General features: G+C 37.6%; 1 long non-coding RNA gene and 1 pseudogene across 2 annotated transcripts; both read left to right on the top strand.

The window, feature by feature from the left end:
* Nucleotides 1–18900: 18900 nt before the first annotated feature.
* On the top strand, nt 18901–49023 carry LOC119868165. 2 transcript variants are annotated; one of them, XR_005385914.1, is made up of 3 exons: nt 18901–19010; nt 48552–48635; nt 48823–49023. It is a non-coding gene; the product is annotated as an uncharacterized LOC119868165 (long non-coding RNA). The 2 variants fall into 2 exon arrangements; XR_005385915.1 differs by lacking the exon at nt 18901–19010 and adding an exon at nt 41014–41067.
* A 1689-nt stretch (nt 49024–50712) lies between these two features.
* LOC119868164 lies at nt 50713–51151 on the top strand (annotated as a pseudogene).
* Nucleotides 51152–72089: the final 20938 nt, after the last annotated feature.

Genomic DNA, 72089 nt, shown 5'->3' with positions numbered 1-72089 from the left:
TAGAGTGGGAATAAACAAACAAAAATGGTTTTAAACTAGAGCTTGAGGGATTCAGATCAAATCCACTATTTGCTGACAACGAGAGAGGTTACAAAATCTCATTCTCTAGACTTTTTAAAAAATAACATTGATTCTTATTTGTTTATGGTGGTATGACTGTGGGCCTGCATAAATTTATTGGAATATAATTTATTATTTGATTTCCCTTCCATCCTAATGATTGCCTAAGACTTTTAATGGTTAGTTAATTCACTCAAGGTTACATACAGCGAGAGGCAAATCAAAAACAGTTTGCCAAGTCTGATGTGGGTTTTATTTCCAACGGTTGTGCTGTATCTCTTCCCTTCAAAGAAATAATGAACAGAAAGAGTGTAGTCTCTTGGACATCTTGTGATTCCCACCTAGAAAGAACTGTCCATAGCTCCTTACTATTCTCACTGACTTGGAGCAACAGAAAGGGTAGGCAGTTAAGGTTGAGGAGAAAGATGCCAACTAGCTTATTTTTCTCAAAATGACTAAAACTTTATACTTTCTGCCATCTTCAAAGAAATGCAAACTCTCAAAAACAAAAATAATAAGAATAACTATTTCTGAACTTTACTACTCCATTGACATTTCCATGATAAGAATTTTTCAGACATCATTTCATTTAATCTTCACAATAACCCAATGATACAGATACTATTTTTTACAGATTGTGTTGTGCCTCCCCCTCAAATATTTACATGTGGAAAGCCTAACTTCTAGTACTTAAGAATGTGACCTTATTTGAAAATAGAGATGTTGCAGCTATGATTAGTTTGGATGGGTCATGCTGGAATGTGGTGGGCCCCTAATACAATATGATTCACACCCTTATTAAAAGAACACCATATGAAGAGACAGATACACAGGCACAGAGAAAACACCATATAGATTAGGCTATACTGCCACAAGCCAAAGAACTACCAGAAGCTAAGAGAGAAGCCTAAAATAGATCTTCCTCTAGCAGCATCTGAGGGAGTGTGATCCTGCCAACACCTTCATCTTGGACATTTAGATTTCAAAACTGTGAGACAATGCATTTCTACTATTTAAGCCATTCTGTTTATGGTACTTGGTTACAGCAGCCCTAGCAAACTAATATATTATGATTATCCCTATTTTATGGATGAGAAAAATAAGTGATAGCTAGTAACATGGATCAAAACCTGAGTCTTACACCAGGACACCTGCACCCTGATGTTTATAGCAGCAATGTCCACAATAGCCAAACTGTGGAAGGAGCCTCGATGTCCATCGAAAAATGAATGGATAAAAAAGATGTGGTCTATGTATACAATGGAATATTACTCAGCCATTAGAAAGGATGAATACCCACCATTTGCTTCGACATGGATGGAACTGGAGGGCATCATGCTGAATGAAGTAAGTCAATCAGAGAAGGACAATCATCATATGGTTTCACTCATATGGGAAATATAAGAAATAGTGAAGGGAATTATAAGGGAAAGTAGGGAAGATGAGTGGGAAAAATTAGAGAGGGTGACAAAACATGAGAGACTCCTAACTCTGGGAAACGAACAAAGGGTGGTAGAAGGGGAGGTGGGCGGGAGGATGGGATAGGCACTGAGGAGGGTACTTGATGGGATGAGCACTGGGTGTTATACTATATGTTGGCAAATCGAACTTCGATAAAATAAAAATAAATAAATAAATTTTTTAAAAACCCTGAGTTTTAAGAGATTGTGTGACCACTCTTGCCACTTACCATTCAATATGACAGTGGTGATAAAGGAAGATTATATTGAAGAAATGGTGATAGTAATAGCTGAGTAATTCCCTGACCGTATCTTGAATTAACAGCGATAAAATATTTTTGTAGATACATCACATAACACACACATACACATACACAGGAAGTCTAGACCTTAATTGTTGAATCCCTGATCACTGTAAAAGAACTGTGATGTTTTGAACACCAGATGTAGACTGAGGAGTTGTGAATTTCAAGTGTCAGCACCAACATTAACTTTTTGCACACTGATTTTTTGTGCACCCAGCCTCTGTTTCCTCATATGTGACAGGTGGTGAAAACTTTCTACAGTTGTGAGAATTATGTAAAATATGTAAGAATGCACTTTGAAAATCATGCAGTGGTGGTCAAACATAACTAGAATTTGACTAAGTTGCATCTACCCTTAAAGAACATAACAAAGTGAAAATGATAGCAATATACTGATAGGAAAAAGTACGAATTATTTTCAATGATGTGAAAATTATCCATATATTATTCTTACTTCACATAGCATGTGAGTCTTGCCATTTCTAGTGGGGTATAGTTACTACAATTACAAAGTCATGGTAGCTCCACCACCATCTTCTACATATGCACTTGGCCTTGAGTGTCCTAGCTTGTAGTTCTATTGGGAAACGGATACTACTCTCTTAGCTTTGCAGTTAAGAAATCAAAGGCTGTGTTTGAGATTCTTTGGAAAGCTAGGTTTTCATACTCCTTTTTACTACTTTCCAATGACCAGCCAGCCTAGAACTGAATTGGACCTCCCACTGACTCATACACATCTGGTGTTTTCTAATGAAGAGAGAAAGGCAAGGAAAATAGGCCTTTTGTTAAAGGCAGAGGAAGTTTTCTGTTTTCATTCAAGAGCCAATGAGCAGCAGCCAAACAGGAGAGAGAACAATGAACTACTACTGGGCTTATCTTCCAAATGCACCTGTTTGTGACAATCCAGTGTATGCCAAGGTTGTGGTTGACTAGAAACAGAGTCCCCTTTGAGAAGCACCTTGAAATCTTACAGAGGTAGAGAAAAGGGAGAATCCAGTCTGGCTTACAATGCACAACTTAGAAAAGTGCATTGGTACTATTTTATTGGACACATTAAAGGATTAAGATTAGGAATACTTGCAACCTTATTCAAAGGAGTATATCTTGAACAAAAAAATACCTTTTCTCATATTGCTATGATTTGAATCCCTTAGTTCCATCCTCCCCCTAAACCCCAGGGCAACAGGATCATTAGGAAAGATGTCAATTTACTGACCACCCCCTAATTCAGAGATGCTTGTTCCCTAAATTCTCTTCTAGTCTGCTCATGAGCTCTTGATGTCTGCTATGGACCAAATGTTTGTATCTGCTCAAAACTCAGATGTTGAAACCCTAATCCCCAATGTGATGATACTTGGATGTGGGACCTTTGGGAGGTATTTAGGTTATGAGGTTAGAGCCCTCACGAATAGGATTAGTATTCTTATGAGGCTCTGCACTTAGTGGGGAGTCTGCCTCCCTCTGCCCCTTCCTCCATTTGTGTGTACATTCTCTCCCTCTCTCAAATAAATGATTTTTTAAAAAATGCAGGATGATAGACATGTGTCTAATCCAGGGAAGCAAAAGGAAGGAAAATAGACCACTGCACACTGACTTAAAATCCCCACTCCTAAAGCAGAGTTTAAAATAGTCCTCCTATATAGCTAGCTAATGCTGCAAAATATACCACCCTGAAATTGACTGTCTTGAAATAATATTCACTTACTATTACAGCTCACATGGTAATGGGTAGGTCAGGGTTTATCTGACCTGGGTTGGACTTGTTCATGCCTTCACATCTGCAAGTTGGCTGGCTTATTCAATTGTCTGCAGGTCATTTGGGAGCTCTGGACTAGAGTGCACTAGGCTAAGCATCTTAGGTGGCAGGTCTGCTCCACATGTCTCTCCTCTGCCTCCTGAGTCTATGAGATGGCCTAAGTGTGTCTTTCTCACAGTGAAGACAGAGGTGCAAGAGAGCTACTAGAAACAAACAAAGCTTCGAAGCCTGGGTTCAAAACTAGGGCATCATCAATTCTACTTCATTCTACGAGCCAAAGCAAGTCACATAAGTGAACTCAAATTCAAAGGGTGGGGAAATAAATTCTGACTCTAATGATAGGAATAGCAAAGGTGCATGGCAAAGGACATGAATACAGAAAAGGGTGAAGAATAGGGCTATTAATGTAATCTAGCATATCCCCAACTCCAATTGAAGCTACTCTAACAAAGATTAAACTCAAAGGAAACACTGATGGTTATATTTCTTTTTGCCTCAATTTTATTGAGACATAATTGACATATTGCACTGTTTAAGATTAAGATGTATGGCATAATGGTTAGCATATACTTTGAATGATTACCACAATAAGTTGAGTTAGTATCCATCATCTCCTATAGATACAAAAAAATGTTTTCCTTGTGATGAGAACTCTTAGGATCTACTCTCTTAACAATTTTCAAATACATATACCATACAGCAGTGTTAACGCTTATAGCCATTATGTTGTATGCCTTAGAACCTATTTATCTTATAACTAAAGGTTTGTACCTTTTGATCATCTTCCACCAATTCCCCCTTCTCCCTCCTCCAACCTCTGCTAACCATATATCTGATCACTTTTTCTATGAGTTTGGTGGAAGGTTTTTTGTTTTGTTTTTAGATTATACACATAAGTGAGATTATATAGTATTTGTCTGTCTCTGACTTATTTCACTTACAATAATGCCCTCAGGGTATATCCATGTTGTCATAAATGGGAGAATATTTTTCTTTTTACGGCTGAATATTATGTCATTTTCATATCCCATCCCACAACTTCTTTATACATTCATATGTCAATGGATACCTAGGTTTTTCCATGTTGGCTATTGCAAATAACACTGCTATGAAATTGGGGTGCAGATTATCTCTTTGACATGGTGTTGTGGTTTCCTTAAGACATATTCCCAGAAGTGGAATTGCTAAATCATATATTAATTCTAAGTTTTTGAGGAACATCCATTCATTTTTCCATAGTGGCTGTACCAATTCACAATCCTATCAACAGTGCACAAAAAATCTCTTTTCTCCACAAACTTGCTAGTATTTGTTATCTCTTATCTTTTTTATGATTGCTGTCCTAATAGGCATGGGATGATATCTCATTGTGGCTTTTTTTTAAAAATATTTTTTATTAAAGTTCTATTTGCCAACATATAGTATAACACCCAGTGCTCATCCTGTCAAGTACTCCCCTCAGTGCCCCAGTCACCCCATCCCTCCACCCGCCTCACCTTCCACTACCCCTTGTTCATTTCCCAGAGTTAGAAGACTCTCATGTTCTGTCACCCTCTCTGATTTTATCCACTCATTTTCCCTCCTTTCCCCTATAATCCCTTTCACTATTTCTTATATTCCCCGTATGAGTGAAACCATATAATGATTGTCCTGCTCCAATTGACTTACTTCACTCAGCATAATACCCTCCAGTTCCATCCACATCAAAGCAAATGGTGGATATTCATCCTTTCTAATGGCTGAGTAATATTGCATTATATACATTAGACCACATCTTCTTTATCCATTCATCTGTCAATGGACACTGAGGCCCCATCCACAGTTTGGCTATTCTGGATATTGCTGCTATGAACATTGGGGTGCAAGTGTCCCAGATATTCACTGCATCTGTATCTTTGGGGTAAATCCCCAGCAGTGCAATTGCTGGGTCGTAGGGCAGGTCTATTTTTAACTCTTTGAGGAACCTCCACGCAGTTTTCCAGAGTGGCTGCACCAGTTCACATTCTCACCAACAGTGCAAGAGGGTTCCCCTTTCTCCACATCCTCTCCAACATTTGTTGTGTCCCGTCTTGTTAATTTTCCCCATTCTCACTGGTGTGAGGTGGTATCTCATTGAGGTTTTGATTTGTATTTCCCTGATGGCCAGTGAGGCGGAGCATTTTCTCATGTGCTTGTTGGCCATGTCTGTCTTCTTTGGTGAAATTTCTGTTCCTGTCTTTTGCCCATTTCATGATTGGATTGTTTGTTTCTTTGCTGTTGAGTTGAATAAGTTCTTTATAGATCTTGGATACCAGCCCTTTATCTGATGTGTCATTTGCAAATATCTTCTCCCATTCTGTAGGTTGTCTTTTAGTTTTGTGGACTATTTCTTTTGCTGTGCAGAAGCTTTTTATCTTGATTAAGTCCCAGTAATTCATTTTTGCTTTTGTTTCCCTTGCCTTCATAGATGTGTCTAGCAAGAAGTTACTGCGGCCAAGTTCAAAAAGGGTGTTGCCTGTGTTCTCCTCTAGGATTTTAATGGATTCTTGTCTCACATTTAGATGTTTCATCCATTTTGAGTTTATCTTTGTGTATGCTGTAAGAGAATGATCTAGTTTCATTCTTCTGCACATGGCTGTCCAATTTCCCCAGCACCATTTTTCCAGTGGATAGTCTTTCCTGCTTTGTCGAATATTAGTTGACCATAGAGTTGAAGGGCCATTTCTGGATTCTCTACTCTGTTCCATTGATCTTATGTCTGTTTTTGGGCCAGTACCATACTGTCTTGATGATCACAGTTTTGTAGTACAACTTGAAATTCAGCATTGTGATGCCCCCAGCTCTGGTTTTCTTTTTCATTATTCCCCTGGCTATTTGGGGTCTTTTCTGATTCCACACAAATCTTATTTGTTCCAACTCTCTGAAGAAAGTCCATGGTATTTTGATAGGGATTGCATTAAATGTGTAAATTTCCCTGGGTAATATTGACATTTTCACAAAATTAATTCTTCCAATCCATGAGCAGGGAATATTTTTCCATTTCTTTGTGTCTTCCTCAATTTCTTTCAGAAGTGTTCTGTAGTTTTTAGGGTATAGATCCTTTACCTCTTTGGTTAGGTTTATTCCTAGATATCATGTGCTTTTGGGTACAATTGTTTTTGTTTTTTTTAATTTTTTATAAGATTTTATTGATTTATTCATGAGAGACACAGAGAGAGGAAGAGAGATGCAGAGACACTGGCAGAAGGAGAAGCAGGCTCCATGCAGGGAGCCTGATGTGGGACTCAATCCCAGGTCTCCAGGACCAGGCTCTGGGCTGAAGGCAGCGCTAAACCGCTGAGCCACTCGGGCTGCCAAGCTTTTGGGTACAATTGTAAATGAGATTGATTCCTTAATTTCTCTTTCTTCAGTCTCATTGTTAGTGTATAGAAATGCCACTGATTTCTGGGCATTGATTTTATATCCTGCCACACTGCCGAATTGCTGTATGAGCTATAGCAATCTTGGGGTGGAGTCTTTTGGGCTTTCTATGTAGAGTATCATGTCATCTGCAAAGAGGGAGAGTTTGACTTCTTCTTTGCCAATTTGAATGCCTTTTATTTCTTTTTGTTGTCTTATTGCTGAGGCTAGGACTTCCAGTACTGTATTGAATAGCAGTGGTGAGACTAGACATCCCTGTCGTGATCCGGATCTTAGGGGAAAGGCTCTTAGTTTTTCCCCATTGAGAATGATATTTGCTGTGGGCTTTTCATAGATGGCTTTGATTTGTATTTCCCTTACACTTGGTCATGCTGAACATTTTCTTTATGCACATGTTGGCCATTTGTATACCTTCTTTGGGAAAAATGTCTGTTCAGGTCCTTTAACTTTTTTATTTTTTTCCTTTTATCTTTTTTTTTTGTATATTTTTTTATTGAAGTTGGATTTGCCGAACATATAGTATAACACCCAGTGCTCATCCCATCCAGTGCCCCCCCCTCAGTGCTTGTCACCCAGTCACCTCATCCCTCCACCCACCTCTCCTTCCACTACCCCTTGTTCATTTCCCAGAGTTAGGAGTCTCTCCTGTTCTGTCACCCTCTCTGATTTTTCCCACTCGTTTTCTCTCCTTTCCTCCTTTCCCCTATAATCCCTTTCACTATTTTTTATATTCTCCATATGACTATTTTTTAATTGGATTATTTGTTTGGCCTTTTTTTTTGCTAGAGAGTTGTATGAATTCTTTATATAGCTTAAATATTAACCGCTTATCAGATACATGGTTTAAGGATATCCTTCCCATTCTATAGGTTTTCTTTTCATTTTGTTGATTATTTTTTTTTTGATGTGCAGAGGCTTTTCAGTTTGATGTAGCCCTACTTGTTTATTTTTTTATTCTGTTGCTTATGCTTTAGGTGTCATATCAAAAAAATCATTGCTAAGACCCACATCAAAGAGCTTTTTGTGTGTATGTTTTCTTCTAGGAGTTTTATGGCTACTGGTCTTACATTAAAGTCTTTAATTCATTTCAAGTTAATTTTGTCAGTGGTGTAAGATAAAGTTCTAGTTTCATTCTTTTACATGTGAATATCAAATTTTTCCAGCACCATTTATTGAAGAGATTGTCTTTTTGCCATTAAGTATTCTTGGCTCCCTTCCCAAATATTATTGACCAAAAATGCATGAGTTATTTTGGGGCTCTTGATTCTGTTCCATTAATCTATGTTTCTGTTTTTATGCCAGTACCACACTGTTTTGATTACTATAGCTTTATAATATAGCTTGAAATCAGGAAGTGTGATACCACTTGCTCTATTCTTCTTTCTCAGAATTGCTTTGGCTATTAGGGATCTTTTGTGGTTCCATATAAATTTTAGGATTGTTTTACCACTTCTGTAAGAAATGCCATTAGAATCTTGACAGTGAGTGCATTGAATCTATAGATGGCTTTGGATAGTCTGGGCATTTTAACAATATTAGTTCTTCCAATCCATGAACATGGGGTACTTTTCCATGTATTTTTGTCTTTTTCTATTTTTTTCATCAATGTCTCATAGTTTTCAGTGTAGAGATCTTTCACCTCCTTGGTTAAATTTATTCCTAAATATTTTACTTAAATTTTTTCATGCTGTTGTACATGGGATCATTTTCTTTATTTCTCTTTCAGATAATTTGTTGTTAGTGTATAGGAACACTGATAATTTTTGTATGTTAATTCTGTATCCTGCAACTTCATTGAATTCACTGATAAGATCTAACAGATTTTTGGTAGGATCTCTAGGATTTTCTGTATATAAAATCATGTCATCTGCAAATGAAGACAATTTTACTTCTTTCTTTCCAATTCTCATATCTTTTATTTCTTTTCTTGTCTGATTTTTCTGGCTAGAACTTTAGTACTTCGTTGGATAGAAGTGGTCACAGTAGGAACCCTTGTCTTGTTCCTAATTGTAAGGGGAAAGCTTTCAACCATATACCATCGAGTACAATAAGCTTTTTGTATATGGAACTATTTTATGTTGAGGTACATTCCTTCTATATCTAATTTGTTAAGAGTTTTTATCATGAATTGTTGTTGAATTTTGTCAAATGCTTTTTCTTCATCTATTGAGATGATCATGTAATCTTTTTCTTTCATTTCATTAATGTGATGTATCACATTTATTGTTTTGCAGATGTTGAAACAATCTTGTATCTCAGTGATAAATTCCACTCCATCATGGTAAATGATCCTTTTAATATGCTGCTGAATTTGGTTTACTAGTATTTTATTGAAAAATTATGTATCTTTATCCATTAGGGATATTCACCTGTAGTTTTCTTTTCTTCTAGTGTCATTTTATGACTGCTATTAGGGTGATGCTGGCCTCAAAATGAGTTTGAGAGTGTTCCCTCTTCTTTGATTTTTTGGAAGACTTCAGACAGGATTAGTGTCAATTCTTTAAATATTTGATAGAATTCATCAGTAAAGCCATCTGGTCCTGGGCTTTTCTTTGTTGGGAAATTTTTGATTACTGATTCAATATCTATAATAATAATTTATCTGTTCAGATTTTCTATTTCTTTATGACTCAGTCTTGGTAGGTTGTATGTTTTTAGGAATTTTCCCATTTCTTCTACATTGTCCAGTTTGATGGCATATAGTTTTTCAGAGTAGCTTTTTATGATTCTTTGTATTACAGGGGTTTCAGCTGTAATGTCTTCTCTTCTATTTATAATTTTGTTGACTTGGGTCCTGTCTCTTTTTGCCTTGGTAGCCTCACGTAAAAGTTTGTCAATTTTGTTTATCTTTTCAAAGAACCAACTCTTAGTTTTTAAAATCATTTCTATTATCTTCTGTCCTGTATTTTCTTTATCTTTGCTCATAAGTTTATAATTTTCTTCCTTCTGCTAACTTTAGGCTCATTTTGTTCTTCTTTTTCTAGTTCCTTCAGGCATAGAGCTAGGTTGTCTATTTGAGATCTCTCAGTATTTTTTGTTTTTGTTTTGGGAGAGGTTTTTTGTTTTGGGGAGTTTTTTTGTTTGTTTTTATTTTTTTTAGTAATCTCTACACCCAGCATGGGGCTTGAACTCACAACCTGGAGATCAAGAGTTGCACGCTCTTCCAATTGAGCTAGCCAGGTACCCCTCTCTTGTTTTTTAATGTTAGGTGTTTATTGCCATGAACTTCCCTCTCAGAATTACTTTTGTTGCATCCCATAAGTTTGGGTATGTCATGTTTTTATTTTCATTTGTTTCAAGAGACTTTTATTTTCCCTTTAATTTCTTCTTTAATCCACTGGTTGTTCAAGAGAGTGTTGTTTTATTTTCATGAATTAATGAATTTTCCAATATTCCTCCTGTTACTGGTTTCTACTTTCATTCCATTGTGGTCAGAAGAGACACTTGGTAGGATTTCAACCTTCTTGAATCGCTAAAATTTGTTTTGTGGCCTAACATGTGGTTTATCCTAGGAAATGTTTCATGTGCACTTGAAAAGAATGTGTATTATGCTGCTGTTGGATAGGATGCTCTCTATATGTCTGTTAGGTCCATTTGGCTTACAGTGTTCAAATCCACTGTTTCCTTATTGATTCTCTGTCTGGATGATTTATCCATTGTTGAGAGAAGGATATTAAATTCCCCAAATATTATTGTATTGCTGTTTATTTCTCTTTTTAGCTGTTACTCTTTGGCTTTATATATTTAGGTGCTCTGATTTAGGGTGCATATTTACAATTGTTATTATCTTCTTGATGGATTGACCCCTTTATCATCATATAATGACCTTCTTGGTGTTTTTTAAACATATTTAGTTTAAAACTTGTTTTGTCTGATAAAAGTATAGCTACCCCTGGGCTTTTTTGGTTACCATTGGCTTTAAATATATTTTTGATGCTTATGTTTATGATGAGAATGAGTAAATTGAATTCTAATCACTCCTAATAAGCAGTCTCCATAGTAGACATGTAAACAGGAAAACAACACTGGCTGGTGGAGTCCAAGCTGCCTATATACTGGCAAGTATTAGTCATCTCTTCTAACATAAGTTATTGTACAAATGATGTTGGTGGTTCCTTTCAAATTAGAAAAGAACATTTGAAATATAAGCTTAATTTTAAGCCACTCATGACTTAAGGGAAAGACTGTTCTCCATGGTACCAGTTTCCATAAGCAATTGTCATTACTGGGGAGTGGGAGAGGGACAGCATGATAATTAATTTTATGTGTCAACTAGGTTGTACCACAGATTGCCCAGACATTTCATCAAACATTATTCTATATGTCTATGAGGGTGTTTCTAGATGAGATTAATATTTAAATCTGTAGACTGAGTAAAGCTGATTGCTTTCCCTAATGCATGCAGATCTCATCCAATTGAATGGATTACTGAATAGAACAAGAAAGACAGAATAAGAAAGAACTCCGCATGCCAGCCCACTGAGCTGGGACATCAATCTTTTCTTGCCTTTGATCTCGAACAACAAAAATGGTTTTTCTTGGGTCTTGAGCCTACCAACTTTCAGACTGGAACTTATACCCTCAGCTCTCCTGGGTCTCCAGCTTGCCAACTGCAGATCTTAGAATTTCTCAGCCTCTATAATTACATGAGCCAATTCCTTATTTTATGTATATCCTATTGGTTCTAAAAAATCCTAACTAATATAGGCAGCAAGGGGTAAGGTTCATTTGGAGCTGTAGCAGCCTTTGAAAGTCACTTGGGAAATCTAAACCATGCCCTTGAAAAGTAAAGCTCCAGTTTGTTTTCCCCACTTGTCTAGCTTCAAAACACCAGCGGCTATTAACATTGATCTGTCCAGACTGCGTTTATAAAGATCTGTAAACTGATCAGAGGGGAAATTAAATTAGACTGTAATTCTGCAGCACTCTGAAGAACATTAGCTTGCAAGAACACCCAGGAGGGCCAATTATAACCATCATGGCCTATCTGCCCATAGAATACAAACATATTCTCTCTCCTTCCATGAAACCTGAAGTGCTACTTGGGTAGTGCTTGTCTCATTTGGAGGGTTAGTGCTGCTTGTGTCCAGAGGTACTGATCACACATCCAGATTAGGAAATGCCTAAAGTAATCCTATTAGCAGAACTGGACCAGGAAATAAGAGCCAGCTCAGTGATGCAGCTAAGGTTAATGTCAAAAAAACTAGAAATATGAACTCCAGTGGGGAAAAAGAACTGATCTCTGCCAATAGCCATTGGGAGACAAAATCAGCTGGGCCAATAACTCAAAAAAGAAAACCCCCTCCTCACCTAGCTGAAGTTCACAATTAATTTCTAAAACCCCAGATAAAAAAGGAAAGGGCAATAACCTATCCTGTGTCTACCTTATGCCAAATGCTTGCACACATGGCTTTATTTCATCTTGGCAACATCTTTCCCAATTTGGCAAGTAAGTAAACTTACACTCAGAGAGATTAGAATAATTGCCCAAGGTCACATCAATAGAAAGTGAGAGTTCTTGGATTCTGGTTCAGGTCTGCCAGAATCTAAAGCCTCTGTTCTTTCCACTGCATCACACAATGTATATGTCTAAGGAAATAAATGAGGAAAAGAGAAAGCAGAAAAGGCATAGACCAAGCAAGGAGGTTAGACCACTTGCATTGCATCAAGGTAAAACATTAATTAAAAGTAAGAGTGGTTGCTATCAAAAGCTGCAGCAAAGTGTATAAGAGAAAAAAGAGGCCTGCAGGTGATGAAAAAAAGAAGCCCAGCAAGCAATGCGAAGTGCCACATAAGAGCCACATCCCAGAATGGTGTCCATTGGGAAGTATGACATCAGAGATAAGCAGATGATCAGGCCGATGAAGAAACACATTGATTTTGGAGGAATTAACCAAGAGTACTGGTTCTGTGCCTACTTCATAACCCTGGCAGAGAGAGCTGGGAAATATAAAGAGCTTGGAGTTGACAAAGATGGCCCTGATGATTTTTTGTGCTTGCCTCCAGTAAGCCTTAATTATTACACCAGTGTCTCAAGAGCAGGTTGGCCACTGATATGCTCATTGTGTACATCTAGAACTCTGAGTTCCCAAGAGTCATCTCATCTTTCCAGAACGTGGTCAAATCTCTCATGCTTTAGTAAGATGGACTCTGTTGTTTATCAAAATGTCAACCATTCTCTGTCATTCAGGCCTTTAGGCATGTTGCTCCCTTTACCACAAATTCTATTCTCTTTTCCTCACACTTAACTACAGCTCCATACCAAGCATTCACCACCAGTGAATTAACAATTAATTGAAAAGCCATTAAATATCCTTCTAATCCACTAAAATTCAGTAAATTCAAGAACTCCTGTGCCAGTCTTTGTTAGGAAAACAGAGTCACCATATTTATTACAAAATTATGGAATTGGACATGGAAATCAAGATTTATACAAATGTGAGATTTGTTGAGGGAGTGAAAATCTGGAAGAGGTTGTAGACAGGGGACAGAAGGTTTAAGGACTTTGCTTAAAGCATTGAAGTAGGTGAAGGGGGATGAGAAACAAGAAGGGAGGACATCCAAGAAGTCATCATTCTGGTCACCAAAGTGGGAGCTCATGGAAAGATCTGTGAAGCTACCAAGTCCATAAAATCCACTGCATATCACAAAACTGCTGTATCTGTGATCCACAACAGCCAAATAATTATAGCTTCTTTCATTTCCACCTTCCAAATGTCACAGGAGTACCTCTCCTTTAACAAATTCTAACTTAGAATCATACAAGAATCATTCTTGTATGATTGTATGTATCAGTTTCTATGAACTGGAAAATATAGTTCCCCACCTTAGATAGGAATGGTGGTGGAGCCAATGACACAGACAATACAGGATAACTCCTTAACCAAATAATTAAATTCATCTTCCCATAGCCATGAATCATGCTTTGTCCTCTTTATCTCTCCCCACAGGAGGTGGCTTCTGTTCTCATTTTTGCCTCTGGGCAAAAATATGAATGCCTGTCCTCTCCATGTACAATGAATGTGGCTCAAGCCACTGTGATTACTGTTTATGGAAAAGAGACAAAATCCAGTGAGTGGGCTTAGAATTGGGGAAATCTGAAGAAACTTGAAATATGTGGCATATTGTCAGTTTTCTTTCCTTTAGTCTTAATTATCCAGATTAATGAACATCTGTTAACCCAGGCACAGACTCCAAAGTTATAGCCACGATGGAGAGTTTATTCTGGTATTACAGTTGGAAAGTGAAATAACTTTTAGAAAATAGGAGCTTTCATCCACATAAACCTTGACCTACTTTTTTAAAAAGATTTTATTTATTTATTTGAGAGAGACAGTGAGAGCACAAGTGAAGTGAGGAGCCAAGGGAGAGGCAGACTCCATGCTGAGCAGGGAGCCCAATGAGGGGCTTGACCCCAGGACACCAGGATTATGACCTAAGCCAAAGGCAGACACTTAATTTACTGAGCCACCCAGGCACCCCAGGCTTCACCTACTTTAAAGGCAAGTTCCAGAGTACAGGTCTTTCATCTCTTTGTTTAAGTGTGTTCCTAGATATTTTGTTGTTTTGGGTGCGATTATAAATGGGATTGCTTTCTTCATTTCTCTTTTTGCTGTGTCACATTAGGGTATAGTAATGCAATGGATTGTTGTATATTGTTCTTGGATCCTATGATGTTACTGAATTCATTTATCAGTTCTAGTGATTTTTTTGGGGGGGAGTCTTTAGGATTTTCTATAAATAATATCATGTTATCTGCATTTAGTGAAAGTTTTGCTTCTTCCTTACCAATTTGGATGCCTTTTATTCCTTTTTGTTGTCCAATTGCTGTGTCCAACTAGGACTTTCAGTACTATGTTGAATAAAAGTGGTGAGAGTGGACATCGTTGTCTTGTTCCTTACCTTCAGGGAAAAGCTCTCACTTTTTCAACAATGAATATGATATAAGGTGTGGGTTTTCCATAAAGCCTTTATTATATTGAGATATCTTCCCTCTAGACCTACTTTGATGAAGGTTTTTATAATGAATCGATGTTGTACTTTGTCAAATGCTTTTCCTATATCTATTGAAATGATCATATGGTTTTTATCATTTCTCTTATTGATGTAATGTATCACATTGCTTGATTTGCAAATATCGAACAACCCTTGTATCCCAGGAATAAATCCCACTTGGTCTTGGTGAATGATTTTTTAAAATATATTGTTAGATTCTATTTTCTAGTGCTTTGTTGAGGATTTTTGCACCTGTGTTAATCAGAGATATTGGACTGTAGTTCTCTGTTTCTGTGGTATTTTATCTGGTTTTGGTCTCAGGGTAATGCCTCATAAAATGAATTTGGAAATTTTCCTTTATCTTTTATTTTTTGGAATAGTTTTCTAGGGATAGCTATCAACTCTTCTTTAAATGTTTGGTAGAATTTGCCTGTGAAACCATCTTGTCCTGGACTCTTGTTTGTTAGGAGATGATGATGATGATGATGATGATGATGATGATGATGATGGTGATGATGATTGATTCCATTTCATTGCTTGTAACCAGTCTTTTCAAATTTTTTATTTCTTTTTGCTTCGGTTTTGGGAGTTTATATGTTTCTAGGAATTATCCATTTCTTCTAAGTTGTCCAGTTTGTTGGCAGTTTTTCATATTATTCTTTTATAATTGTATTTCTGTGATGTTGGTTTTTTTTCTCCTCTTTCATTTGTGAATTTGTTTATCTGGGTCCTCTTTATTTATTTTTTCTTTTTGATGAACCTAGCTAAAGGTTTATTAATTTTCTTTATCTTTTCAAAGAAAAAGATCCTGGGTTCATTGATCTGTTCTATTGTTTCTTTGGTTCTATATCATTCATTCCTGTTCTATCTTTATTATCTCCTTCCTTTTGCTGCTTTGGGATTTTGTTTTTGCTCGTTTTTCTAGCTCCTTTAGGTGAATAGTTAAATTTTTTTTTGATATTTTCTTGCTTCTTGAGATAGGTCTGTATTCCTATAAACTTCCCTCTAAGAAGAGCTTTTGCTGCATCCCAAGCTTTCTAGACCTTGCATTTTCATTTTCATCTGTTGCCATGTAGTTTTTGATTTCTTCTTTGATTTCTTGATTGGTCCATTCACTGTTAGTAGCATGTTGTTTAACCTCCATGTTTTTGTACTCTTTCCAGATTTTTTCTTGTGGTTTATTTCTAGTTTCATAATATTGTGGTCAGAAAAGATGCATGACATGACTTCAGTCTTTCTGAATTTGTTGAGACTTGTTTTTTGGCCTAATATGTGATTTCTTCTGGAGAATGTTCCGTATGCCCTTAAAGAGGATGTGTATTCTGCTCATTTAGAATGGAATGTTCTGAATATATCTGTTAGTGCCATCTGGTCCAGTATTTCATTCATTCAGTGTTTCTTTGTTGATTTTCTGTTGGATGATCTATCCATCAATGTAAGTGAAGGGTTAAAGCCCCCCACTATTATTGTATTACAATTGATTATTTCCTTGAAGTTTGTTATTAACTGGGGTTTTTTTTGAGATTTTATTTATTGATTCATGAGAGACACACAGAGAGAGAGGCCGAGACATAGGCAGAGCAAGAAACAGGCTCCCCACAAGGAGCCCGATGTGGAACTCTATCCCAGATGCCAGGATCATGCCCTGAGCCAAAGACAGATGCTCAACTACTGAGCCACCCAGGAATCCCTATTATTAACTGTTTTATGTATTTGGGTGCTTCTGTGTTGGGTGCATAAATATTGACAATTGTTATATCTTCTTGTTGGATTGTTCCCTTTATGATTATTTAGTGTCCTTCTTTGTCTCTTGTTACAGGCTTTGTTTTAAAGGCTATTTTGCCTGATATAAGTATTGCTACCCTGGCTTTCTTTTCACTTCCATTTGCATGATAAATGCTACTCCATCCCTTCACTTTCAATTTGTATGTGTCCTTAGGTCTGAAATGAGTCTCTTATAGTCAGCATATACATGGGTTTTGCTTTTTTACCCATTCATCACCCTATGTCTTATGATTGGAACATCTAGTCCATTTTTATTCAAAGTAATTATTGATAGGTATGTACTTATTTCCATTTTGTTACTTCTTTTGTGGTTGTTTTTCTGGTTCTTCTCTGTTAAGTTGTTCTCTTGCTCTCTTCTCTCAGTTATTGACTTCCTTTAGTGATATACTTGGATTCATTTCTATTTATTTATTTATTTTTTTGCTCTCTATTACCAATTTTTGATTTGTGGCTACGACTCAGTTTGTATATAACATCATCTGCAGAATGCTTTCTGCAGATCAAGTTGATTGTCACTTAAGTTTTAACCTATTCTTTACTCCTTTCTCCCTACATTTTAGGTATATGGTGTCATACTTTACATCTTTTTATTTTGTGAGTACCCTGACTGACTTTTACAAATATACTTATTTTTATTGCTTTTGTGTGTTCTATTTTTGTTACTTCTTCTTATGGTCTTTCCTTTCCATTCAAGGGTCTCCTTTAACATTTTTTTGTAAGGCTAACTTAATGGTTTTGAATTCCTTTCACTTTTGTTTTTCTGGGAAACTCTTCATCTCTTCTACTCTGAATGATAAACAAGCTGGATAAAGTATTCTTGGCTGCAGGTTTTTTCTTTTCAGTAGTTTGAGTATATCATGCCACTTTCTTCTAGCCTGCAAAGTTTCTTTGTTTTTTTTTAATTTATTTTTTATTGGTGTTCAATTTACTAACATACAGAATAACCCCCAGTGCCCGTCACCCATTCACTCCCACCCCCCGCCCTCCTCCCCTTCTACCACCCCTAGTTCATTTCCCAGAGTTAGCAGTCTTTACGTTCTGTCTCCTTTTCTGATATTTCCCACACATTTCTTCTCCCTTCCCTTATATTCCCTTTCACTATTATTTATATTCCCCAAATGAATGAGAACATATAATGTTTGTCCTTCTCTGATTGACTTACTTCACTCAGCATAATACCCTCCAGTTCCATCCACGTTGAAGCAAATGGTGGGTATTTGTCATTTCTAATAGCTGATGAAAATTCAGTTAATAGTCTTTTGGGATTTCCTTCATACATAACTGTTTTCTTTTGTTGCTCTTAAAATTGTATCTTCATTACTACTTCTGCCATTTTAATTACTATATGTCTTGGTGTGAACTTCCTTGAGTTGATTTTGTTGGGGGAAACTTTATGCCTTCTGTATCTGGATTTCTGTTTCCTTCTCAGGTTCAGGAGATTTTCAACTATTATTTCTTCAAATAAATTTTCTGTCCTCTATGTCTCTCTTCTCCTTATGGATCCCTATAGTGTGAATGTTATTACACTTGATGGTATAGCTGAGTTATCTAAGTATATTACCTTTTTTGCTCACCTGTTCAGCTTGATTGCTTTCCTTTACTCTGTCTTTCAGGTCATTGATGTATTCTGCTGCTTCCTCTAGTATACTATTCATTCTCTCTTGTATTTTATATTTCATTTATTGAGTTCTTCATCTCTGAATGTTTATCTTGTAGGTTTTCTATCTCTTTGTTGAGGGCAAAGTGAGTTCTGCCACTCTTTTCTCAAGTCCAGTGAGTACTTTTATCCCCATTACTTTAAATTTTCTATCAGGTATATTATTTATCTCAATCTTGTTTAGCTCCCTTTCCATGATTTTGTCTGATTCTTTCATCTGGGACATATTCCTCTGTGTCTTCACTTTGATAACTCTCCGTGACTGTTTTATGTTAGGAAAGTCAGCTACATCTCCTGCTGTAGAAAGTAGTGTCTTTATGAAGAAGAGGTCCCGTAGTTCCCTTTAGTACAATGTTCCCTGGTCAACAGAGCCTTGCTCTTCAGAGGTGTCTCCTTTGTGTATTGCATGCACTCTACTATTGTGACTTAGCCACATTTGCCTGCAGTCCTGTTATCTGCAATATCTCTCTTTGCCTGTTGCCAAGGGGATGCCTTGGGGCTTGAGTTGAATCAAACCAGGCATTTGCCAGAGATGCAGTAGCACCAAACTTCAGGGTGCTTTCTCTGTTTTGTACACTGAGAAGCTTTTGTTGGTAAGTAGGACTATAGTCAGACCAGCTATCTTCCCCCAGCCCACTGCTTGGGCTGCAGTCTGACTGGTGTGTGTGATTATCTTTTCCTCTGTCTGGCCAGCAGTCATTTTGGAATGGTGCTGGCTCCTCTGGGGGCTGTTTGCACAATTCTACATTTGTGGCACTGCTTTGGATGGGCTCTGGCCAAGAGCCTATTGGAGAGGAAGATCTGCAAAGGGATATGGTGGTAGGATACAGAGTTATCAAGGTTCACACAGTCTGCTATGGGAGGAGACCTGGAGTGGAGGCCTAGCTGCAGGGGGCATATCCTCAGGAGAATGTGTGGGTGGGGACACCTTTAGCAAGTTAGGCAGTGAGTGTTATTGCCACAGTAGTTCCTCCAGGTGGCCATGTGTTTAGGCTGGGGAGTGGAAGAGAGAAATGGCTCCAACTAGCTCCTTTGTTTATCCAGAAGTTTCCCAATAGTCTCTGCCCCTCCAGCACACACTCTTAAGTTAGTAAGCAAATATCCCTCTTGTATATCCCAGGCTTTTTTCAAACTTCTGCTTCTATGCTGTATCACTATGGCTCAGAGCCTAGGAATTCTAAGTCTAGAGTTACCATAAGCCAAAGCCAAATTTCAGAGTATAAGGGCTAAATTTTAAGGAGCATGCAAAAGCGTGTGCAAAGTGCTATGTGAAACATTTTATTCCCGCAACATACCCAGAAGGTAGATATTACTAATTCATTTTGAAAATACTATTTAGAGATAATAAGTTTCTTCTTCATAGGGTTTTGTGAGGATTAAGTTAGCTAATATATGAAAGTACTTAGAAGGCTTAGAAGGGTAAACAGCATATTATGTGTTAGTTATAATTATTATGGACCATTATCCTGAAGATCAGAGGAAAAGGAATGTTTTTCAAAGAGGATGGCAAAGCTATGGTATAAATGAGAAAAGAAACCAAGAATAAACCAGAAACTTTGAGGAAATATTAGAAAATTGAAATGAGTTAGAACCAGGTCATTGAGAAAGACTGAGCAGGGGGAGCTATAACTCAAAACATCAGCAGGAGGAGCAACCCTTTGCAAGAGTGATTCAAAGGAACTCAAATCTAGAGGGGGCCTGGAAAGATCAAGAATGGGCCTGGAAAGATGACCATAGCTGGTTAGTGATACTGCCACCAGGAAGAGACATTAGAGATTTCTAGCACCCAGCCAACACTCAGAACTGAACTCTAAATGAAGAGTTGTCTATACTGGCCCCTGGTTTTAAGTATGAGGACCTAAGAAAAAAAAGCAAAATTAGGTGTGAGGAAAATCTAGATTCCCCAAAACAGGCATGGAGACAATAAAGGCAATCAAGGCATTGGTTCCCAGAAGGGAAGTAATTAAATCCCTTCACTGCCCAAGTAAATCCTCCCACAGACCAGGCCACCTGAACAATGCCCATAAGTGCATGTGAAAACTGTATGTAATGATGGTTTTCTAAGATAATATAATTTTCCCCAAGCTAATAACAGAAGTTATAGAAAAATCTAAGTAGAAAATAATTTTAATTTGTCAACTGAGCACTAGATTTAATTGATGTTACAGAAGAATAAAGATCTAAATAACAATTCTAGTACTATTTAAATAACCTATTGCATAGAAAAACAAGGAAATTTCCTGTATTCTTTTTATAAACAAAGCCAAATATAGATATCAAAACCCAACAAAGATTAACAAAAAATAAAACTATAACCCAATCTCACATACGATTTATAATGAAAAATTCTAAATGAAATCTTAGTTTATGGAATCCAGCAGGACAATTCTCCATTACTAATTGGGATTTTATACCTGGGATATGGAAAATATATTAAAATAATCCACCATATTAACTCACATAATACTTTCTATGTGCTAGGTATTGTTCTAAGTGCTTTACATACATCAATTTATTCCATCCTCAGTAAAACCATTAGGAAGTAGGCACTATTATTATCATGAGTTAGAAAGAACAAAACAGAGACACAGAGGCTTAAGTGATTTTCCCAAGGTTACACAGCTAGAGAGCAGCAGGGCTAGAATTTGAACATAAGCAAGGTGGCTCAGAACCTGTGTTCTTTCCTGCAATGCTATATTGCATCTTGTTAAAGGAATATGGAAAAATGTCATTTTATCATCCGCTTAGATGCATTTGGTAAAATTCAACCTCCATCAAGAATTATTCTTTCTTGGCTAATATTATATTGTTGCAAAAATATACATAACATAAACTATACCATTTTAACTATTTTTAAGTGTACAAGCCAATGTCATAAGTACATTCACATTTTTGGCAGCCACCACCACCATCTATCTCTAGAAATTTTGCTAAGAATTTTTAAAGACTCTTAATCATAGGAATAAATGGGAAATTTTTTAACCGGATTAAACATATGTATCTCATACATGCAGAATAGAAGGATTGCCATTCGAATCACAAACAAAACAAGAGTGCCTATTCTTATTTACTATTGCTCTGGAAGAACTGATAACACAAAAATAGACAAGAGAGTTAAATTAAAGGTATTAAATTTACAAAACAGTTAATATTATCCTATTTACAGCTAATATCAGGATGTACTTGTGAAATATAAGAGAACAACTGAAAAACATCTATAAATAATAACAATGCAATAATGTGGCTGAATATAAAAAATGTACACAAATAATCACATTCACAAGCCACAAGCAATTAAAAGAAAGAGGAAAATATCTCAATTTCCAGTAGTTATACACACATGCAAAATACCTAGGAATGAACATAACAGGAGATGTAAGGGAAAACTAAAATGCCAGTGGAAAGTGCAGAAGGAAGTGTGAGAAATCTAAAGACAAACTATACTTCATGATTAGTAAGTAGTTTTGTTGTAATAAAAATGTCAACTCTCCCTAAGTAATGCAGTCTCATTAAGAATAATAATGAAAGAAATTGTATTTGCTACTCATAAAAAGATTTTAAATTTCATTTGGAAAAAATAAAGCAAGATTACATATAAAAACCCAGAAAACAGATACAAATAAGAAGGAGCTAGCACTACCAGACATTAAAATATATTTTAGAGATAAGACAATTAAAAAATAAATAGATAACAATAAAAGTAAACTACATATGAAATTTTATTTCTGATAAAACTAATGTTTTATATCCATGGGAGAGAGATGGATTATTCTGAATTTTAATTAGACAACTGAGTAGCCCTCTAAAACTAAAAATTTGATTCATTCCTAACATCTCATGCCAAGGTAAATTCCAACTTGAAAAGGTTTTGTTATTTTAAAATAAAATAAAACTGAAAATAACTGGAAGAATACTTTTATAACCTTAGGGGGAGTGGCCTTAAATATTAAAAATCCTGAAGCCATAAAGGAAAATACTAGGAAAAATCTATGACCTAAAGCCAAAAGACAAACATCAACTTAGAAAAATATTTACAATTCATACCATAAAGTGTTACTTTCCCCAATATGTAAAAAGTTCCTACAAATTAAGATCAGATCAAGAACCCAATAGAAAAGTAGGAAAGACTATGAACATACAGTTCACAGAAAAGGAAATGAAAATGATTCTTTAAACTTATTTTAAAGGCTCATCTTCACTCATAAAAAGAAAAATAAAGAAAAATTATGCTGACATACAATACTTCTATGAGACTGGTGACCATGAAATGTTTAATAACATGCTCTGTTGGACAAATGAGAGGAAAGAATCTCTCTTGTATGTTGTTGCTGAGTATGAACTGATAAACCTTCATGGAGGTAAACTGGCAATATATATCAAAATTACAAATTTACATGTCTGCTGAACCAACAGCATGACTTGGAAATTTATCCTACAGACATTTGTACATGCTTATTCATCGTGGAATTGTTTGTGATTGCAAAGATTGGAAAACATTAAAAATGTTCAAAGAGGCACTGGTTAAATAAGGCATATCCATACAAAAAATTTTTTGACAATTGTCAAAAAATGTGGAAATCTTTCGGGTAATGATCTGAAAAGATTATCATGATTATCATGTTAAATAAGAAAATAGTACACTAGCATTTGTAAAAAATAAAAAAGAGGGAAAGAGTATAGAAAATATTACTTACTAGCACATATGTAAGTAATAGTTATTGGTTCCCAACCTCGGGAGCTTCTCAGGTATAATCTGAAACTGACGTTGATATACAGAGGGAAGGCAGGAAGAGACCAAAGAAAGAGGCAGGCCACTGCACATTGGTAGGTGGCAGGTTTAATAAGCAGGAGAACTTATTTACAAGGCTTGTCTTGGGTGCTTACATTTCCACATGCACCTGCCAGAATTTTAAATTTATATAGAGGCCTTCATTGGGTTCAGTCACTTAGCAATCCAAATACCCTCAACACCACCTTTCTATCTCAAGGTTGTATCCTTAGAGCAGCATCTGGGAGTGGGGAATGCAAGAGGAACATGCATCCTAAGGACAGGGGAGGGGCAGGGAGCCTCCAATTGCCCGTATCCAGCTCTGGGGTCAACTGGTGGTCACATCTTATTGATGCTCTCCTCCAACAGTAGTGTATTCACAAAATAACTCTGGAACAATGTAAACGAGAGAGGTAACAGTTATCAGTAGGAGAGAAATTGGGCAACAGGAACCATGGTGAGAGAGGTGAATTAGCATAATTTCAGAATTCCATGGAGAAAAGAAATTAAAATAACTGAGAAACAGTGGAATGATGCTTTTAAAACTTGGAGGGGAGATGATTAGGAACTTATAATTTATGCTTAGCCACTCTACAAGTTTAAGAATAAAATACATTTTCAGATATGCAAAAATGCAGATAATTTGCCACCTACACATCTGCATGAAAAATGCCTTACAAAAGTTATTATAGAAAAAAAGCAATGTTATACATGAAAGCTTAAGATACAAGGAACAATAGCAGTTGACTATGATCTGAAAAAAGCACTAGAATTTGATGGTTTTAAAATCCTCTCTCAGGTTTGGTGACATAGATATTTCTATAGGAAGACTCTCCTGTAGTGAATAATATTTACATAAATTTACATAAACCTAATAGTTTAATTTTATTTGCTTTAATATTATATAATTAATTGAAAGACAAAGTCAAAGTTGCAAAATGAAATCACATAAACCTGGATTATGTGAAAATAATAATATAACAAAATCAGATGATATCAGGTGGGTGCAAGCCAAATTCCTCATTCTTCAGAGTGGGACATTAACAGAGTATATGTAAGGCATACAATTATATGTTTATTTTCTAAAATAATACTATTAAATACCAGAGAAGCATATTTAAAAAGCAATTGGTTTAAAGTGTTTATCTCTGGGCAGAGGAGCTGGGGGAAGGGAAAGTTATTTTTCATTCTGAAAACTTTTATGTGGTTTAATTTTTACCATGCACAGTTAATTTTTTTGGATGACCCAATTACTTCTATATTTTTATTTGTATATATTACATATGTATATATTGTTTTTTATTTTAATTCCAGTATAGTTAACATGCAGTATTACATTAGTTTCAGGTGTAACAATATAGTGATTCAATAATTCTATACATTACTCAGTGCTCATCATGGTAAGTGTACTTTTTAATCCCCAGCACCTATTTCACTCATTCACCCACCCCACCTCCCCTCTCATAGCTATCAGTTTGTTCTCTATAGTTAAGTCTTCTCTTGGTTTGTATCTCTTTTTTTCCTTTGTTCATTTGTTTTGTTTCTTAAATTTCGCATAGGAGTGAAATGATATGGTGTTTCTTCTTTCTCTGACTTACTGCTTAGTATTATTCTCCCTAGCTCCATCCATGTTGTTGCAAATGGCAAGATTTCATTCTTTTTTATAGCTGAATAATATTTCATATATATGTAAGTGGAATATATATATACCACTTCTTTATCCATTTATCAAGTGATGGACACTTAAAATTCTTCCACAATTTGGCTATTGTAAACAATAGTGCAAAAAGCATAGGTATGCACATATTCTTTTGAATTAGTGTTTTTATATTCTTTGAGTAAATACCCAGTAATGTGATTACTGAATCATAGGAAAGTTCTATTTTTTATTTCTTGGGAACCTCTATACCATTTTCCACAGTAGCTACACCAGTTTGCATTCCCACCAACAGTGCACAAGGGTTCTTTTCTCACCACATCCTCATCAACACTTGTCGTTTCTTGAGTTTTTTGTTTCAGCCATTCTGACAAGTGTGAAGTGATATCTCATAGTGGTTTTCATTTGCATTTCCATGATGATAAGCGATGTGGAGCATCTTTTCATGTCTGTTGACCATCTGTCTGTCTTCCTTGGAAAAACGTCTGTTCATGTCTTCTGCCCACTTTTAACTGGATTATTTGGGGGGTTTTGTGTGTTAACTTGTATCAGTTCTTTTTATGTTTTGGATACTAACCCTTTATCAGACATGTCATTTACAAATATCTTCTCCCATTCAGTAGGTTGTCTTTTTGTTTTGTTGATTGTTTCCTTTACTGTGCAAAAGCTTTTTATTTTGATGTAGTCATAATAGCTTAGTTTTGCTTTTGTTTCCCTTGCCTCAGGAAACATATCCAGAAAAATGTTACAACTGATGTCAGAGAGAGTACTGCTTGTGCTCTCTCTGGGAATTTTATGGCTTCAGGTCTCATATTTAAGTCTTCAATCCATTTTGAATTGATTTTTGTGTATGGTGTAAGAAAGTGGTCAAGTTTCATTCTTTGGCATGTAGCTGTCCAGCTATCCCAACACCATTTGTTGAAGAGACTGCTTTTTTTCTTATATATTCTTCCCTCTTTTGTTGAAGATTAATTAACTGTATAATCATGGGTTTGTTTCCAAGATTTCTATTCTGTTCTATTGATCTATGTGTCTATTTTTGTGCCAATACCATACTGTTTTGATAACTAGCTTCATAGTATAACTTGGAATCTGGATTTGTGATACCTCTAGCTCTTCAATTTCTTTTATTAGTGATTTATAGTTTCCAGAGTACAAGTCTTTCACCTACTTGGTTAAGTTTATTCCTAAGTACTTTATCATTTTTGGTGCAATTGTAAATGGGATTGCTTTCTTCATTTCCCTTCCTACTGCTTCATTATTAGTGTGTAGAAGTGCAACAGGTTTCTGTACATTTATTTTGCATCCTGTGACCTGCTGAATTCATTTAATAGTTCTAGTAATTTTTGGGAAGAGTCTTTAGGGTTTTCTATATGCAATGTCTTGTCATCTGCAAATAATGAAAGTTTTACTTCTTTCTTACCAATTTGGTTGCCTTTTATTCCTTTTTGTTGTCTAGTTGCTGTGGCTAGGATTTCCAGTATTATGTTGAATAAAAGTGAGAGTGAGACTCTTGTCTTTTTCCTGGTCTTAGGAGGAAAGTTCTCAGGTTTTCACCAGTGAGTAGGATGTTAGCAGTGGGTTTTTCATACATGGCCTTTATTATGTTGAGATATGTTTCCTCTCAACCAACTTTATTGAAGGTTTTTTATCAGGAATGGATGCTGTACTTTGTCAAATGGTTTTTCTGCATCTGTTGAAATGATCCTATGATTTTTACCCTTTCTCTCAATGATGTGATGTACCACACTGGTTGTTTTGTGAATATTGAAACCTTGTGTCCTGGAAACAAATCTCACTTAGTCGTGGTGAATTATTTTTTAATGTATTGTTAGATTTGGCTTGTTAATATTTTGTTGAGGACTTTTGCAACTATATTCACGAGATATATTGGTCTGTAATTCTCTTTTTTTTTTGTAGTGTTTTTATCTGGTTTTGGTATCAGTGTAATGCTTACCTCATAGAATAAATTTGGAAGTTTTCCTTCCTCTTCTATCTTTTGGAATAGTTTGAGAAGAATAGATATTAACTTGTCTTTAAATGTTGGTGAAGGGATGCCTGGGTGGCTCAGTTGGTTAAGCATCTGACTCCTGATTTTGGCTCAGGTCATGATCTTAGGGTCCTGAGATTGAGCCCCACATTGGGCTCCTCACTAGTGGGAAATCTGCTTGATATTCTCACCCTCTCTCCCTCTGCCTCTCCCCCTCCTCTCTATAAAATAAATAAATAAAATATTTTTAAAAATAAATAAATGTTTGGTAGAATTCAACTGTGAAGCCGTGTGGTCCTGGACTTTTGTTTTTTGGGAGTTACTTGATTACTGATTAAATTTCATTGCTACTAATCAGTCTGTTAAAATTTTTCATTTCTTCTTGAGTTTTTGGGAGGTTATGTGTTTCTAGGAATCTATCTTCTAGGTTGTCCAGTTCATTGGCATTTAATTTATCATAATAAACTCTTACAATCCTTTGTATTTCTGTGGTGTTGGTTGTTACTTATCCCTTTTATTTGTGATTTTGAGTCTTCTCTCTTTTTTTGATGAATCTCACTAAAGGTTTATCAATTTTGTTGATCTTTTCAAAGAATCAGCTCCTGGTTTCATTGGCCTATTTTATTGTTTCTTTAGTTTCTATGTCATTTATTTCTGCACTAACCTTGATTATTTCCTTCCTTCTGATGGTTGGGAACTTTGTTTGTTCTTTTTCTAGCTCCCATAGGTGCAGGGTAAAGTTATTTATTTGAGATTTTTCTTGCTTCTTCGGATAAGCCTGTATTCCTATAAACTTCCCTCTTAGAAGAGCTTTTGCTGCCTCTCAAACCTTCTAGACCTTATGTTTTCATTTCATTTGTTGCCATATACTTTTTGATTCCTTCTTTGATTTCTTGGTTGGCCCATTCACTGTTTAGTAGCATGTTATTTAACCTCCATATTTTTGTGCTCTTTCCAGATTTTTTCCTTATGGTTGATTTCTGTTTTCATAGAATTATGGTCAGAAAAAAATGTGTGATATGACTTTGATCTTTTTGAATTTGTTGAGACTTGTTTTCTGGCCTAATACATGATCTATTCTGAAGAGTGCTCCATAGGCACTTAAAAAGAATGTGTATTCTGCGTTTTTAGAGTGGAATGTTCTGAATATATCTGTTAAATCCATTTATGGATTTAATGACACAGTCCAGTGTGTCATTCAAAAACACTGTTTCCTTGTTGATGTTCTGCTTGGATGACCTATCTATTAATGTAAGTGGGGTATTATATAAACCAATAAAGAAGAGAGCAAGAGAAAAAAGGAACAGAGAACTATGAAAACAACCATAAAACAAGTAACAAAATGGGAATAATTACATAACTATCTATTGGTTTGCTGGCTTCCTTTAGTAATATGCTTAGATTCCTTTCTCTTTACTTTTTGCATATTTATTACTGGTTTTTGATTTGTGTTTACAACTTAGTTTGTATATAACATTTTCTGCATATAGCACTCTATATTAAGTTGGTGGTCACTTAAGTTTGAACCCATTTTTTTTATTCTTCACCCATATTTTATGTATATGGCATCATACTTTACATCCTTTTATTTCGTGAGTCCCTTGACTGACTTTTACAGATATACGTATTTTTACTGCTTTTGCGCTTCTTTACTTTCCTTACTCTTGTTTATGGTATCTCCTTTCCATTCAAAGAGTTCTCTTTAATATTTCTTGTAAGTCTAGTTTAGTGGTTGTGAATATCTTTAACTTTCGTTTGTCTGAGAAACTCTATCTCTCCTTCTATCTTGAATGATAGCCTGGCTGGATAAAGTATTCTTGGCTACGGGTTTTTTCCTTTCAACATTTGGAATATAGGATGTCATTCTCTTCTAGCCTGCAAAGTTTATGCTGAAACATCAGCTGATAATCTTATGGGGTTTTCTTTGTATGTAACTACTTTCTTTTCTCTTGCTGCTTTTAAAATTCTCTATCACAACTTTTTGCCATTTTAATTACTATGTGTCTTGGTGTGGCCCTCCTTGGGTTGATTTTGTTGGGAGCTTTCTATGCTTCCTAGATCTGGATTTCTATTTACTTTCTCTAGACTTGGAAGTTTTCAGCTATTATTCTTTCAAATAAATTTTCTAACCCGTTTGTCTCTCTTCTCTTCCTGGGATCCCTATATTACAAATGTTATCACACTTGATGGTATTGATGTGTTCCCTAAATCTAGCTTCATTTACATTTTTTACTCTCACCTGCTCAACTTGATTACTTTCCATTGCTCTGTCCTCTAGGTCACTGATTCATTCTTTTGCTTCGTCTAGTCTACTATGTATTCCATCTAGTATATTTTTAACTTCATTTACTGTATTCTTCATCTCTGATTGGTTCTTTTTTTATCTCATTGCTGAGGGTCTCACTGAGGTCCTCTACTTTTTTCTGAAATCCAGTGAGTATCTTTATGACCATTACTTTAAATTCTCTATCAGACATATTACTTACTTCCATTTTGCTTAGGTCTCTTGCTGTGATTTTGTCCTGTTCTTTCATTTATGATATATCCTTCTGTCTTCCTTTTTAAAAGATGTATGTATGTATTTTAGAGAGTGTGTATGAATAAGGGGAGGGACAGAGGGATAGCAAGAGGGAGAAAAGCAGACTCCCACCTGAGCATGGAGCCCTGTGACCCTGAGATAATGACCTGACCCAACATCAAGAGTCAGATACTCAACTGACTGAGCCATCCAGGCACCCCCTCCTCTGTCTTCTCATTTTGTCTCTCTGTGTCTGTCTATTTTAGGAAAGAAAGCTATATCTCCTGCACTTGAAAATAATGGCCTTATGAAGAAGAGGCCCTATAGTGACCTGCAGTGCAGTGTCCAGTTCACCAGAACCTATTGCTTCAGGGGTGTCCCCTAAGTGTGTTGCATGTGCCTTGATGTTGGGGATGAGTTGCTTTTTCCTTCAGTCTAGTCATCTGCAATGGCTTTTTTACCTGTTGTAGGCAGTGTTTGGCCCCTGGTGTTGGTGTTAGTGGGCTAGTCTGGGGATGCCTTAGGTTTCAGTTGAGTCAGAGCAGGTGTTTACCAAAGTTGCAGTAGCACCAAACTATAGGGCATTTTCCCTGTGTCATCCCCTGAGAAGCTTTCATTGGTTAGTAGGGTCTGTAATCAGACCAGTTGTCTGCCTCCAGCCCTCTGATGGGTCTCCATCTGTCTGGTGTGTGTGTGGTTATCTTTCCCTTTCTTCTGTAGCAAGAGTCATATTGGAATGGTGCTGGCCACTGTAGGAGCTGCTTGCACACTGCCAAGCCTGTAGCACTGCTGCTATATGGGCTCTGGCCAAGAGCATTTTGGATAGAGCACATCCACCAAGCACCAGGGGTTGGTTGTGGGAGGGGGGGCAGCAGTGCTACCAAGTTAGGTGGCAAGTCCTGCAGGTGGCCATGTGTTCATGCTGGGGAGCAATGGAGAGAAATGGTGCCTGCCAGTTCTCTTTAATTTGGAAGAGTTTCTCAGGGATTTCTGTCCTTCTAGACTCACTCTGAAATTAGTAAATAACTCTCCCAGTGCTTTTCAAACTGCTGCTTCTATGCTGTTATTTCTTTGAGCCATTTGTTGTGCTCTTTAAGAGTGAGGACTCAGTTTCATCTTGGTTTCCTGGCCCTCTTAACGCTGAGCCCACTGATTTTTTGAAATTCCAGGTTTAAGTCCCACTGGTTGTAAGAACTCAGGGAATTTGGCCCCTCTGGTTTTCAAAGCCAAATGTTATAGGGATTCATATTCCCCATGCAAGCTCTCCAGGGGGTCTATTTCTCTTGCTTCTCCATGCCTGTGGTGTCTCTGCCTCCCACAGATAGTCCAGAGATTCTGTTTAGTTCTGGTCCATGTCTCTGCCCTTCCTATCCTCTTCAATGTGGCTTCTTCTCTACATTTAGTTGTGGAGTTTATTCACCAGACTTCAGGTCATTTTCTGGGTTATTTCACTGACGTGTTAACTAGTTATAGCTGTGGGATGATGTGAGCCTAGGGTCCTTCTAATCCACCATCTTCCCCAGAACTCTCCATCTCTCTTTTTTAACATACAAAAGATAAAAAGAAAGGAGTGGGGAGAGGGAGTAACTTGCTCAAAATCATACATATATTAAATGATGGAGCTACATTCTAGCCCAGATTCATCTAAATGCAAAGTCTGGTTTACACTTGAGCCTGCATCAGAATCTCCTGGAAGGCTTTTTAAAACACAGCTTTTTGGGCCCCACCCCTGGAATTTCTTTTTCTTTTTTCAATATTTTACTTATTTATTTATGAGAGACACAGAAAGAGAGGAAGAGATATAGGCTTCGCGCTGGACTTGATCCCAAGACCCTAGGATCACAACCTGAGCCAAAGGCAGATGTTCAACCACTGAGCCACCCCGGTATGCCCCCAACCCTAGAATTGTTGAGTCAGTAGTTCCATGATGGGACCCAATAATTTGCTTTCCTAATCAGTTTCCAGGTGATGGTGATGCTGTTGGTCCAGGAATCACACTGTAAGAACCGCACACTGCACCAAAGCCCCCATTTTTGAGGTCAAAAATTTGGAAAAAGAATTATTTTTAATGTGTCATGAGTTTTGACCACAGTACTTTAGCTATTGTCTTTTTGGCTAAAAGAGGAATGTGAATTTGGTTTTCCCATTTGTTCCTCCAAAGACACCAAAGAACAGAAAGTCCTTTGAATCAACCTATTATTTAAGTGATTTCCCCACCAGGAAAGCAAGCTCCATCTCCAACTGTCTTCAGTTTCTGCATTACCACTTATGAGGTCCATGTAACTTTCAGGTTCAGGAGTGAAATCTGACTCAACAGACTGAGAAAAAGAAAAAAAGGATTTATATCAGGATTAATATGTTTACACAAATTCAGTGGCTGGCAAGTAGTGGTTACCATGTCACTATGGAAATCTCTGGACAATCTTAACAGCACACTGAATGGTTCAGAAGAAGCCTGTGTCTAAGGAGTTGAGTTGACAACTTAATTTAAATGATATAAAACCTTACTGTTATCATCTCATCCCTGCACAAACCAGATGATAGAAAACATCACAATCTTACAAATATGGTACCCATCTTAGCCCTCATCCTCTCTGTTATGTCTCCTTATTTCTCTTTAAATAATGGGCCATTTAGTCACTGATTTTGTTATGTATCTCATCACCTTCCTGTGGAAAATACTACCCTTCACAACAGCTCACTTCAGAAAAAATAAATGCTTTTGTCCACTGGAAAACATGCTCTAAATTACTGAATTTAGACCCTCCATCTAAGAAGGGGGCATGTAAATGTCATTAACAGTTTAGGAAAGATTAGTTCAGTGCATTTATTCTGATTAGCACAAAGGGCTTCACAAATGTTCAGTGGAATGCCAATAAATCAATTACTCTATAGGAGCAAATCACTTGAGACGGTGCATTAACTTCCCTGAACCACTAGGCTACCAATTAGTAACAGATTGCCTCTTTGTGCTTACTGGTGACCCACTGCATATAATGCCACCCTGAGATGTTTGATACAATCCTAGGTCCGGATATAATAATCATTGTCATTGCTATTTATTAGATTTATAAAAGTGCCCCTTTCCTAGCCCTCTACATCAGGGAGCCAGTACAAAAGTGAAAGCATTTGCAAATAAATAAACTGGAATTACCAGAAGTAATTGATGGGTATTTTTTGTAGTCTATTAGCTAAGATAATGCTAGCTGCTTGTAATAAGGGTGACTTATAATGGCTCAAATCCTATAGAAATTGTTTCTCCAAAACCTATGTTTTAAAAGAGCTACCCCTAATCAACAGGCGATTGTCCTCAGTGAAGGTTAATTTTGTCAACTTGGCTGGGCCACAATACCCAGATATTTGGTCGAACTCTACTGTGGATGTCACTGTGGAAGTATTTCTTAGATGAGATTAACATTTAAATCAGAAACTTTGAGTAAAGCAGATTTATCCTCCATAATATGGGTGAACCTCATCAAAGTAGTCAAAGGCCTTCAGAGAAAAAGACTGATATTCCCAAGGAATTCAGGGAAACTCTGCCAACAGATTGCCTTGGGATTTGAGCTGCAACATCAGCTCTTCCTTGGGGTTCCAGCCTGCCTACCTATCCTGCAGTAGCCTCCACCACTGTGTGAATGAATTCCTTAAAATCAATTTCTCTCTCTCTGTCTCTCTCTCTCCCTGAATAATAATCACATCCTACAAGGTGTGATTCAGGCACCAAGGCCCCTTCTATCTTATGGCTCTGTCATCCTTATACATGGCTCTCAAGGTTTCTGTGGTTGTTTCTAGTACGATGCCTGAAGAAGGAGAAAGATTATGGAAAAGTGTGTATGGAAATTATTTATAGGCCATTCTACTCACATTGCATTGACTAAGCTAGTCACATGACCTGCAAAGAAGGCTGGAAAATCTAATGTTATCTAAAGACAGGCATGTCTAATGCATCCCCAAAATATCACTGCTTTATTTTTTTAAGATTTGTTTATTTATTTGAGAGAGAGTGACAAGGAGAGAGAGAGAGAGAGAGCTGGGGGAGGGGTAAAGGGAAAGAAAGAGAGAATCTTAAGCAGACTCTGTACTGAGTGTTGGTGGAGCTCAACATATGGCTCAGTCTCACAACCCTGAAATCATGACCTGAGCTGAAGCCAAGAGCTGGGTGCTTAACCACAGGGCTCCATGTGAATTTCTAATTTGAGATAGTTTAGTTTCATCATTAGATTACTACATTCCTTTTGATGACATCATATTTTGTTGCTATAAGAAAAAGCAAGCACTGCCCGAAAATCAATATGAAATAAGAAACGAGGGTTGTAGTGTTCAATGTGACTCCTAGGTTGAGAAGTATTCAGTGTCCAACAGGTGCTAAGTTGTTAGACTATAAATACTTATTAAGTTATTTAGACCTAACTACTTAATAAATGGAACTATTAGGTATTTGTTTTGGCCTATGTGCCCTGAATAAATTACTGAGACTCTAAGGGTGGTGTGAATTGAAAAAGTTAGGGAACCTCTGTGGACATCATTATTTATGAAGAGAGGCAGTAAAGTGTGGGTTTCATGGGAGCTAATGACCTGAGCTCCCTCCCACTGCTCCCTCTGATAATTGCCTTAGTCTAGAAGCAGCAGCCCTGTGGACCCAAACTACACATGCTCAGAAATTAAAGCCATGGCAGCCTCTTTTGTGCCCACTATTCTTTCCTAACATCCACTTATATCAGAAGGGTTTGCAAAGACTATCCGAGCTGATGTCTACTTGCTATGAACAAATGCAAAAAATAAAAATAATAAATCTCTCAGAAGTTTCAAGGATCACATTTCTGATCAAAACTGCATCAATGCCTTCCTATCACCTTTCCAATAGTATTCAAGCAGTAGTTCACTCGGTGACTTTGTTAAGAGGCATTTATTCCTTTTCTGACGTTTTTCCCTCAGGAGTTATGTTCAATGCCCGAGAGCCCTGGAGCTCATATTTTCAGACTCTTTCAGCTTCCATAGTTGCATTGTATTAGGCAGAATGGCCAAGTATTTAAACCAATATTTGGGCAAAACTTAAAATCAATCATCATAGAAAGGACTTTTGGAACACAAGAATTAAATCTTAAGTGCTTCAAATAAAATAGAATTAGTATTCCAGTATAAAGGCAAAGTCTAATATTAAATGTCTGAAATTTTGGGGCAGAAATAGTTTCTTAACCTTGTCAGTTACTGAATTGCTGCTTCAGTCACTACTCCACACATTTGTGAGATGAAATAGATACTTGGCCCAAGATTCAGCATTTTTAATGTACATCCCAGATGGTGCTGGTTCAGGATGTCACAGATTTCATATTTGGCAAACACTAGCCTAAAGTAAGGAACAGACCTCTAAATAGGATGATGGTTAGAACCAGAAAGACTCCAACTGGTGTACCCTACGACCTGTCCAGCAAGTGGACAGACCTCACCCTCCAACTGTGCTGCACACCAGATAGATGAGGATGCCAAATAAGAGTCTTAGAGGGGAAATAAAAACAAAGGGATATAGTCCAAATATTATTCTGTTACTCATGTCTTCACTCCAGACCATGTGATCTGTCACTTCATGGTGTCATTAGCCCTGGTCTGTAAGCCAAGAAATGTGGGTTTTTATCCAGGCTCTGTCACTGCAGTGCTCTGGGGTGCTGTGCAGGCCACTAGTTCAGGCATCAGCTGCTTCCTGTATTTTAAAAAAAAGGTAAAAATGTGATCTCCAACTTCTCCTGGGACAGTGAGAAGCCTATGAATTTAAAAATCAAAAGACCTGAATTCAAATCCCAGCTCAGCCCTTTACTGACACTATAATCTTGTGCAATTTACTAAATTCCTCTGAAGTCCAGTTTTCTGGGCAACATATAATTTTTCTGGGGAAGACAGTAATTACTACATGGTAAGTGTTCAATTCTTAAATTGTATCCTTAAGATTCAATATGTTTTAAAATTGTATTATTTTATAAAACAGTAATTTGTACTAATTTTGATAGTATACTGTTCCCAGTACATTTAATTATTACCTTGTTATTAAACTTTTCATTGCACATATCTCATCTCTCCCGGTAGACTAGATTTACTGAGAGTAAGATTTTACAAGGCATTTTTACTTTATTTAGGACAACCAGCCATTTTAGTTTGCCTGGGACAAAAGAAGGTCCCATATACGGCACTTTCAGTGTTAAAACCAGGAAAAGCCCAGGTAAAGTAATTAGTAATTAATCCTATTTTATATCCGCCTTCATATTTAGTTAAATAACTAATATAAAGTGGATAAACTTTTCTTCATCACTTCAATTTTAATCACTGCTTTCATTTGTTTATCATTATATAAATAAAACAACAAATCATAGAGAAGTATAATTAATCACACTAATAATCAAGTTATAGTTATTTTCTATTCAAGAAAGATTCAGTTTTTGTTCATAATATATTTGCTTTATTTTGCTAAAGAGGTAATCTTTGTGATGAAAGATTGTTAACAGAAAGTGGTATTCTCAATAATAAGCCTTAATGGTGGTTTGCTCCTAAAGTTTAAGGGTTACATTAATTGTTTGCAAAATACATAAAACATATCTAAAGACAAAGCTCCAGAGCAACATAAGAATTTATTCTTAAAAAGAAGTTTAAATTACTGTTACTTTTTGCATTAGACTTCTGAATACCTTCTCTCTTAAGTACTTTTTCCCTCCAAGAATGCAATTCTTAAAATTTTAAAACTGGTTAGGCAGTTTGGGATTCCTCTGGGATTTTGATGCCAAAGTCTCCACTGACATTTTGAAGAGTTAATGGTTATAATTACTTTGCCTGTAGCAATATCACTGCCTTTAAAATAAAAGCCTCAGGACCTTTTTTCTAATGTATTAGATTACATTCTATTCAAAAGGACAGGATTTATTATACAGAAAAATGTACTAAGAGTACACTGATCTTTCTTCCAAAAGTCTATTTTTCTAACATTAATCTTAAAACTATTATCACACATTTATGGAAAAATTTAGTCCTCTAATCCTCCATTTAAAAAAAATCAAAGTTTGGGCCATCTGGATGGTTCAGTTGATTAAGTGTCCGATTCTTGATTTTGGCTCAGGTCGTGATCTTAGAACCATGGGAACAAGCCGCCTGGCAGGCTCCTCACTAGGCATGGAGCCTGCTTAAGATTCTCTCCCTCTGCCCCTCCCTGCCCCCCATGTGCACATGCATGCTCTCTCTCTTAAAAAAATAAAAATAAAAAATAAAAGTTTCTCTGCTATGTCACCTTTTAATTTTTATTTTCCTTTTTCAAGGAGTCACTATTCTTTGTTGGTTAAAAACCCTTGCTTCTTTGGCAGGGTAGAGGGTAGAAATGCCCCAGACCCTGTTGAGACATGGAGTGCTGAGTCACAGCTCTAAAAGTGGAAAGACCAGTGGTTCCTCACTGTGGCCAGTGGCATTGTAGAGTGTCCATGGCCACTGATGAGAAGAGACCAAAAACTGTGGTAACCATGGCACTTAGGGTCAAGCTGCCACATAGAACGAAGGAACAGAGCATGATGCCTGGAAATGGATAATCATAAATTAAAAAGTATCACATAAAAAAAAAAAGTATCACATCTTAGGAGTACTTAGGTACTTAAATAGAGTTGGTCTTGTGGATGGGTTGAATAAGTGGCTGACATATAGGATTGTGTGAAATGCTCCAGAAAGAACCAGGAAGGAGACAAGACAGATATTATGTGACCATTTTAAATAGGGAGTGACACTTGTTTCAGATCCAAGATTGAGCTGGTCAAAACGCAAAGACAAGAGCATAGGTCTCCTGATGTCTAATTTAGTGCTCTTCCTACTACGAAAAACTGCCTGAAATTCTACCATTAGCATTCCTTTCCTTTAGAAATGTCTACTGGTAAAATACAAATATTCCTAAGAAGAATAGTAACTTAAATCAGTATTAGTTGTAGAGGAAGTAATATATAGGAAGTCAAGGACATCCTGTAAATTACCTTATTGGGTCTTTTCCAGTGATAGAACTGGGCAGTTTTTGATGGTGGAGAAGGAAAGTCTGAGCACAAAGCCAGAGGCATCCCAGGTATAAGACTCAGGGAAGAGAAGTACACTGGGATGTCAGGGAGCCCTAAATACGTCCCTCCCAGAACTAAGAGAGGGCAGTCTGTGGATGAAAAAAGAGCCACAGTAAACTGAGTCTTTCCCACAATTTCATCTAAGATCAGCCCTGAGCCTTATTTGATAGAGAACTAAGAGAAGATGAGAAGGAGCCAGAGATGGCAGTCATAGGGGCCTCCTCCCAGATCAGGTCTGCTACTAGAGGACACTGAAGTAGTCTGTGGTGGAGAAGGCTTTCACATCAACCAGTACTTCAGCTTGAGGACAAAGATTGGGAGCCTTTCTCCAGGCTCATTCCTTCTTGTCTCCAACTATAAGCTTTGTCTCTGTCCAATTCTTTCCTGATACTGCACCACATTCTGCCAGAATTTTGTTTTCACACTAGTGGGCAGGCGTGTGCATGTGTGTGTGTGCATGTGGCAGAAGGAGAAGGAAGCTAACATATAAGAAGAAAGCTAACTGTGTGAGACGTATCTTCTACACGTAACTTCACTTCATTATCAAAATGTTTAGAGGCCACTTTGGTATAAAGCATTGCTCAGATAAAGAAACTGTGGCTCAGAAACTTTCTCCAGGCCACAGAACTAGGATAAGTATCCAAGACTGATTCCAAAACTGATTTTCTGCCTACCACACCACACTGATACCATTAGGATTCTCATTTCTCTGAAAAATTAGAGTCCCTCTTTTCCCAAGACTCTGTTAAACATGTAGTGAGTGCATTGTAATATCCCAATGGATAAAGATCTTCAAGTGGCAATATTCATCTCAGACCAGAGAGGTAGCAATGTATAGTGGAAAGAAGTTGTTATCTCTAGCTGGTAAATATCGAATGCCATTTAAGCTCCCCGTGGCTTCAATTAATTATTGTCAGAAAAAATTAAATAACAATATTTTCATAACAGGACCTAAGTGAAGGTAAAAGAGCTTTGTAAGCTGTACACCATCATGGAAAAGGAAAATAATATGAAAGTAAAGTGAGGGAAACAACTCAAATGTCCATCAACTGGTAAGTGGATAAACAAACTGTAGTATATCCATACAATGAGACACTGTTAAGCAATTGAAAGAAACAAACAGCGGGATCCCTGGGTGGCTCAGAGTTTAGCGCCTGCCTTGGGCCCAGGGCATGATCCATGTCGGGCTCCCTGCATGGAGCCTGCTTCTCCCTCTGCCTGTGTCCCTGCCTCTCTGTGTGTGTGTGTGTCTCTCATGAGTAAATAAATAAAAAAAAAAAGAAACAAACTACAGAGATAAATCTCAAATGCATTGTGCTAAATGAAATAAGTGAATCTCTAAAGGCTACATCTTGTAGGAATTCATTTATATGACATGGAAAAAGCAAAGCTGTCAAGACAGAAAACAGATCAGTGTTTGCCAGGGACAGGAGGAAGTGGAGGGGGCTGACTACAAAGGGGCATGAGGAAACTTTCCAGAGTGATGGAAATATTCTATGTCTTGATTGTGGTGGTGGCTACAGGACTGTATGTGTTTGTCAAAATATGGAATTGTACGCATAAAAAGGGTGAATTATACCTCAATAATCCTAATTTTTAAAAAAATTAAAATGAAGGTACCAGATACTTAATTCTAACTAGTCATAAAATTCTCATTCAATTATTTTGGGAAGACATTTGCCTCTTGATACACAAGATGCTTTAGTACTTTTGGAATAAATGTTTGCTCTGAGTTAGAGAGTATCTTCGAGATCATGAATGATTAATATGGCCTCCTGGTCAAAGATCTCTGCAGATCTCTTGCTGAGAGCTGTATTTCCCGGTCAGTTTCTTTTTAAAGCAATCTCCATTTGGCAAGGGATGTATCTTTATTGGATGCTTCCGAAGTGTTCCAAGCTGAATTGCTTTCAAAATGCAGGACGCAGCCAGCCAGCAAGCTCTTCCTGACATCTTGTAATATGGGAAGACCCGACCTTGTTATCTCCCAAAGAGAATATCCAAGAGCTCAGCCATAATTACCCAACTCTAGAGTCATGCTTGCCCTTTCTTAATGCTAAGCAGACTGCTGCTGAATCAGAAGAAAGCCTGTAGAGGTTTTTCTATTTGAAATGGCAAAAATTTCCAGGGTAAGCATTTAACTGACATGAGCAGGGCTTCCCATCTCAAAATCAATTTGCAACATTTCACTTTTGAAAGGTAAAGGCCAAAGGGATAAGAGCTTGGTTTTTTTGTTTTTTTTTTTTTTTGTTTTTTTTTTTTGACAGCAGAACTACATTACCTTTTTGATCTAAAGTAGATTTTTAGAATAACAACACATATTTGGATTGAGGATTTCCATTTTTGTTTTAACTTGAGGAAAACGATTTCAACCTTTGCTACATGGTTTTCAAATACTTATTTCTGAAAGCCTTGATAATGGCTGTAATTGAAGTTATATACTTGAAATCCCCAACCATCAAACATTCTTAAGTGAAAGAGTTGACATTTTTATTAGATGTCTAATCTTTACCTTTTTTAAATGCAGCAAGGAGATGAGGCAGTTATATCATAAAATATTTATAAGAAAAAGCCCCAATCTTGAACAAACCTTTTGAGATCTCTCATTAGCAACTGTGACAATCCTGAAACTGGAGACAATAAAATTCCTCTTTTTTTCTTAATCCTTTTCCTTAGACATTTTTAATTTCTTAAAAATTGGTAGGATCTGCATGTGACCAGTTTTCTGCATGTCAATTTCATGTGTTGAGGGAGCACCATTCCTTTCAGTTGAAAGAATTCCATTCCATTCCCGTGGAATGCTTTTCAAATGATTTTGTTAATTCCCCCAGCCACATTCCACAAAATTGGCAATCTCAAAAATGTAAAGCTTCCCTCAGAGTCCTTTGCCAGGCACACAGGAGCTTTAAGACTCAACCAAGCATTGAGACAGTGTTCCCACTCTGGAGAAATGACTGATTGGATGGATTAAATGTGCTTCCGAAGTGATTTCCAAATGGCTATAAAAAAAGAAGGCTAATTAAACATAGTCATTGAAGAGCAGTACTTAACTTGTCAAGCTATACATTATACATTCTTCTCAACGAAGCTATGCTCTGGAATTTTCTACAAAGGAGAGAAAATGAAAAAAAAAAAAAAAAAAACCTAAACGTCCGGTGAAAAAGCAAAGGTTTAGCACTATGGGACATGAACTGAAACTGAAAGGACTGCAATGTGATCATTTAAAATAATCATTAGGAAGACTTTATGACTATATGGGGACCTTCTTATAATACATTAAATGCAAAAGAAGATTGTTAGGTGATATGCACATTACAATTATAATCATGAAAAATGTATGCTTGTGAACAATAGGAATCTAATAAAATATACAGAATCTTTAATAGCTCTGTTTAAATGAGAAGTATGTGAGTCTTTTTTAAATTTTCTTTAATTCTGTGATTATATTCTCTTTTTAATTTAGAGTGCTTGTTATCTGCACTCTTCTTACTGGAGATAGAAATATGAATTGTGAGTTTCAGTGATGCATTCTGATCACTATGAATTCAATTCAAGCTGCAGTGTTGCCTAGCAACAGGTTAACTTTTCTGCAGTGAAATTCCTCAGTAGCAGCAACCTATGAAGTATCCGATGAGGAATCTCCTACCTTAAGTATACCTTTTATTACCTTGTTGTCATATTCCATTGATTGGGGGAATTTCATAGTAATCATACAAAGATACTAAAGTTTAAAGAGCTGCATTTTAAAATCCACATCCCTGAATGTTCTGCCTTCTGTCTGGAAGAGGAGAATGGAGCAAGGGGCTTTTCTAGATTCTTTTCCAGTCTCTAGTATTCCCCAGATAAGAATAGGGAAGGGAAATGGTGAAAACTTTGATTTCTAATCTTTATGAATGGTAGCTTGACCTGGCTCCAGTCAGATATAATGTTTCCCTTTTTTATTATGAAGAGTTTTTTGAGATATAATATGTAATTTACTATAAAACTCATCCTTTTAAAGTGGTTTTTAGCCTACTTATTTGCACAGTTGTGTAACCATCACCACATTTTTAGAACATTTCTTAAAAAAAAAGAACATTTCTATCACCTAAAAAGAAAACCCATACCCATTAGCAGTCACTCCCCATTTCCCCCCAATCCTTCTCCCAGCTCCAAGCAATCACCAATTCTCTGTCTCTATGGATTTGCCTATTCTGGACATCTTATATAAAGGGAATCATATAATATGTATGATTTTTGTATCTGGCTTTTTGCATCTGGCTTCTTTCATTTAGCATAATGTTTTTTTTAAGATTTTATTCATAGAAACACAGAGAGAGAGAGAGAAAGGCAGAGGGAGAAGCAGGCTCCATGCAGGAGCCCGATGTGGGACTCGATCCTGGGTCTCCAGGATCACACCCCGGGCTGCAGGCAGCACCAAACCGCTGCACCACCCGGGCTGCCTAAGCATAATGTTTTTAAAAGTCATCCATACTATAGCATCTCTCAGTACTTCATTCCTTTTTATTGCCAAATATTATTCCCTTATATGGATATACCACAATCTGCTTATCCATTCATCCATCAACAAACATTTGGGTTATTTCCACTTTTTAGCTACTGTAAATAAGGCTGTTATGAACATTTGTGTACCAGTTTTTGTGTAGACATGTTTCCTTTGCCTTGGAAATACACCTAGGAGTGGAATTGCTGGGTCATATGTGTTCAACATTTTGAGGAAAACTCAAACTATTTTCCCAAGTGGCTGCACCATTTTACATTCCCAACAGCAGTGTATGAGGGTTCCAATTTCTCCACATTCTCACCACCACTTACCATCTGTCTTCTTGATTATAGACATCCTAGTGAGTAGGAGGTGGTATCGTATTGTGGCTTTAATTTGCATTTCCTTGATGGCAATGATGTTAAGCATCTTGTCTAGTGCTCATTGGTCATTTGTTTATTTTCTTTGGAGAAATATCTGTTCAAATTCTTTTTCCATTTTTAAATTAGTTTTTACTATTGAGTTGCTTTTTCTTTCTTTTTTCCTTGTGATACTTGGATTCTTTGTAGAAATGCATTGAGGTCAAGGCCTTCACAGGAACCAAAACACTCAGACCAAAACAGTTACCACCAGTTAGTTAGGGAGGAGAAGAGAGAGCAGTCACTGTACATCAGTGTCAGTGAATGGATACACAGCAGGCCCCAGGGAATGCTCCCGATGAACATGCTCATATCTGTCTGGTATCCTCACATCACTCCTGAAATCAGAATCTTGCTATTCAGCCTCCACAGAGCGTAGTGCCTTCTCTTACTCTCAAAGAGCACTGGGTGAGTGGGGAGGCTCTTTACTGTAAAAAGAAAAGGATGGCCACTGCCACCACCCACCATCCACCGCACCCTGTGGTCAGGTTCTGTGCCTCCATTAGTCCCCACTATTTACCCCAAAGTCTGGAAAACAGTTGACAAATAAATGACTGTAAGGACTTCTTTTTTAAATTTCAGTAACAGTGAGTTGGTTGCTCTTGCTCGCAAATTTCCTTTATGTCCCAATTTTAACATACATATAAGCATTTACTGCTCTGAGCCTTTGCAAATAATTTTAACTATTTAAAGATCATTTTAACATTTTTCAAATAATTTGAAACTAATTTAATCCTCATAACAATTCTGTGAAGTAGGTAATATTACTATCTCTATTTTATAGATGAGGAAACTGAGGCATAGACAGAAAAAGTAACCTGTCCAAGCCAACAGCTGATGAGTGGCAAAGGCAGAGTCAAACTCTGCCTAGCTCCAATCTGTGCTTGTCAACTGCCGTGCGATGCTCCTTTGCCAATTGTGTTTTAATGTTTTGTGGGGTAGGGGGGCAATACTGGAGCCTAGTTCATGTAAAGGCATCCCTTCACAATAGGTTCAAAAAGTCATCCAAAACACAATTTGGGGAAGGAACCCTACCATGAATCGGTTCCTCACATAAAGAATTCTGTGCTAATGCAATCAATGTTGAATTTCATTTTCATATGTTAGCTTTTGCTTTCCTTGAAGTAGGTCACCCATTTGTTGCTGGGAAAATGGTACTCCCTAACCCAGTTTTGCACATAGCCAACATTTTCTAAATGTTGAATGATGTTGAATGAATTAATGAATTAATTCATGTGCAGTGCACAAGACTGCAGGTTGCTTGCCTGGAGCAGGCCTTCCTCCAAAGAGAATCTTGGCTGGCTCCTGGGGACAAGTACAATGTCCTTCTCTCACCATGTACCCAGAGGACAGATGAATCTGCCTCACATTCCTGTTATCCAAGGGCATCACTCAAAACAGAAGCCCTTCTGGTCATCTGAACTCAGCATTTTCATCTCTTAATGCTCTAAATATTCCTTTCCCAGGTATGACCACCCATGGCTCCCCTTCATTCCAAAATCTCTACACTTCCTTCCATTGTAAACAAATTTCCCTTACTCCTCCACCTTCTTCTCTACTCAGACTCTGCCCTAGAGGACACATCTACTTAGAGGCTAGTAGTTCTCTTTCACCTTATATACAATGAGGAGTTTCTCCATTCCTTATGCTTTTCCCACATCACTAGTCTTCCACCTTATTACAAAAATAGTAGAAATTATGAGCAACTTGTCCCAATCCACTGTTACTGTCATCTGTTTATAATACCCTCTTATTCCCCTCATTGCACTTATATACCAACTTTCTCAGCTCTTCCATCCCATCCACCATTTATTTTAGCCATTATCCCCTGATCACAGTTTTTTTCCCCTCTACCCCTAGTCCTGCCTCTGTCCTGTGTCATTTCAGAGTTCAGGGGTTCATCCATCAAATATCCAATATCCCCAGCTTCCTGCATATATTCCTCTCCAAAAACCTTCTCTCTACTAATCATATCAATTAACTGCCATGGCCACACCTTACACATTGTAACCACTAGGAACTGCTTGCTTGCTCTCCCACTCTCTATCTCCCTCCCCCTCTCCCCTCCATCTCTCCCTCCTATAACTCTCTCAATCTCTCCCTCTATTTCTCATCCTAAATTCAGACTTTAATCAGAATGCCTTATCCTTTTTTGTCTCATCTCCAGTTACTCTTGCTATGCTTGTTCTTCATTATCCACAACTCCTATTTTGACTCTATCAGTTATTTGCTCCTTTACTAGCCAGCAATTCGGCCACTGTCTTGCCAATATTATTATTTCTTTATTCCATCTATTCCATCCATCTACTCCACTCTTTACTCTGTATCCTCTCAACAGACTCCATACCAGCCTCCTTACCTCTAGTCTTATTCTCCAATATCAGCTATAGTGACTTTTCTAAAATGCAAATCTAGCCATGGGGTTCCCCCCAATTAAAACTCTCCTATGACTTCTCACCACTCTCAGGATAAAGTCTAAATTCTTTATCTGGTTGGAAAGTCCTTCCTAATTTTATATGTCCCAGAGCTTACCTCTTACCACATCTCACCCCCCAATACACCCCTTTTTATGTTCTAGCCATGTTTCAACTATGTGTCATGGTCCCTGGCAGCTCTCTCTCTCTCTCTCTCTCGCTCTCTCGCTCTCTAGCTCTCTCTCACCCTGTCCCTCTCTTGTCTCCCTTCTTCTCTCTCAGACTCTGCATACTTTGTTCTCTCTGCCTGGAATACTGTCTCCTTCCCTCCCTCTCTTCACCTGCATAACTGTCATTTCTAGAGTCTTTAGTTGTTTCTTCCTCCAGAACACCTGTCTGACCATCTTGCTTCTAGCTTTCCTATAACACCTTGAACTTACCATATTGTGCGAGGTTTCACCCAGTAATGTAAAAAACTATTCCTTGCTACTACCTCTGCTAGACTATAGGCTTCATGAGGTCAAAGACCATGTCTTGTTCATCACCCTATCCATAGCATCTAGCACAGTCTCTGAAACATTGAACAAACATATAAATGAGTTACTGAAGAAAAAGCTTTACCTTTAGGGATATAATTAAAATCAATGCTTCTCATTAATAATATAAGCAGCAACTTTTCTCTGCTGTAATCTTGTACTACCTCAAAAAGTAGTAATGACTCATCTAGCTCATGAAATGCCATAGTAGACACTCTCTACTCATATTCTACCAAACTTCACTACAAGTACCAACTATGTGACTCTGTCTAAGGGATTCCTCTGGCTGCAGGAACATGCCAAAATGTAGAAATGCCAAGGAGTTAATGCCTCTCTGGGAGCAATCCTCAACTGAGGAAGAATGGGGTTTGATGGATAAATACTCCAGCTTTCCTTCCCCTCAAGCAAAATATCTCTGAGGCATACTCATTGCAGTCTCCCAGAGGTCTCCAGCAGGACTGGGCCCCATTTACCCACACCAATAACTTGTTTATTAATACAGCCTTTATTTAAAGGTTTTCTTCTCTGTGTCATTTCCTTATCAGTGTTTCCTGGGATTATCTCCCACATAAACTGTTACACTAAAATTATTTTCAAGGTTTGATTCTGAGATAACCTAACTTAGCTGCTCACCCAGTTCCTTGACTATTCTTCAAATACAGTTTAGCAATCCACAAGCATAAAACACCATATCTCATCATCTGGCCCTGGGACGGTGATTTATTTACAATCTCCATCTGTGGCCATAACCAATTACCTTCAACTTATTTCACTTTTTAATAAAAACTGAATTAGCATTTGACATTATCATTATAGTGGTAATAATAGTAACAAATATAATAATGAGGCATAAATTTTCTAGAGCATTTTCTGTGTGCTAGACACTATTATAAGTGATCATGTGAATTCATTCAAGAATCCTATGCCCTCAATCCTACCCATGATTCCTCCATTATGTCAAATGTATCCTGACCTCCTTTGTCTCTCTATATGACCAGTCAATTCTTGGGGCCATGGCAAGCAGAGTGATAGGATAAACTTAGAGTCCACAATACAGAGCAATGATTCCTCAAAACCACCCTATGGTAGCACAGCTGAGGTCCACATGAGAATTATGGCCAAAAGAAGTCTAGACCAGAATGAAATTAGGCTTCATTCCAGACAAAGACCACCAGGAACACACATAAAATTAAACAAGCTCAGTTTAGTACTCATTGCAGTGAGAAAAATCACCATGGGGAATGTCAGTGAGAGGATACTAGAAAAGATTTATCATAGGAATTGGCCTGTGACAGGTGCTTTGAAGGAGGGTTTGAAGAAGCAGGGCTTTGCTCTAGATTGATTGCTTTCAGGAAGCAGGAGTAATTCTATGATTTAATGTTTTATTTTATTTAAATTTAATTAATTAATTATATATTTTGCTCCTATAACATTGTTCCTATAACATTGGGGTGCAGGTGCCCTTTTAGATAACTATGTTTGTATCCTTGGGGTAAATATCTAGTGGTACAAGTGCTGGGGCATAGGTATCTCTATTTTTAACTTTTTGAGGAAAGTCCATATTGTTTTCTATAGTGGTTATTCCAGCTTGGATTATCACCAGTATATTGTGATTATTCCTGGGATGCAAGTATTTTTCCTGGGCTGCAAGGGTGGTTCAACATCCACAAATCAATCAGTATGATACACTACATTAATAAAAGAAAGTACAAGAACTATATGATCCTCTCAATAGATACAGAAAAAGCATTTGACAAAATACAGCATGCATTCTTTCTTGATTAAAACTCTCCATAGTGTAGGGATAGAGGGAACACATCTCAATATCATAAAAGCCATCTACAAAAAGCCCACAGGGAATATTATTCTCAATGGGGAAAAACTAAGCTTTTCCCCTAAGGTCAGGAATACGACAGGGATGCCCACTTTCACCACTGCTATTCAACCTAGTACTAGAAGTCCTAGCCTCAGCAATCAGACAACAAAGAGAAATAAAAGGCATCCAAATTGGCAAAGAAGAAGTCAAACTCTCACTCTTCACAGATGGCATGATACTCTATGTAGAAAACCCAAAAGACTCCACCCCAAAGTTGCTAGAACTCACAGAGCAATTCAGCAAAGTAGCAGGATATAAATAAAATCAGTGCACAGAAATCAGTGGCATTTCTATACACTAACAATGAGACAGAAGAAAGAGAAATTAAGGAATCCATCTCATTGACAATTGCACCCCAAACCATAAGATACCCAGGAATAAACCTAACCAAAGAGGTAAAGGATCTGTACTCTGAAAACCATAAAACACTGATGACAGAAATTGAGGAAGACACAATGAAATGGGAAAATGTTCCATGCTCATGGATTGGAAGAATAAATATTGTTAAAATGTCTATGCTACCCAAAACAATCTACACATTCAATGCGATCCCTATCAAAATACCATTGACATTTTTCACAGGGCTGGAACATATAATCCTAAAATTTGTATGGAACCAGAAAAGACCTCGAATAGCCAGAGGAATGTTGAGAAAGAAAACCAAAGCTGGTGGCATCACAATGCCAGACATCGAGCTATATTACAAAGCTGTGATCATCAAGACAGTATGGTACTGACTCAAAAACAGACACATAGATCAATGGAACAGAGTAGAGAACCCAGAAATGGACCCTCACCTCTATGGCCAACTAATCTTCAACAGAGCATGAAAGAATATCCAATGGAAAAAGGACAGTCTCTTCAACAAATGGTGCTGGGAAAATTAGACAGCCACATGTAGAAGAATGGACCATTTTCTTACACCACACATGAAAATAAACTTACTATTTTAATAAATCTTATGCAGAAAGAGGGAGGATTAGAATAAAACTAAAGCTGTGATTGGTAAAGAAGCAATAGTCATTCAGATCAGCAGAAAGAGGAACATGTTGGTTCATTTTTGTGGCTTGGGCAATGATCATGTTTTATCTGTGTTCAAACCTGATTATAGAGTGATCTTGTTTATGTTTTGACTAACTGTGACCACTGAGCAGCCTCATCTTATGTTGTTGTTCAGGTAATATTTTATATTCAATAAGAAAACACGATAGCTCAGTTGTGAGTGCCCAGCCAGCTTACAATAACACCAAGGCCCAGCTGATGGTATCGTATCAGACCAGCTGCCAGATGACAGGGACTACTGTTTTTTCTCAGGGCAAATATGCAAAGCTTCAAATTGAAAATGAAAGAGTAATAAATATTGCTTTTGTATACAAGATTCTTTTCTCCCATCTTCTTTCATTGTAGAACTTCAATTTTGTTCTGGGATCCACCCTGCCCCCATGCAGCCATGTTCTTCAGGGGAAGTGAGCACTACTGACCGACTCCAAAGTAAGATCTGTGTGATCTCAGGATAATCCTATTCCCTTTGACAGAGATTGGTTCAAAAACAGACATGTGACCTAATTTTGGTCAATGATTCTTGAGGGGAGGCCTGCTTGGGCACCACTGAAAAGGTTTCTTACTCTTTAGAAAGTGCCACAGGATGACATAGTCTCTTTCCTCTCATTTTTCTCAGCCTGGTGATAATGTCAACATTGAAGACTCAGGAAAAGAAGGTGTTAAGAATTTGAATTAATGATAACAAAGGTGCCAAATCAAGCAACCCTGGAGCCTCCCTATCCTGGCACTTCCAGTTATGTGATTTAATACATTTCTTCTTATAGGAGAATACATTTCCTTTCATATGAGATAATACATTTCCTTTTTCTTTACCCAATTGAGTGAGAATTTTCTGTTACTCACATCAGTGTATTCTTAAAAAGTAGTGAGAATGAAAAAAGATGAAGAGTCAAAGAACTCTTCAAAGAAGAGAGGACAGGATAGAACAACGTTAAAAAGTAAGGCATGTGGTGTAGGAATTCCCTATTGTGTGACAGCTTAAAGGAACTGCAGGTTACCCAACTTGGATGTCATGTGCAAAAACCTCAGTTTTGCCCTTATCAACTATCTAGATTAATCAATGCATCTGAGTTTCTGCTGCATCTACTCTATGGAATCTCAACTTCAGATAAATTCCCCCAATCGTTTCTCCATCCCAGCTTCTAGGCTGCCAAGCACAGCTAGAGGAAATATATGTCATTGTATCAATAGGGTCTACTGTAAATCTAGACTTTCTAAACTCCAAAAGAATATGTTACTTTTAGATCTGAGCCACAAGTTCTGTATACTTCTGTAGGAACCTCGTTGTCTAAAATTACTTTATGTTATAATTAGTATTTTAAATTGAAAAATTAATACTTGCTTCTTGTAAAATAGAGCTCTGCCTTATGAATTCATCTCTCTCTATCTTCATCCATCTTCTGCTTGTTATACCAAATCATAGAGCCATGCCTTTTACCTTGCCAAAGCCAATGCTTTCACCAGTGCTGGCAAACCTGTCCTATCAGCTAAAGAATATAATGCAAAGCAAAATAAGTCAGAGAAAGACAAATTTATTATTTCTCTCATATGTGGCATTTAAGAAACAAAACAGATTAACAAAAGGAAAGAGAGTCAGACAGACAAACCAAGAAACAGACTCTTAAGTATAGAAAACAAACTGATGGTTACCAGAGGTAAGGGTGATGGATGAAATAAGTGGTGGGGATTAAGGAGGGCATTTGTCGTGCTGAGCACAGGGTGATGTATGGAAGTGCTGAATTACTATCCTGAAACTAACATAACACTATGTTAACTATACTGGAATTAAAGTTTAAGAATTTAATTTTTAGAAACCTGTCTTTCTCTCACTCTTCTTTCCTGGACTGTTACAAGAGCCTCTGAACGGTGTTCTCTTACCTCTTTTTCTCCCATCTAATTCAGCCTCCATATGGCTGGAACATTGATCAAATTATGTCAGTTTCCTACTCAAAATCTTCTCTTGACTTCCAAATGCCTATAGAAAAGGATACAAACAATAGGTCTTTTCCCCTCTGTGTCTTTGCTCCTTTTGTTCTCTTTTTCTGTTATGTACTTTTTCCTGCTTCACCGTTGAAGCATTCTTCATGTTTCAAGGCCCAATTCAAAAGTCTCTCCTTCCTGAAGATTCTCCAAAACATCCAGGTAAAATCAGCCAATTCTTTGTGCTCAGGGCCATACATTTCTTCTTTACTTTGGCCCTTATCCTATCACACTGTTAATAAGAGTTATCTGTATCCATAGATATTTATCTCCAGAGCTCTATGATATATTTATTTTTGGTAAGAATCATAAGTTTTATATACCAGAGCACCTGGTACAAGACTACATAAAAAGCCCTCAAAAATATTTTTAAACATGTTTATTAGTACCATCAAATAAAAAGAACACTAACATTTGTTCAGTATCAGATGGCATATCATATAAATAAAACCTATTTGATAAAATTACAAGGAAACATTTAAGTAAGAAATTGTTGGCAACCATCCCTGCAATGCCAGCAACCGAAATGAAGTTCGATCCCTTTGTGACTTCTGACCAGAGCAAGAACCACAAAATCTATTTCAATGTACCTTCCTGCATTCACAGGAAGATTATGTCTTTCCCTCTTTCCAAAGAGCTGAGACAGAAGTAAAACGTTCAATCAATACCCATTTGAAAGGATGATGAAGTATAGGTTGTGCAAGGACACTACAAAGGTCAGCAAATTGGCAAAGTAGTCTAGGTTTATCAGAAAGAAATGTGTCATCTACTCTGAAACAGTACAGCAAGAAAGGTGACTGACATAACTGTCCATGTGGGCATTCATCCTAACAAGGTGGTTATCACTAGACTGAATCTGGACAAAGACCACAAAAAAAATCCTTGAAGGTAAAACCAAATCTCATCAAGTAGGAAAGGAAGAGGGCAAATATAAGGAAGAAACAATGGAGAAGATGCAGGAATAAAGTCTAATCTTTTATATGACTTTAAATAAAAACTGTTAAAATGAAAAAAAATTGTTTGATGCCTTTGTGAAAAATATAAAATGAATGATTTCATGTTTTTAATACTACAGTCTATAAAACACTATCCATCTATTCCCATCTGCATCATGACACCCAATTTTGCCTCTAGATCTCAAGAATGGGATTCTCAAAACCTGCATCCATACATACATAAGGGCTTAGTCTTATAAATAAGAGCTAGAATCTTGATAACACGGTACACCCTCTTCTTTCTATGTTCTCACCATCCATTAGGATTAAAGAAGAGGTAATTCTGAGTGTGGTGATCAGAAACCAGAGTCTCCTTGTCAGATCCACTATGACTAGGGAAAAGATCTGATCCCTCACCTCATTGCTTTAAAAGCATTGATAATTACCACATCTAAACCCATCAATTATTGAACCCACTAAATAATCTAAACTTAAAATGTTTCATATTTGATACATATAAAATTAGAAAAGATGTATTCATAATGAAAAACAAAATGAAAAGTGGTAAACCGTAATATTTACCATTTATTGAACAGTTAACATAGGCTTGACACACTGTGCCAACATTTTACATAATTTTTCATTTAATCCTAAACAAGTGCAATAGATAAAATCACACCCTTATTGCAAATTAGGAAACTGAGGGTTAGAAAGACTAATTTGCCCAAGAACATGTAGCCACTAAATGTCAGGACAGAAACAGCTATGCCGCAGACCCCAGCACATGCTCTTTGCCATCACTCTATACCACCAGCCCCACAAACAAAAACATTTTTCTTTGTGATGCACTCTGCAAAGAAGTTTCCAAAAGTACATATATGTCTCCTTTGACCAAGGAATTTCAACAGATCAAGAATTCGTTCTAAGAAAATAATCTTTCTTCCCTTTCCAACACCCCTGCTATTTAGAATCTGTTGTGAATAGAGGGACATGTGTCACTTCCAGGTAGATGCAGTGAAAAGTCTGGGCATACATTTCCAGCATCTCTTCCTTTGCCATGATAATTGACCTTGACACATGTTGCAGATGGCAGCTACAATATTGTGAAATCTCTATTATACTAGGTCTCTGAGGACTGTGTGCCCTGACCTCATTGACTCATGATGAACATGCAGTATGAATGAGAAACAAGTACTTATTGTATTAAGCCATATTTGGAGGTCAACTTATCACTGAAACATAACCCAGCCTATCCTGACTAATATAGCTGCCAAATAACAAAAAAAATTAAATAGAAAAAAACCCTTTACATATGAGTTTTTCTTACAACACTAAAAATAGTTAAAATCATAAATGTCTAACAGATAATCAAACTATTAATGCAAATTACCAGATAGTGAGACTGCTACTTAAAATGATTGTGGCAATTATGATATAGTATTAGATGGAGAAAGCAGATTACAAACTGTATCTTCTTTGATGTGCATCCTAAAACAAAGTACCTACATATAGGCATGGGACTGGGACTACAAAAGGATCTGGAAAAAAATAAAAACAGTATTTTCATAAATGATGAAATAAGGAAGTAGGAAAGACATTGTCATTTTATGACTCTGTTTATAAAGGAATGTATTAAAATGGATCCTTTTCCCCTACATATCACATCAAATTAATACTTTCCTTTAAAAAGTACATGTCTTAAAAAAAAATAAAAAATAAAAAATAAAAAAAATAAAAATAAAAAGTACATGTCTTAAAGTAAAATGTTAGAAAACCAAAATAGAAGAGTTGAGGTTGAGAGTTTTAAGTTTATAATACGTTTTTTCATATTTGTAATAAAAAGAAATCAGACCTTGAAATATTAAACATTCATTTCTCTTCATATTGGCTAGTTGTGAAACTATTTCTTCAGGTGAACTCCTTCTTTAGTATTATGGCCCTGCTGAGATAATCCTAAATCCTTTACTGTTATATTCTTTACATTTCTCCTCAGTACAATAGTCACCTGGTCTAATCAGGAAGGCTCAACCATAAAAGACACAATAAACATCCTCAGGAAGAATTCAATTAAATGCAGAAACTAGGTTTTCTAGCTCTTCCTATCACTGAAAAAATAAAATTTACCTAGCTTGTGAACACAAAATATCATTTTAGGTTAGAGTCGCTGTCTGTGTTGCCCTTCTAAAAATGTTAACTGGTTTTTGGCTTTTGAAACAAAATTTGAATTTTCATTTGTTATAATCTTATTTGTTAAACAGCAACAAAAATAGAATGACAAACCCAAGAGGTACAATAAAGGAAATGCTAAGCACAAGACTTGTTTCTCATGTAGCTTCCATAAAATCCATGTGTCATGACTCACTTGCAAATGAAATTACAAGTCACCTGTTTAATTATAAACAGCTGCTATTTCCAATCTTTACCATAAGACAAATTCCTTAACAGTGAATCTTATCCCAAATGGAATGTATGTCTGCATTGGCTTCTTTTTTTTTTCTACTTAAATTCGATTAGCCAACATAAAGTACATACTTAGTTTCAGATGTCATATAGAATGATTTATCAATTGCATATTATAACATCCAGCGCTCATCACATCATGTGCCCTCCTTAATGCCCATCACCCAATTATCCCATCCACCCACCCACCTCTCCTCTTTCAATCTTCAGTTTGTTTCCTATAGTTAAGAGTCTCTCATGGTTTTTCTCCCTCTCTGATGACTTCCCATTCAGTTTTCTGTCCTTTACCCTTTGATCCTCTGATCTGTTTCTTATGTTCCACATATGAGTGAAACCATATAATTGTCTTTCTCTGATTGACTTATTTCAGTCAGCATAATACCCTCCAGTTCCATCCATGTCAATGTATGTGGTAAGTATTTGTTCTTTTTGATGGCTAATATGCCATCTTCTTTATCCATTCATCTGTCGATGAGTATCTCAGTTCCTTTCACATTTTAGCTATTGCGGACATTACTGCTATGAACGTTGGGGTGCACGTGCCCCTTCGGATCACTACATTTGTATTATAGGGGTAAATACCTAATAGTACAATTACTGGGTCGTAGGATAGCTCAATTTAACTTCTTGAGGAAACTCCATACTGTTTTCCAGAGTGGCTGTACCAGCTTGCATTCCCACCAGCAGTGTAAAAGGATTCAATAAGCACTGGGTGTTATACTACATGTTGGCAAACTGAATTTTTAAAAATTTATTTTTTTATAGGGGAAAGCAGAGAAAATGAGTGGGAAAAATCAGAGAGGGTGACAAAACATGAGAGACTCCTAACTCTGGGAAATGAACAAGGGATAGTGGAAGGGGAGGTGGGCGGGAGGATGGGGTGACTGGGTGACAGGCACTGAGGAGGGCACTTGGCGGGATAAGCACTGGGTGTTATACTATATGTTGGCAAATCGAACTCCAATAAAAAATGCATAAAAAACAATAAAATAAAAACTATTTTCATTTAAAAAATAAATACATAAATAAAATTTTTAAAAAGCATTCTCCTTTCTCCATATCCTCCCCAATATTTGTTGTTTCCTGACTTGTTAATTTTAGCCATTCTGACTGGCATGTGGTGACATCTCATTGTGGTTTTGACTTGTATTTCCCTGATGCCAAGTGATGTGGAGCATTTTTTCATGTGTCTGTTGGCCATTTCTATGTCTTCTTTGGAGAAATGTCTGTTCATGTTCTCTGCCCATTTCTTGACTGGATTGTTTTTTGGGTATTGAGTTTAATAAGTTCTTTGTAGATCTTGGATACTAGCCCTTTATCTGATATGTCATTTGCAAATATCTTCTCCCATTCTGTAGGTTGCCTTATAGTTTGTTGACTGTTTCCTTTGCTGTGCAGACACTTTTAATCTTGATGAAGTCCAAATAGTTCCTTTTTTGCTTTTGTTTCCCTTGCCTTTGGAGATGTGTCAAGCAAGAAGTTTCTGCAGCCAAGTTCGAATAGATTGCTGCCTGTGTTCTCCTCCAGGATTTTGATGGGTTCCTGTCTCACATTTAGGCCTTTCATCCATTTTGAGTTTACCTTTGTATGTGGTGTAAGAAAATGGTCCAATTCCATTCTTCTACATGTGACTGTCCAATTTTCCCAGCACCATTTGTTGAAGAGACTGTCCTTTTTCCATTGGATATTCTTTCATGCTTTGTTGAAGATTAGTTGGCCATAGAGGTGAGGGTCCATTTCTGGGTTCTCTACTCTGTTCCATTGATCTATGTGTCTGTACCATACTGTACCAGTTTGAGTCAGTACCATACTGTCTTGATGATCACAGCTTTGTAATATAGCTCGATGTCTGGCATTGTGATGCCACCAGCTTTGGTTTTCTTTCTCAACATTCCTCTGGCTATTCGAGGTCTTTTCTGATTCCATACAAATTTTAGGATTATATGTTCCAGCCCTGTGAAAAATGTCAATGGTATTTTGATAGGGATCGCATTGAATGTGTAGATTGTTTTGGGTAGCGTAGACATTTTAACAATATTTATTCTTCCAATCCATGAGCATGGAACATTTTCCCATTTCATTGTGTCTTCCTCAATTTCTGTCATCAGTGTTTTATGGTTTTCAGAGTACAGATCCTTTACCTCTTTGGTTAGGTTTATTCCTGGGTATCTTATGGTTTGGGGTGCAATTGTCAATGAGATGGATTCCTTAATTTCTCTTTCTTCTGTCTCATTGTTAGTGTATAGAAATGCCACTGATTTCTGTGCACTGATTTTATTTATATCCTGCTACTTTGCTGAATTGCTCTGTGAGTTCTAGCAACTTTGGGGTGGAGTCTTTTGGGTTTTCTACATAGAGTATCATGCCATCTGTGAAGAGTGAGAGTTTGACTTCTTCTTTGCCAATTTGGATGCCTTTTATTTCTCTTTGTTGTCTGATTGCTGAGGCTAGGACTTCTAGTACTAGGTTGAATAGCAGTGGTGAAAGTGGGCATCCCTGTCGTATTCCTGACCTTAGGGGAAAAGCTTAGTTTTTCCCCATTGAGAATAATATTCCCTGTGGGCTTTTTGTAGATGGCTTTTATGATATTGAGATGTGTTCCCTCTATCCCTACACTATGGAGAGTTTTAATCAAGAAAGGGTGCATGCTGTATTTTGTCAAATGCTTTTTCTGTATCTATTGAGAGGATCAAATGGTTCTTGTCCTTTTCTTTATTAATGTGATGTATCACGTTGATGGATTTGTGAATGCATTGCTTCTTTTAACTAGAATCCCAGTTCTGTTTGAGCCATTTGAAGTAAGAGGCAAACTTTGCTTTTCCTTCAGATCAAAATGTTCCCTGTGGAATTCCCAGGTAGTCTTGAAATAGAGCTCTAAATCTGGTTTTACTAGCTCCATAGGAAAAAATAATAATAACCAAAGAAAAACAAACAAGCCTATACAGACGAGGACACTAGGAAACTTCAGTGTCATTGGGATTTAGTTACCCATATAGATAAGTTTGTGGAAAGAAAGAAGCAATCTCTTCTTCAAGATATATTTCAAGGATTATCTTCAGAGAAAACAAATCACAAATAGGAAACACCCTCTGGAGAAAATCAAGAAAATGCCCCCTGTTGTCATAATCATTTCATCAGTGACAATGCTTTACTTTAGGGAAATTGAGTAAAGAAATCTGTATATCCATTCAAAATTAGAACCTAGACTGAAATATCAATAAAAATTAGTCCTAGTGGCACTGAAATACCACTCAAAGTAGAACATTTTAATAACACTCAGAATAGAAGATATAATGTTAACAGTTTGATAGGGCTTGATATGGTTGTCCTTGTTTAAGATAATGGTCTAGAAAAAAATATTTAAACCACCTAATGGTATTTAGTCATTTGAAATAAAAGATTTGTGGCAGGCACTATTGATTGTCTCCCAACAAACATTTCCTCCTTCATCTTTGCTAGGAAAACCTCAGTTGGATTCCTTTATCTATGTGCTATCAAAAAAAAAAAAAGTATCCCAAACTTGGAAATAAGGCAAAATAATGACTTCCTTTCTTACAATGGCTAATAGGCCCAATGAAAGAGTATCTAATTCTCTAAGGAAGTATACATTTATTTGATTTACAATTTACTCTTGACTCTGTAAAGGTACATATTAATTTCTAGAGCATTAATAATTTGCAAGGAATTTCTGTCTGGTAAAAAAAATATATAACCACTAAGGTTGCAGTGCTATAGTCCTATAACATTTGTTAATAAATAAGTGTTATAAGTAATTTAGCAGCTACATTTTAGCATTCTTTCACCCTACCTATTACTTTCTCCTAACCAACTTTAATCAGCTTTACTATTTTGATGGCTCCCTCATTAAGGAGTTACCTTTGACATGTGTTCATTCTATGCTTATAGAGTCTTGTTTTTAAACATTTGACAATATGTAGCCCCAGGCAATGAATTGTGATTGATCTCAGACAATTGTGGCATTCCCCTACCTCTTAACCAGTAATTGTTCTAGGAATGAGCATATTTGAGTCTTAGCTGCTACAATAAAAATAATGTCCAGACATACCTGTTTTTAACTTTATACTACCTCAGAGTATAATCAGAAAACCTGTTAGCATACCTGAATCTACTGCAGTGGGCTGGGGGCTGGGAAGAATAAGGATAGAATGAGAATAAATGGTCTATTACTCAGAAATTTTCTTGGCCCATTTCAGAAAGGATATTCCTGAACCATTTCTTAAAATACAAATATTTACTTGATTGACTAGCTTTCCATCCTCAGTTGTCTTGTTCACACTGTCAATAGCAGCTCTATAACTCCTTTGGTCTGACATGCAGACCTTAATAGGCCCTCATTTATATTACTGTTGTTTCAAGCAAAGTTCCTTCACTGAGTACTTTATAAAAATTGACATCCCATTACTTTAGTTAGTTCAGAGTTTGCAGATGTAAATTATATTGTACTCTCTATAATAAACTTAATTACAGAAGCTTCTGATGACTATGATTTACTTCTCAAGGATGACAGGATTCTTTGAATTTCTCAGCAATGGACACACATTTTGATTAAACAATGAATATACTCTATATTTTTGAACATTGTGAACCTGAAAGTATCTTTACGGAAGTATAAAATAATTTTGATGAATGCTTAAGTAAGAAATCTATACAGAGATAGAGGGGCCTTTAAGAGACCATCCAATCCTACTCTTGGTTTACAGGAGAGGACATTGAGGCCTAGGGGAATTTTATCACTGATTATTTAGAAATGCAAGTGCTTCCATGTTTTCTAAGCCAATAGAAAAAGAGAGCAAGTTTAAGAGACAATATTCCTTATCCCAAGCCTCCACCCTCTACCAAATATGCCAGGAGGGAAGAGGGATGTTGTAGAAAGAGTTGGGTACAATAAGAGCTGTTGGTGTCCACCCATATCTTCTCCTACTCACCTATAGAGGTCAAAGATTACTTAGGGTAAACATCTGTAACTCTTGTCACAGGTACTTATTCAGCCCACATGGTTGATAACCTGGAAGTGTCAGAAAGCTAACACTCCTGGAATCAGTCTTCAATGAATGAAGTATAGACAACTGGTACATAAATATTCCTCCTTTTTAGATTGACCAAATCATCCCAGTTTTCCCAGGACTGTCTTGGTTTCAGCACTGGAAGTTTCATATCCCAGGAAACCCCGCAGACCCATGCAAACCAGGGCAGTTGGGCACCTTAGTTGGAAAAACTCTGAGGCATAGTCTACACTGTGTCCCAGAGTTCCCCAGTATGATTGACCTTCAGTTGCCCACAATGGTAACTGACTTGTCCTCCTTTCCTTGCTTTCCCACCAAGATTTCTCTCAATCACTTCCAAAATAAATTATTTACGTTTGAAATCCTTATCTCAGGATCCATTTTTTGGGGGGGGACTCTAACTAAGATAATCATTAACATTTATGGAGAGCTTACCCTAAATGCTTTACATATCTTAATATGTTTTATCTTCACAATATTTTGAGGTTGATGATATTATCATCCCCATATTACACTGGAGGAAACAAAGGGTGCATAGAGGTTTAAGTCCTTTGCCCACACTCATACAACCAGCAAGTAGTAGAATTGAGATTTGAACCTAGGAAGTCTGACTCCAGATTTCGCATTCATAATTATTACCCTACACTGTGGAGTGGAAAACCAAGACTTTACTCATAACCACCACCAGATAATTCTTTCTGAAAACGTGCTCTGTAGATGGTGTGAGTCAACTATTTTCACTTCTGAAGGGAAACTAGATTATAGAATCATGTATGGCAGGAAGTGCAGCATGAACCTAAGAGGACCATGCTAAAATCTGAGTGCAAATGGAGTGTCCCGTGAGGGCCATTATAGGCAAAACAACTCTGAGAAGCCCCCTAAAATGGACATACAAAGGGGACTTGGCAGCCTCAGAAAGCAGAGGTGGGGAAACAGTTGAAGGCAATATGTCAGTGACCAGAATTAAGAAATTGCTCTTGGGCACAGAACAGTTGGGCCACCAGCCCAGCTCTGACCTTGTGGATGCCTGCTGAAGTCCCAGAGCAAGCTGCTCTCAGGGGCAGCTAAGATTTTAATTATCGTTGCCTTGGTTGGGTTCTCCCGAAACTGGATGCTGAAGCCAGGATTTGAGTGCAAGTTGGTTATTTAGTAGGCAGTCCCTAAAAGTATGAATGAGAGAGTAGATAGAATGAGACAAGGAAAGGGGGAAAACTGGTAAGAGGTACATCCATAAGGTCTTACCATGGTGGGCAGCTATGGCTCCATCCCTCTGGAGAGCCTCAGAGAAATTGCCTGTGACAACATGTCTCAGAATTATCCCACTGAAGCCTGAAGAAGCTGGGTTGACTTAGCAATCAAGTCCATCCCTCACTGGTTAATATTCATTCTTGGAGCATTAACTCCTCAACATTTCTTATCAAGCACACTCTTAGGATGAAAGAGCTAGGAACCCCCTTGTACAAGGGACTGTTGTCAGGCAACCTCTGGCCGGGGTGAACCAAGGAGATAGGTAGGAATGCACAATACACTATTTGCCACATTCATCTGTGGCCACCTGCCACCTGGAACAACAAGGATGAAACCCACGACAGCAATTCAGAATGGGAAGGAAGGGAAATAAAAGACACCTCTAAGGGTTTAGTTCTCAGTACAAACCGAAGAGACTCTGAAGATTCCCAGAGACACTTAGGATGAATCTGAGCAGCATTGGGAAAGAACCAAGAAAATAAGGTCTGGGAACTTTAAACGTTACATCAATCTTGTCTGTGAGCTATAAAACATATACTACATATGCAGATATAGCAGCTTAATCTAGCTGATACAGGCTCTCACTTGTGTCTTACTCAGAAAACATTAGAAATATGTATTCCTCAAAATGATTTCCAATGCCGTGATTCCATTTGCCAATGGCTAATGTGACACAGATCAGCCTTATTTTCTCTGTGGCTCTAAACTCAAATAGACACAGCAATAATATCCATATCACTCTTTATATTTTTATCAATCTCACATTGTTCACTTAGTGGTTTAGTCATAACTTCTCACCCCCTGCCTAATTAATCCTGCTACTAGAAACACACCATTTTTTCGCATAGGATGATGAATAATATAAAAATATAAGACTCTAATATATTCATAAGTGACCTTATATTGTTCCAGGAGAGAGAAGATATCTCCACAGAATATTAAAATAAATGACAGTATACATATATGTGTGTGTGTGTGTGTGTGTGTGTATGTGTGTGCGTTCAAGGGTTACAAGTGGTGCCCTTCAATTGGCTTATTTCTTGGAACAGAAGAAATCAGTTTAAATAAATATTTATTTTGCCAGTTGAATGATATCCCATAAATAAACTAGAGATGCAAAGAAAAAGAATGGTGGAGATCAACTAGGCCCTTGCTACTTAAAGTGAGATCCCTGCACCAGCAGCACCAACAGCTGCTTGGAGCTCTATAAAAATGTATAATCTCAGGTCCACTCCAGACCTGCTAACTCAGTGTTCATTTGAACAAGATCTCCAGGATACATACATGAAAATTGAGAAGCACTTGTGTAGTTGACTTCCTTTATTATACACAAGGTCCTTGAGATCCAGAGAGAGTAAATTATTTGTTTACCTTTTTGACATCATTTACTTTCCAAAGAACCCCAGAAAGAAAAGTGACCCTATCAAGGTAAAGAAGAAGTGATACATAACAGAAAATTTCCAGGAAATGAAATATTAATGGAAGCAGCAGAAAAATGAAAGAACTCTAATTTGAAATTGATAAAAATATCAACTATGGCATTCTTTGTTCATGAAATTGCTCTTTATTTTCTTTTTTTTAAAAGATTTATCTATTTATTTATGATAGACACACAGAGAGAGAGGCAGAGACACAGGAGGAGGGAAAAGCAGGCTCCATGCGAGGAGCCGGACGCGGGACTCGATCCCGGTACTCCAGGATCGCACCCTGGGTCAAAGGCAGGCGCTAAACTGCTGAGCCACCCAGGGATCCCCTGCTCTTTATTTTCAATTGTTATTTGAAATATGGCCAATAATAATGAGGATATAGCCTAAAATATAGCTCTTATTTTTTAAGTCCCGTGGTGTATCTGTTATACAAAGGGAGCAAGTTTGAGAATATTAGAGCACAAACTCAGGCATGTAGGAAATGGAACTTTATTCTCCTATAATTCAACTTAATTTCTATCTTGAGCCCCTGCTCTTCTACCAAGACCTTAATCTTAGGTAATTTGGTGTCCCTTCCCTTTCTCCTAGGTTATATCAAAGTTTAATGGCTTTTCTGGTGGCCAGAAGGTCCAGGGGCAAATATACTGACAATCTGGTTCTCAAAGTCATCTATCTACATGGGATCCTCAGAGATATCCATCATGCCATCTGGTCCTTGGTTATAATCCATATGGGTCATAGCTAAGTATCAAGGTAAGACCTTATTACAGTCTATCAGACCTCTTTCTCTTCCACTCTTGGTCACTGCTTGGGAGCACCAGATTAATTCTGCTGCTTATCTGTCTTTTCAGGCTAAGATCTTGTCTTGTAAGAGCAGTAGTCACACACTCAAATGTCCCCACACTCCAGGCAGGTATGTGATGAATGAAGTTGGTTGTGGCAAGCCAGAGAATTTAGATCCCTTATAAAGGGGAGGCTAAAAAAATAATAATAAAAAAAAAATAAAAATAAAGGGGAGGCTACTCTTTATTGCTTCAACCATCTGGTGGTTTCAGCCCCAGTATGTCAATATTTATGATTACTTACTGGCCAACAGGGTTCCCTTTCTGGCCTGTGTACTCCCTTAGTGCAGGAAAGCCTGCTTCACCCATCTTCATACCCCAGTATAGTTCCTGGTATTCATTTATTTGTATTTATTTATTCATTCATTTAACAAATATAGGTTGAGCACCCACCATGTTCTAGGCATGTGTTAGGTAGGCATTACAAATACACAGTCTCTGCCATCACAGAGCTTGCATTCATAAGTGGGAAATATTGACGTTAAACAAGTAACAAGTAAATGAATAAGGCAATTACATCCATTTTGTAAAATGAAGAGCCACGTTATTGCAGATTTGATGAAAAGGTTGGGGTGAGCTTTTTGCAGCTGGCCTGCCAGGAGTTCCAGGATTTCAGCTGTTCTGATTCAGGCCATGTTTTGGCATCTCCTAATTTCATTGTCCACTTAATAGCTCATGGGAGTGTTTCTTGATCCTTTGAGTACATAGAACACAGACATTTCCAAGCATTTCCCTGATGGCACAAGTTTTATTGGCCCAATTTGGAAAAATAGGCCAGAAGAATACTGGAAACTCAAGTACCTACCCTCTACCTCATAGTTCCCCTAGACAGGGTAACTTGCTGTTTCTTACCAGTCCTCACCCATCTTTTCATAATAATATTCACCCACACCCACTCTAAAGAGAATATGAAAATAAGTCCATCACTGGGTGAGGCAGCTGTGAGGAGGGAGAGCGCCAATCATTAATTCATATTCAAGTAATTGTAGGTCTTGGCGTCATAACGTTGATTGTATTTTGTTCCCAGTAATTTTCAGTAGTTCTTAATAGTCCTATGGCTTGCCCTTTACCCATTTAATTATTGTCAGTCATGCCCTCAAAGTATGGTAGAACAAACTTAGAACCAATAGTCACTATTTTACTTTAAATCTGGAGATTATAACAACTTGGCTTTCCTTATTAGGGTCCAAAACCTGAGAGGGGAAAGCTAGAGTTTTTATCTGTATCATAGACTCAAGACTAAGTAGTGTCAAGAGTATTTTTCAGCCACATAGAGAAGAAATAAGGTTTTAGAGAATAAATTTGAGTAAGATTATGGGGAAAGAGCAAGGGAGTTTAGAGCCAAGGTGGGACATTGTCATCTTGGTTCCTTCCTACCCTCCACTGCTTCCTTCCTTCTACTCTCCCCCACAAAATCTATAGGGAAAGGATGATAAAAATCCCCAGATAGAAAAAAATTTTTAAATCCCCAGATAGGTTTGGAGAAATGAATGAAAAAGAAGTTTATGTCTCACTTCACGTCTTTTTGAGATGTACTTCTTGCAAAGCTCCCTAAACCAACATGGGGCAGACCCAGAAAGGTTGAATTGATGGTAAGTTGTTCTAAGCAGAGAGAGAGCTAACCATGGCTGTATACACCTCATTCCCTTTCCCCTCTTCCCACTCCCAGCAAACTTCGGTATCCTTTGCTTTCCTACCACATAGTGTGAAAGGAGATTCATACATGTTACATTGTGTAAGTCATAGAAGACATCTGAGAAGTAAGAGCCATTTGGGCCTTCCAGGATGTCACTGTGGTGTGAGTTAAGAAGAACAGTAAAAGAAAAGAAAAGAAAGTTGTGGAGGAGACAGCACTAGAGATAGGATGGAGGAGGCAAATGAGCCTGCAAGAATCATAGGATCAGCTCTAACCAATAAAATAAGAACAGAAGTGGGGTGGGTCATTCTTCTGGAATGAAAATGCCCATGCTCAATTCCTTCATCTTTGCTTTTGTGGCATTCTCTAAAAAGTTCATGAGTTCCATGTGCAGCTACATGAAGGTGGTACTTTTATCAGTCTGTATCCCTGAGTGACTGCATGAAACAAAACTCCCAGTATTAGAATATGTAGTATGGTCAAGAGATATGCTTTTATTGTGTCAAACTACTGAGATTTGAGGAAGGGAGTGTTTGTTGCTGAAGCATAACCTAGTCTATTTTTACTAATACAAAATAATTTTCCTAGTTAAAAAAGTAAAAAGTTACAGCTTTATCTCTCTGAGCTTTATAATCTATGCATATTAATACTGCCACATATTAGATTGAACCACATGAAATTGCCATTTTGCTAGGTCAAAAAGAACTGAACATCAGCAATTTCATATAATTCAACTATAACTTTCCTTTGAGTGATCTTGCAGAATCCCAGGTACATACTCACACTATGACGTAGCATTTAAGTTAATTTTGTTAGATTATAAACTAAGGTGTGATTTCCATTGCTAAAGCACAAACAAAACAATTCTTCTGTTTTGGTTTTAGACAACTTGAAAAATGTTAGAATTTGCTTCTCTTCAGCAATTGACATTCCATTGTGTAGGCAGGAATATAAGTAGACTTAGGAAACGGAGGCAGAGAAATGGAGTTTTTCTCTCATATAAAATCCTAGTGTAAGCAAGTAGCCAAGGATTACTCTAGGCAAAATAACAAATTGGGTGGAGATTTTTCTTTGAAATATTCCCATATCTCCTATTAGCTTCTCTTTCCCTTCCTTACTTTTTTTCACTTCTCTCTTCCCCCAAAGACTTGGAGTCAATCCATGTATCTTACTTCTGGGAATCTCAGCTAAGATTTCCACCAATTACCAAGGAGATGAGTTTGCCATTGTCAGAGGCATTAGCACATTAGTGAGAGCTTCACAAAAGATCCAAAGTCCCACAAGACTCAAAAAAAGTTCCTGCCTTCATGAAACTTGCATTTTAATGGAACAAAAGATCAGAAACAAATAAATATATAACTTAGTGTTAGGTATCAATAAGTATAATGAGTGAAATAAAGTAAAATAAGGGGCTAAAGACCAATGGATGGGAGATAGTAGTCATTTTACATTCAGTGACCAAGAAAGGCCTTTTCGAAGAGAAGATATTTGCAGGGAGGCCTGAATAAAATGCAGGAGTTAAGTCATGGACAATGTGACTATCTGGGATGATGAGCATTCCAATGAGAAAGACCAGCATATAAAAAGTTTCTGAACTGGAACATGTCTGCGTGGTTGAAGAACCACAAGAAAATCATGACTAGATAAAAATGAAGGATAAAGGAAATCATTATGATAGGATATCAGAGAAATAGGCCAAAGTCAAATCATATAGGGCTTTGTAAACCATGATAAGGAGTTTGGACTTTGTTCGAAGTGTGATGAGACTTCTACTAGTCATTGGGCTAATTGTCTCCCTTTTATAACCTGCTAACTTTTTTTTAGATTTTTTTAATTTTTATTATTTTTTTAAATTTTATGTAAATTCAGTTTGCCAACATATAGTATAAAACCCTGTGCTCATCTCATCATGTGCCCTCCTTAATGCCAGTCACCCAGTTACCCTATCCCCTCACTCACCTACGCTTCTGCAGCCCTTTGTTTCCCAGAGTTAGGAGACTCCCAGAGATAGGAGTCTCTCATGATTTGTCTTCTTCTTTAATTTTTCCCCACTTAGTTGCCCCCCTTCCCTTATGGTCCCTTTCAATATTTTTATATTCTACATATGAGTGAGACCATATGGTAATTGTCATTCTGATTGACTATTTCACTCTGCATAATACCCTCCCGTTCCATCCACATCAATGTAAAGGGTAGGAATATAAAAAGAGAGATAATTAGCCCAATAACTACTAGAAGACCTCCCCAAACCAGGGAACTTATCTTAGGGTGAAGTTTAGAATGGGGACAGGACAGTAGAGAAATGGAAAGAGGTTTTGAAGCCACCAGTACTGATCCTTCCCCTTACCTCTGATTTCCTGTATCATTCCAATAAATGTACTGACCATGGTGGGGGGAGGTGTGATGAGAGGCCAACATTGGTCTTTGAGTAAGGGTGTGACAAACCCAGTTTGTGTTCAAAAAAGATTCTTCAGTCTACTGTGTGGTGAATAGACTCAGGGCAAGAGTGCAAGCTGCAATACCAGTTAGGCACCACTACAGTAGTTCAGGAAAGAAGTGATGATGGTGGCTTGGACTAGAAAGGTTGATATTGTCTGGCTTACATTCTAAACATGGTTGACATTTACTGAACATTCACTGGCTAAGGGCTTTATAAACATTATCCTCTTAACCACCCTGTGGAGTAAGTATCATCATTAGCTCTATTTGCTAAGGAGGAAACTGACATTTAAAGAGGATGACTTGCTCCATTTCTCTCAACTAGCTCTGATTTATAAGAAGGAATCTGAAATCCAAAGATGTGAAGTAACATGTCCAAGGTCACATAAGTAATAAATAGCAGACTCTGAGCTCATACAAATCTGTCTAACTCAAGACCTAAACCCGTTTTGCCTCTAAAGAAACTATATAGGCCACAGTTACTAATGTTGGGCTAATATTTGAGGCAGACTTATTATGTTCAGGGTAAGGAAAGAATACTATTATATATTAATTATGAGCAAGAGAATACTGGAAAGGAGTAGGGTTGGTGATAAAATTATGGCTAGGCAATCTTATTTTTGGAATGTGCTACTTAACAGAGCCCCTGGAGTGAGAGATTCTTGGATTCACACAAAATAAGATTTCTGAATAAGATTTTCTGATACCTGTAGAAGCCAAGAAATATATTAAAGTGAATATAACTGTTAGACTGCACTCTCTTCCTTTTGGATGGACACAAAGCAGGTTTGTTCAGTTTGAGTCATTCTGATTCTGAAAGGATTGGTCTGTGAACAATCCAGCAATCTAAGTCTTATAGAAAAGAAGAGGTGGGACACATTGGAGCATACTTCCTTGATGGGTTGGCCTTGGAAGCTGGAGTAAGAATTGACTCTAGGAGAACCTACAGCTGACAGAGCTCTTTCCCACCAAGTGAGAGTTTAATAAACAAAATCACAATTCACCCCAACTTGGCTTCAGTGTTTTTGAAAATGACATCCAAGATGGCATAATAGCTGAGGAGAAAATCACAGCCTGGTTTGTAGTTGGAAATTGCTAGCTTGATGGCAGCTGTTGTTCACCCATGGTTGAACTGCTCTGTCATTAGATTTCAGAATAGGGTAACATAAAGGGAGAGGATGATGCCATTGCCTTCCCAAGCTATTGAGCAAATAAAAGTTCAGGAAATGTTTATTTACAGTTAACCAAGTACTTATATAACATGTGGTCTGCATTATGATCAATGCCATATAAACCATGGTGCGGTGGTGAGGGAAAAGTGTGACATTGCCTTTGCCCTCAAAGGGCATACAATATTGCTAACATTCAAGAGAAATTACAAATACAAAGGTATGCCAATTGTCAATGTATTGCCTCTCAGCTCCAAATACACTATTTTTTGCCCTGCTTTGTGATATTGGAGCTGGACCCTGTAAACATTTCTCCTTTGCAAATTAGTACAGTGTTAGGATTTGTTAATAGAAGGTGATAGAGGTAGATAGCAGGGCAAAGGGATTCCTCTTCCTAATATGCCTTCCTGTTTCTTGCTTACCTCCGCAGCACACGTCAGTGGCTTGCAGAACACCCAGAGGTGCTCACTCCATAGTGAGCTTCAGAGCACCCCCACAGGCAGCTTCCCAGCAAATTCCAGAGGACAACCAGAGGGCAGCTTCTCAGAGTGTTTTCAGAGTACCGCCCCCCACCCCAGGCAACTTCCCGAGTCCCATCAATACCCCAGCAAGTAGCTTCCTAATAAGCTCAGCTGGCATCTAGCCAGTGGCTTCCTGTTTGCTAGCCCCTGTCCATAGCATCTCAGCAAATTTCTCCAACAACCAGTGTGCCACACCAACACCCTCTCCACTGAGGTCTGAATCTCTTCCAAGTTTGGTCCTGCCTTAGGGACTCTGCTTTATCCATGGAAGTAGTGGCTGCCTCCTATATCTGCTACCCTGTATTCTTTAGAATTATCCTTTAGCAGGACGCTTGGGTGGCTCAGGCGTTGAGCACCTGCCTTTAGCCCAGGGCATGTTCCTAGAGCCCGGGATCGATTCTCACATCAGGCTCCCAGCATGGAGCCTCCTTCTCCCTCTGCCTATGTCTCTGTCTCTCTTCTTTCTGTGTCTCATGAATAAATAAAATCTTAAAAAGAATTATCTTTTACCCTTTAGTAGTTCATTCCCTTTTAGTAGTTAATAATTCTTTATATTAAGCTCCTCCTATTCTAATTACTATATGGCTTCTGCCTCCTAACTAAAGATTGGCTGATACAAAAGATAGGAGAATATAAGTGTAAAACTGAGGGATAACAATAAGAAATGCTATAGGCGTTCAGAAAATGTAGAGTTCAATGTGGACTATTGTTGAGTCAAGAGAGAGCTTCCGGGAATGCTACAACTCAAACGGATGCACTCTGGCAGAGAAAGAGAATTCTAAATTTAGATGGGTCATGTGTTGGGTTTGTAAGAGACAGATTGAAAGAGAGAAGAGAAAAGATAAGACCATGATTCAGATTGGTTGATTCACTTGAAGTGGTAGGAAATAATTTCACAGGGCAAAAGTAGATTACGGACTAACTAACCAATTAATTAGTTCAACAAATGTTTATTGAGTACTTACTATGTATCAAGTTCTAAGTGCAGGTTTGCAGCCATGAACAAAACACATGAAGATGTGTGCTCTTGTAGGATTTATATTCTAAAGGGGGAAAGAGGGCAAGGCCGGAGAGAGACAGTAAACAATAGACATGATGAAAATATTCTCTGGTAAAATAAAGGTTGAGGGCAGACCTGGTGGCTCAGCGGTTTAGTGCTGCCTTCAGCCCCAGGCGTGATCCTGGAGACCCGGGATCGAGTCCCACATCGGGCTCCCTGCATGGAGCCTGCTTCTCCCTCTGCCTGTGTCTCTGCCTCTCTCTCTCTCTCTCTCTCTCTCTCTCTCTCTCTGTCTCTCATGAATAAATTAAAAAAATAAAAATCTTTAAAATAAAGGTTGATAAGTAATATGAAAAAAAGTAGAGTGGGAGGGATATATTAGTCTTTTCCTGCTGCTGTAAAAAATTACCCCCACATAATGGCCTAAAACAACACCACTTTATTATCTTATGGTTTAGAGGTCAGATGTTCTAAAATCAAGTTATTAGCAACATTGCATTCTTTCTGGGGGTTGTAAGAGAGATTCATTTCTTTGTCTTTTCCAGCTTCTAGAGGACACCTGCAATTCCTAGGCTCATGGTCTCTTCCTCTATCTTCAAAGCTAGAAGATTAGCATCTGCCAATCTCTCTTCTCTCTTACTTCTGTTTCCACGTTACATCTTCTCTGACTCTCCTGCCTCCCTCTTACAAGGACCTTTGTGATTACCCCAGGCCGACCCAGATAATCCAGTATAATGTCCCCATTTCAAGATCTTTAACTTAATCAAACCTGTAAAGTCCCTTTTCACAGGTAACATATTCACAGGTTCTGGGGATTAGGATATAAATATTTGGGGACAAAGGCATCATTCTGCCTACTACAAGGGGGCTGCAATTTTAAATTGGTGGTTGCGATAGGCCTCATTAAAAAGGCAAGGTATGAACAAAAATTTAAGTTACACATGGCGAATGTTATGGAAACAGGTTACACTTAGTGCAAAGGACTTGAGGCTGAGAGTTTCCTAGTATGGTGAAGGAACAAAAAGGCCAGCACAGCTGGCACATAGTGTACTGGAGAATGTCAGGAGAAAAGGTTGAAGAGAGAAAGATCATTTGGGGTGAATGATTGGTGTGAGGACATTGATCAAAGGGTGACAGTGATCTGCCTTGCATGCTAAAGGTTCTCTGGCTGCCATATTGGGAGTAGATTGTAGGGAAGGAAAGGATCCATTGGCAATAACTGCTTAGAACGCGGTATGGAGAAGAATGCTGAGACTGAATTCACCATGTGCCTGAGAGTAACAAAAACACAACCTGGGTCTATTTTCCACTCCTGGAGTGGATATGGGGTTCCTAGACTGTTAGACTAATGGAGCATGTTTCATGCATTTTATAGAGAATTATAAATAAGGTTTTAAGCAGAACTGAGATATGTTAATGCATGTCTAAAGTTTCCATTGAGGCAGCATTAAGAAAAGTTGTTTCACTGAACTAAAATTCAAATTTGCACATTTCCTATATTTTTGATACCTCTTGTAATATATTTGGTAGAACCTGAAATGTATCACGTGCAGGACTTGTGATAATGGATTCTTGGCTGTGCATTTTTATACTTAATTGCAAACACCTGACAGTTCAGATGGTCCCTTTCTTCAATCAACCTAATGCTATTTAAATCTACAGATGTGATGCTTGTGGTAAAGGGAGAGGCTTTTCAGCTAGCCTCAAGCTGATCCTCATTACAGACCTGCCTCTTATGGGAGGAGGGTCACTAAAGGTTTAATTTCTTCAGGTCTGAACACCTGGAAAATTGACTTTACCAAACACTAAAGATGTTCAGTCCTGGAGAGGCAAGACATGGTTAGTACATCCAAGTGCTAACTGATTGACTTAAAGTGTGAGGTTTAGGACAGCCAGTTTTTTTACAGAGAAAACATATTCCTGACAATAATCACTTGAAAGCTAAATTACAGATTACACAACATCATTTAATAAAAGTTTAAATGTGTATATTTCTTCATGTCAGGCACTGTTTGAAGCACATTTTTTATTAGTTTACTCAACAAATAATTATTGAGCACCTACTTGGACATCGTCCTTGGTACTTGGAAAACATCAGTTTAAAAAAATGTTCATAAGACTCCCCAGAAGATGGTGGAGTAGGAGGATCCTAAGCTCACCTTGTCCCACAGATATAACTAGACGACATCCACATCCATGTAAATAATCCAGGAAATGACCTGAAGATTGGCAGAACAGACTCTCCACAGCTAAATGTAGAGAAAAGGCCACGTCAAAGAGGGTAAGGACAGACACACAGTTGGGAGCCAAACAGACCCAGAGGACTGTCTGTCAAAGGGAAGGACATGGTGGGAAGATAAATCCTCATAACATTGGCTTTGAAAACCAGAGAGTCCCAACAATTAGTGAGTCTTAATACGTGGAACTTTAAAAATCAGTGGGCTTGGTTCTGGGAGAGCCTGAAGGATGATAGGAAACAGAGTTCCCACCCTTAAAGAGACAGCACAACAAGCAGCCCTGCTGTGATACAGCTTAGAAGCAGCAATTTGAAAAATGCCTGGAGTATACAGAAGGGAGATTTATTTACTAATATCAAAGCATGTACTGAAGTGGCCAGGATTTTGGGGAGACCTCTCCAAGAACAAAAGAGCTGGCAGGAGCCATTTGCCTCTCCCACCCTGTAGCCTAGACACTTGGACAACTGCCATAACCAGTGCAGTGGAAAACTCTCCACCTGGCTTGCTAACAGTACACCCCACCCACACATTCTCCTGCAGAAATGCCCCCTCCATCCAAGCCTGGGCAGAAGTGCAGGTCCTCTCCTGCAGCTGACCAGCTTGGGTCTTGCTGATACCAGGTGACCTGCCCCAGCATTCTCCTGTGGACCCACCCCCTCCAATATGCCCTTGGGTTTAGCCCCTCTAGAGCCCTGCCATAAGCCTGGCAGTGTGCAACCAGCCCCAGTAGGGGCTTCCAGCCCCAGGGAGAGGGGAAGATAACCACACATACCATCCAAAACATCTGGTCTGACTGCAGGCCACACCCACCAACAAAAGCTTCTCAGGGGATAGATAATACAGGAAAAATGCTCTGAAGTTTGGTGCTACTGCATCTCTGGCAACCACCTGGTCTGATTCAACTCAAGCCCAAGGAAGCCCCAAACAGGAACCAAACCTTGCCCACAACAGGCAAAGAGAGCCAT

This window comes from Canis lupus, chromosome X, assembly GCF_011100685.1.
Source record: "Canis lupus familiaris isolate Mischka breed German Shepherd chromosome X, alternate assembly UU_Cfam_GSD_1.0, whole genome shotgun sequence".
Classification (NCBI taxonomy): Eukaryota; Metazoa; Chordata; class Mammalia; order Carnivora; family Canidae; genus Canis; species Canis lupus.
The sequence above is the reverse complement of the archived record's forward strand: the minus strand, read 5'-3'. Positions and strand labels throughout refer to the sequence as shown.